The sequence below is a fragment of the Pipistrellus kuhlii genome, unplaced genomic scaffold (assembly GCF_014108245.1).
Source record: "Pipistrellus kuhlii isolate mPipKuh1 unplaced genomic scaffold, mPipKuh1.p scaffold_m20_p_33, whole genome shotgun sequence".
Classification (NCBI taxonomy): Eukaryota; Metazoa; Chordata; class Mammalia; order Chiroptera; family Vespertilionidae; genus Pipistrellus; species Pipistrellus kuhlii.
In genome coordinates, this window is record NW_023425533.1 from 4,937,336 (window position 1) to 5,009,424 (window position 72,089).

General features: G+C 39.4%; 3 protein-coding genes across 7 annotated transcripts in view; 2 read left to right on the forward strand and 1 right to left on the reverse strand.

Moving 5' to 3' along the window:
* Nucleotides 1-9,917: 9,917 nt before the first annotated feature.
* Nucleotides 9,918-50,418, forward strand: VSIG1 (V-set and immunoglobulin domain containing 1). Of its 2 annotated transcripts, XM_045570484.1 has the most exons (8): nt 9,918-10,152; nt 18,642-18,802; nt 22,760-22,867; nt 28,794-28,992; nt 44,551-44,706; nt 45,082-45,201; nt 48,872-49,019; nt 49,819-50,418. In XM_045570484.1, the coding sequence occupies exons 1-8, from the start codon at nt 10,104-10,106 to the stop codon at nt 50,120-50,122; spliced, it is 1,245 nt and encodes a 414-aa protein (XP_045426440.1). In that variant the 5' UTR covers nt 9,918-10,103; the 3' UTR covers nt 50,123-50,418. The 2 variants fall into 2 exon arrangements, with proteins under 2 accessions (XP_045426440.1, XP_036316673.1); XM_036460780.2 differs by lacking the exon at nt 22,760-22,867 and having other exon boundaries at nt 9,920-10,152.
* An 8,022-nt stretch (nt 50,419-58,440) lies between these two features.
* PSMD10 (proteasome 26S subunit, non-ATPase 10) lies at nt 58,441-69,975 on the reverse strand. 3 transcript variants are annotated; one of them, XM_045570485.1, is made up of 5 exons: nt 69,748-69,975; nt 67,259-67,357; nt 65,256-65,402; nt 65,002-65,183; nt 58,441-59,384 (listed from the first exon to the last, which is right to left on the reverse strand). In XM_045570485.1, the coding sequence occupies exons 1-5, from the start codon at nt 69,859-69,861 to the stop codon at nt 59,231-59,233; spliced, it is 696 nt and encodes a 231-aa protein (XP_045426441.1). In that variant the 5' UTR covers nt 69,862-69,975; the 3' UTR covers nt 58,441-59,230. The 3 variants fall into 3 exon arrangements, with proteins under 3 accessions (XP_045426441.1, XP_036316623.1, XP_036316622.1); XM_036460730.2 differs by having other exon boundaries at nt 65,081-65,168; nt 69,748-69,971; XM_036460729.2 differs by having other exon boundaries at nt 65,002-65,168; nt 69,748-69,967.
* Nucleotides 69,976-69,995: 20 nt separating this feature from the next.
* The window catches only part of ATG4A (autophagy related 4A cysteine peptidase), an 82,856-nt gene continuing 80,762 nt past the window's right edge, over nt 69,996-72,089 (forward strand). Inside the window, exon 1 of one of the 2 annotated variants that reach the window (XM_036460721.2) lies at nt 69,996-70,167. In XM_036460721.2, the coding sequence (XP_036316614.1) occupies nt 70,158-70,167 (10 nt within the window). In that variant the 5' untranslated portion in view covers nt 69,996-70,157. The remainder of the gene's footprint in view (nt 70,168-72,089) is intronic. The other variant, XM_036460724.2, reaches the window with a different exon arrangement.

Below are 72,089 nucleotides of genomic sequence, written 5' to 3' on the forward strand. Positions count from 1 at the left end.
ACTGGCTAGGGCACCACCAGTTATTTTTAAGAGAAAGATGTTTACACAATGATTTTAGAAATTTCCCATGTTTCAATGTTGATGAATTACATTTGTATTTATACAAGAAGCATATCAACAAGCACTACACTAAGCCACTTTGCAAATAATTAACTTACCTAATTCTTTTAAAAATACATTCTTATTGATTTCAGAGAGGGAGAGAGAGATAGAAATATCATTGATGAAAGAGAATCATTGATTAGTTGCCTCCAGCACATCCACTGCTGGGGGACAAGCCCACAACCTAGCCATGTGACCTGACCCGCGATCTAACCGTGACCTCCTGGTTTATAGAGCTAGGCTTACTGATTGCAGTCAATGATCTTTGTCAGTATGCTGTGCTGCCTCATTAAAACTAGATAACAGGCTCAGCCAGCATGGCTCAGTGGTTGAGCGTTGAGCCATGCACCAAGAGGAAGGCTGGTTTGATTCCTGGTCAGGGCACATGCTGGGGTTGAAGGCTGAACCCCTGTAGGGGTCATGGAGGAGGCAGCAGATAAATGTTTATCTTTCATCAATGTTTCTACCCTTCTCTCTTCCTTCCTTCTCTCTAAAAACAATTTTTTGAAAAACATTAAAAAAAAAACCAAAAAAAAAAACAACCCTGCCGAAACCGGTTTGGCTCAGCGGTAGAGCATCGGTCTGCGGACTGAAAGGTCCCAGGTTTGATTCTGGTCAAGGGCATGTACGTTGGTTGCGGGCACATCCCCAGTAGGGGTTGTGCAAGAGGCAGTTGGTCGATGTTCTCTCATCGATGTTTCTAGCTCTCTATCTCTCTCCCTTCCTCTCTGTAAAAAATCAATAAAATATATTTTAAAAAAATAAAATAAAAAAACCCTACCTAATGAACAACAACAACAACAAAAAAAATACACACACACACACAAAAAAAAACCACAAACAAAAACAGCAAAAGCAAAGCACACACAAAACCAAGCACAGGACAAAAACCAAGCAGACAAGCAAACATAAAACAGATCTTTTGCATGCTTCCCCTGTTTTCAAAACCCAACAGAATTTTCCACCTCTGACATTTTCTCCTGCTTTTTTGGAGACAAACTCCTTCAAACCTGGCCCCCATTTTAATGATGCTCTTTTGTCCCCTTGCTCCGAGCTGTGCCTTGTTGATTGCACTTTGAGAAACTGCCCTTTCTTTATTTTGAAAAGATTGCACCACACACGCCCAGCCCCCAGCACCTCCCTGACCTAGGTGAGGGGCTGCCAGCAGTTTGCAGGCCGGCAATACCCCCAATCGTGGCGGGGATCTCCTCTGGGGCACTGGGCCAGCCTGGGCTAGAGGTCACCAGCAGTTTGAAGGCAGGCCACACCCTCGATCCAGGTGGGTCTCCTCATGGTGACCAGTTGTCCTTCTGGTTGTGATGGCCTTAGTCTATTATTAGTATAGATATTTCTTAATATTAATCCCTGATTTCTGTGTATTTGTCTTGTCTTCACAGCAAGAGTGTGAGCCAGGAAAGCTGGGGCTGTGTTGACTAAGTATTTTACTGTCCTTTGTTCAGTGCCAAGAGGTCACATCACATAATCTGGAAGGACATGGGCTTGAAGCAGTCACACTTGGGCCCAAGCCCTGTCTCCACCCCTTACGAACTGTTTGACCAATAAAAACTAATTTTAATTTTTTGAACTTTTTCTTCATATGTAAAAGGAGGAGTATAACTAATACTTCCTTAATAGGATTATTATGAGACATAATGCATATAAAATGCTTAACCTAGGGACTGTCATTTAGTGAGCCTTCAGCATTTGGCAGCTTTTATTACTATGTCACAGGTACCATCAATCAGCTCAATAGCTGTGAAACTCTTTAATCTCTTGGATCCAAAAGGATCTCTGGTTTTTATGATTAACTTCACTTGGGTATGACATTTTTAGACATATCAAATAGGACTGGCTAAAAAAAAAAAAAAATACAGAGCCCTGCAAGTATACAATTAGAATGTGATTGTTCCCCTTCAAATCAAGCTTGGCTTCTCCCAATTAGAAGAAATTAGAGGGTTTAGAACCTCTCTGGGTGAAATAGGTATGTACATGTGTGTGTGCATATGGGCACACACATGTACATATACACATGCTTGTGCCTGCACATATGTGTTTTTTCAAAGCAGAATCTATGACATGTGTTTGTACAGTGCGTCAACACAAATTGCCTAGGGGTAGGCTTCCTCAAACATTTTAATGTACACAGTAGGTTGAGTCACACTATCGGTTAACATGAAGTTCCTGGTACTAACCCTTTCCAGTCTCCCTACTATCGCTAGGTAAGCAATCCCAGGCTACTTAACACAAGCTGACTCATACTTAATGTTAAAACACGACTTCGCAAAAGAGACTTTCTGAATGATTCTTCCTTCCAGGAAAGGAAACAAACATTTCTAAAATTCAAGAGGACAGAAACCTCCATGGTTCTATCCAAATATACTTCTGAAGTGTCCTTGCTTCACAGCCTTAATGGAGGCCACTTCCAGCAGTTCTCTGGAAGATTCTGAAGGAATACCAATAAGGTGTCCAGCACATTTAGGGACTTTTTGTTCACACCAGGTTTGTCTTCAGGAGAAATTCCAGTTCTTACACATGGAGATGGGAGGGAAAGGGGAGAGTTTTTCACTGCAAAAGCCCATCATAGAGTTCATTTGAGGGTTTCCTATTCTAGAATCCCTAGTCTGGAAGTCCCAGTTTTTTGGGTTAGAGAATTGTAGAATTATGTGCCACTTCTTTTTTTTTTTAAAAAAAATATATTGTTATTGATTTCAGAGAGGAAGGGAGAGGGAGAGAGAGATAGAAACATTAATGATGAGAGAGAATCATTGATTGGGTCCCCTCGCCCCAAACCCGGGCATGTGCCCTGACCTAGAATTGAACCATGACCTCCTGGTTTATAAGTTGATGCACAACTACTGAGCTACACCTGCCAGGCTGTGCCACTTCTTTTTATTGCTTCCAAGGCAACTCAGTTATAACCAGGTATAAAGAAATTAGTTGTTGATTATGATGATAATGCTATTCTAGGTTTGTTTTTCAATAAATATACCAGGTAATGCATATTCAAATAAGTGATACCCTTTCAAATAGTCGCTTTGCTATACCATGAACTTGAAAAAGTGAATTCACCAAACATTATTAGGTCATGTCCTTAAAGTCACAGTATACCATAAATTAAGTGCACATTTCCTGGTGCCAGCTGATTTGGGCTGAGGTCCTGTTTCTGGCATTTATGTGATCTTCCAAAAAAGTCTCTCTGAGCCTAATTTTTAGCCATAAGGTTGTTACCAGTGACTGAGGCTTTGATCAGTAGCAGCCTTACTTGTGAAAAAGATCACTGGCAAGCATTTCCCAATAAGAAAATGGTAAAGCAAAATAAAAATGGCTGCTCACTAAATGTGGCAATCAAGGACAGGGAGGAGGACTGGGAGCCAACAGGTACTGCTGCTAAAGAAAATGGAAAACTACCTAATTGTGCATGGAAATAGGATGTGGCTTATAAAATAGAAATATTTGAAGTTAGCTGAGAGGTGAGAATATGAGTCCTGAGTCTACTATTGCTATACATGAAATTTATGCAATTATCTCACTTTCCCTGTGCTTCTGTTTCTTCACCTATGAAATGGGAATAATAATACTACCCACCTCATCAGGCTGTGAAGAGGATTAAGGGTCTCTCTCTCTCTCTCTCTCTCTCTCTCTCTCTCTCTCTCTCATCACCTAAACATAGTCCTTATTCTCCTTAAGAGCTTGCATTCTTTGAGGCATGAAAAGGACTGATATATAAATAGCTATGTTATCCTTTAAATGCTGTGAAAAAGGTATTTTGTAACTGAAGCTGTAAAGGTGAGATCATATCATGTGAGAATTAGGAGACAATATATAATATGAAGGATTTAGTTTTGTGACAAGACTCCCACAATGAGTAGATTTTGGGCAATTAGACTTGGTGGGGTAGGCAATCTAGGCGTAGGGGATGTCCTTGTAAAAGCACAGGGGTGAAAAGGTGAGGCATATGTTCAGGGAACAGGGAGTATTCAGTTTTGTTTGTTGGCCACTTGTAAAACTTCAGCCAGCTCTGGCATTCTTTGGTGTTACAAATAACACAAAATAGACAGGAAAGGTAGGTTGGTTGCTTATTGAATGCCAGATAAAAATGCTTATGTGTAAGCCAAAAGTGATAGGGAGTCATTGAAGCATTTTGAGTATGAGAATGACACAATTAAATTGAACTTTAGGAAAATGTATATGGCAGGGTTCTAAATGAACCGAGGGAGAAGAATGTTGGAGGCCAGGAGGGAGACTAGCATGCTGCTGAAACCATCTAAATAGGAGTTAATAGAGACTGAACTAGAGTATGGCAGGAGATAGAAAGGAGTCTAGGGACTGAAGAGAAGCTTTCAGTAGGATTTTATGCTGGTGGCATGGCAGTGGGAATAAAAGTAGGAATCAAGAATACCCCAGTGAAGAATTATAATAGGAACATGAGCAACAGAGATTGGGAGCACAGGTTTAGAGACAGAGATATAAGTGAATATGCCAGGCAGGCAGTTGGGAAAAGCAATGGTTCTGTGATTGTACAGGGAAATTTTAAAATACCTTTTTTGGAACCATTCCAACAAGAATTAATTAAAATCTTTAAACTCTAAGTATCGACTATATTGCACCCTTCTATATGTAATTCAAAAATTTAAAGATCTTACAAATATGTATAAAGAATTCTAATAAATTCTGATTTCCCATGATGACTATTTCAGTGATCAAAAACTGCATATGAAAAGCATTACTCCCAGATCTCCATATCTATCTTCATCTCTGTCTCTGTCTCTGTCTCTGTCTCTGTCTCTCTCTCTCTCTCTCTCTCTCTCTCTCTCTCCCCCTTTTTCTGATTCTGGTGCCATAAGAATAGCCTTGGCCTGTCTCTTGGAAACCCAAGATTGCCTTCTGAGCCAGCTCCCAAGCCACACAAAAACAGCAGGCTCATTACTTTATAATTATGCCTCATTTCTTGACCACAAAATAGCATTAATGAACTTAATCACCTATCTTATTCATTAGAATGAGCCACTAATGACCTCATTATTTCCAAAGAGCAGATTCCCTCAATGGGTAATAATTTTCTCCTATTTAGGACATTAGAACATTAAAAAGCACTTCACCCTATCTCATACAATACAAAAGAAATGAATTCCAAATAAATCAATTCCAGATTCGCAAGTTTATTCACTTAACGAATATTTATTAAGTACCTGCTATGTGAAAGGCACTATTCTAGGTCCTTAGAATGAACTGAGAATAAAACAAACAGAAATACCTGCCCCCTTGAAACTTCATTCTAGTGAAAAATTAAAAAATTAGTAAACTGTATATGTTATAAGGTAATATGTACTATGGAAAGGTAGGGCTGGAGAAAGGAAAGCTGCTGTTTTAAAATGTGTGAACAAAGGAGGTGTAGTTGGAAACTGACTTTTAAGCAAAGACTTGAGGAATATGAGGGAGTTGGCCTTATTGATATCTGGGGTTAAAGTGTCACAAACAGAAGCAACTGCCAGTGCAAATGCACTAAAAAGTGGGAGCATGCCTGGTTAGTTCAAGGATCTACAAGAATAGTGTGGCTGGAGCAGAGTGAGAAGGGGAAGAATGGTAGGAGATGAGGCTAGAGATGTGCAGTGGGTGAGGCATATTATTTTAGGGTTTTCCAAGATATTTTAAAAACTTTGTGTCTTTTTCTCTGTCAGAAATTGGGAACTATTGGAGGATCTTGAGCAAAAGTGAGATGTTATCTGACATATATAAAAGGATCATTCTGGCTGCTGTAATAATATACTGTAAGGGAAGATGGAGGAAGCACAGAGACCAGTTAGGAAGCTATTTCAGTGATCTAGGCAACTGATGCTGATGGCTCAAACCAGGGTGTTAGCAGTGAAGTGAGAAAGTGTTCAGAGTCTGGATATATTTTGAACACAAACCCCAAGAATTTGCTGATGAATTAATTAAATGTGGTACACGAGAGAAGAAGAGTCAAGGATAACACAATACTTTTGGCCTGAGCAATGGAAGGACAAAGTTGCCATAACTGAAATTCAGGACATAATTATAGAAGCATTAGAAAGAATATAATGATTTGATAATATATAATGGTACTTCTATAGTCTTGGATTGGGAAAGGCTTTCTTAGGGAAGATATGAAACCCAGAAGCTATAAAATAAAAAGTTGCTAGATTTAATTACAACACAATGCAAAATTCTTTATGGTAAAAAACATACTTTTAAAATGTTATTTTTATTGAATTTATTGGGATGACATTGGTTAATAAAGTTATATAGATTTAAGATGTACTATAATATGTCATATATATATTGTATTGTGTGTTCACTACCCCAAGTCATGTCTCTTTACATCATCATTTAACCCCCCTTTACCTTCTTCTGCCTCCCTCACCCCCATTTCCCTCCGGTAAGAAGATAACTTTTTAAAAGTGAGGGACTGAAAGAAAGTACTTATGGTGTATATACCAAATTCATATTAAGATTCATAAAATATAAATTTCTACAATATTAAAAGGTAACTCAATGGAAAAATGCTTTAAGGCCACAAACAGGAAATTCACAGGTAAAGGAACATCAATTAGGCCAGTATACCTATGCAAAAAGGTTTGACCTCATTAGAGAAATACAGATTAAAACAACAATTTTCATCTATGATACTAAAAACAATAAAACACTGATGATTTTTATTGTTGACAAGGCTGTGGAAAAACAGGTATGCTTATACACTCTTAATGGAAGTGTAGATTTGTAAAGAATTTCTGGTAGACAATTTTTCATAATCTACCAAAAATTAAAATGTTCACACCCTTTGATCCAGCAATTGTATATCCATGTACCTAATGTACAGAAATAATCACACAAAATGGGCAGAGTTATAGGCAAAAGGATGTTCACTTCACCAATTTTATATTGGTAAAAACTGGAAATAACCTAAGAATTTATCAATAGGAGAATGGTTAAATAAGTTGCGGTACATTCATACTATGAAATACCATGCAGCTTTAAAATGAATAGTGTAGATCTATAGATGTACTTGTACATTGTGATGTAAAAGAAATAATTAAAAATAGGTTTTAAAGGTTAAAAAGCAAATTATAAAATAATATGTGTATTATGATTACCTTTATGTGAAAAAAAAAGTCATGTGTACGTGTCTCTCTGTGTGTGAATTTATAGAGGTCTGAGAAAAATGTGAAACTTCCATTGCTTGTGAGTATGGCATAGGATTACACATGTTATTGAGAGAATGCAGATTTTCTCTTTATTCTCTGTATACTTCTTTGTTCTTTTTTTAAAAAAATAACAATTGTCTCTATTTAATAAGTTTCATTTTTTAAACTTTTTTAAAAATATATATTTTATTGATTTTTTACAGAGGGGAAGAAAGAGGGATAGAAAGTTAGAAACATGGATGAGAGAGAATCATCCATCAGCTGCCTCTTGCACACCCCCTCCCCTACTGGGTATGTGCCCGCAACCAGGATACATGCTCTTGACCAGAATCGAACCTGGGACCTTTCAGTCCGCAGGCTGACACTCTATCCACTGAGCCAAACTGGTTTCGGCACTTCTTTGTTCTTTTTAATTTTTAAAGTTTTTAATGACATTTTACATACATTAATCTGCATTATTTTCTGGTATACAACACAGTGGTTAGACAATCATATACTTACAAAGTGTTCCTCCTGATATTTCCAGTGCCCATCTGGCACCATAGCTATTGCTATACTATTGATTATTTTCCCTATGCTATACTTTACATCCCCATGACTACTTCTTTGTTCTTTAAAATCTCTTTACAATCAAAGTATTACTTTTGTAATTTTTAAGTTAAAAAATGAGGGATAAGTCAGATACAGCAAATTTCTGAAAGTTCCCAAAGGAGGCAGTTGAATGTTTGTTACATTACATTTACACTGTGCTACTGTACTGTGTGATGGGAGGGACAGCGTCTATTGCGTACTATGTGGCCTTGGGAGAGATACAATGTTTCTGAACTTCAATTTTCTCATGGAAAGAATGTAGATAATGCCTGACCTATTTATTTTATTGTCAGTTGTTAAAATGGAAAAGCAGTTTAAAAATTATAAATTTCTGTAAAAATGTGAGATATTTAATATTTCATATGTCAGTTAGTGACCCACTTCTTTTGAGCAATAATGTAAAACATCAAAATTCAGTCTGAATCAGAAAATCTAGATTGTCTCTGAGAGTTTATTTTAACATAATTCTACCTGTCCGAATTAAGTCCCACATAATATAAGTGTTGGCATTCTACCTAAATATTCTAGAGTGTCTGAGACATTCTAGTGCAGATGTATTTTGGCAATAGCCTTGAATCATACCCTCAACCCTAGCTATCCCAGGGCCAACTGGAGGATATTAGCTCTATATACAATGTAAATTTATCCAAGGGGAAGCCCTCACAGGGGTATTATGAAATTTTCACATAGGACTGCATGACTGATCTGCACAAACAATATGTTTAGATATTAACAAATATCTAAATATCTAAATAGCTGGCCCCAAGCAAAATAACAGAAAGGAGAAAATTCTAAGTAATGATGGAAGTTACCTGGAGCTGAGGTTTGGTATCAAACATGAGCATGCAGGTTGTGAGAATAAATCAGGCCTGATGGAAACAAAATGGCTTTCTGAGAAGCAATAGGAAATAGACTTGGCTAATATATGATGAGGGTCAAACATCTCCCATAACTGAGAGTTCATAAAACATATCTCTGAAACTTGTACATATTTCACGTGAATGAATACCCAGAGGCAATAAATCTTGACAGCATTTTTCAGGTGGATAATTTAAAGGTGTCTAAAGTTTAGAAGAGGTGAGGACAAGATTTGGGAAGTCTGTGAATCCAGATTAAGGATTTTGGACTTGATAGTTGATGAAATAGCCCATTATATTGTTTTTGAAGATATTTTGTCAAGTTTGGAACATTAGCACATAGTTGGTACACAGGATGAAGGAGGAAGAAGTCAGAGATACCACTTAGGAAGCTGCTATAGTAGGCCAGGGATTGAGGATCTGGACTTGGACCATGATGAAAACTGCAGATTAGGGAAAGGACAAATCAGAGAGCCACTGTAAAGATGGAAACAGCAAGACTTTGAGATCTCAGGGGAAGATCCAGAGGAGGTGCTTATGTATCTGAAGGTAACTTAAGCACAAGAGGAACTATGTTAGAAGCTCATGTTCATATGAAGGCTTCTCATCTGTGGAGCCTGCCTTTCCCTTCCTAGTGAACCCCCTTTCCAAGGAAGTCCTGTAGCACCTATTCAGTTACCCAATTCTGCAAAAATTCAGACTCATCCAATGGAAGTCTTAAAGCATTTATTCACTCATCCAATTTTTAAAAATTAGGTGAGTTAATAAATGCTATAAGGCTTCTAACTCGGAAGGCAAGCGTGCAATTCATTTTACTGCCAGTTTTGATGGAGGGTAATGAGAACTACCAGAGCTTCAAAAAAGGGTGACATGTTCAGAATTTATTCACATGGAAATTAATGCTTCATAACCCCTGTGCCCTTCTTGTGAACCCCGTCTCTTGAGTAAATCTTAGAGCACCAATTTATGGTCCTAATTTGTTAAAGGATGTTAGTGAATCAATGCTTTTAGACCTTTATGGAAATATCTGAAATTAATTAGCCTTGCCAACTATCCCCCCAAGTATAACTTTTATTAAGATTGATCTTAAACAATAAAACTGAGAGAATCTGTGTACAAAGAGCTTGAAGAATTTAAATACGTGGGTTTATTATTAACACAGTAGCAAATATATCAAGGAAACACGCCCCATGAAAAGTGTTTCAAAGAAACAGAAATCTGCTCTGCGAAAGGTCTGCACCCAATAAGTCAGCCTGAGAAAGCTTGTTTGTTCCGTGATGCCTGCAGATAAGACTGCCAAACCTCCTTGTGATTGAATAAGCCACTTTGAGACTCAGCCTAGCTCAAGCAAGCTACTGGTCCCCAGCTGCGCTCAACGAACTTCGCCACCATGGTGTTTGCGTTTTGGAAGGTCTTTCTGATCCTAAACTGCCTTGTAGGTAAGGAAAGGCTCTCCAAACCACCAAAGAAAATTGGGAATGGAGTTTTTCATTTTGAACTGAAATTGTACATTTTTACATAGAATGTTCTTCTCCTGTACGGGAAAGGACATATGATTAGTATGCTGAGTAAAATGAATTTTAGAAATTTTACATAGCAAATATGTGCCATGCTAATTTGGGAGGGAAGCCTGTAAAAAGAATTGGTTTATGTAGCTTCTGAATTTAAAACATTTAAATGAAAAATCACAGCTCCTTCTCTCTCTCTCTCTCTCTCTCTCTCTCTCTCTCTCTCTCTCTCTCTCTCTCTCTCTCTCTCTCTTCCTTTCTTTATATTTTTTTACTTTGGAAGTTAAACAGATGAACTTAGAAGCTCAAACCTGTGCTAAAGATATATTTTCTATTTTACTTGAGTTTTATTTCCTTTAAGCTCCCTGTGATGGACCTGATTTGCTATAACAGGCAGAGCCTGGCTGGGAGGGCCCGCCATGCTTTACTATCTAACATTTCTTAGGAACTTGTACTTTTCTGAGGCTAAAATATGTGAATGATTTATTGTTGTGCCCAATATGAGTGTTTTCAGGGATTCGAGCAGAACAAAATAATTTTTAGAGTAAAAAACCCTGATGTTGGTTAGACCCATAAGAGATCACTAAGTCAGAAAAATCCTTGGCTAGTTTTTTCAAATACCAGATATATTTTTAATCTGCTCTTAAGATAAATTATATCCATGGTAAATACAATAATATTCCTTCTACCAAAATGATATCATTAAGCCATCAATAATATTAGGCAGTCATTAGAATGAGGTTTATCAATTACATTTAATGATATAAGAAAATGTTCAGGATAAAATGTTAAATGAAAAAGCAGGATACAGACACATGCCTAGAATAAATTTCTAGAAGGTTATATACTAAACTGCTGCTCATAGTGATAACCTCTGAGTGATGAAGTCATAGATGATTTTAATTTTATTCCCCAAATTTTCCAGGGTTTCTTAAAAAATATTATACTATTTTTGTAACCAGAATAAATCAGCATTACTTTTTAAAACTATATGTTTTTTAGTAATAGTTATTTAAATGTCCATTATAAAATGCTTAAACCAACATGTTCTATGGAGTCACCAGAGGGGAATACTGCATTTATCCAATGATCTAACCAGAACTTAGAGCTGGAAAAAGCTGCCTTTCTCAATTTCCATCTTGCTGGAAACAGATGTTACTATTTTTCCTTTCCCTCAGGAATATTCATTTCAAACCTTAACTTTACACAGTGAAAGTCTTTCTTTGTTTTCTTTAAAGATCTTACAGTCATAAGCTAATTGGGTCACCCCTGGGCCTCCGACACCAGCCCTCTAAAATCACACCTGTAGTCAACATCTATTTTTCTATGTGAGTCCTTCATCTGGCCTATACCAGACAGCAGTTTTGGAACAGTTGTAAGAGTGTTTTGCTTTTTTTTTTTTTTTTTTTTTTTTTACTGTAGCTAACATATATATAATTTTTACTGATTATAAATGACATGTGTGGTCATTATAGAAAAGTTGGAAAATATAGAAGCATATAAATAAGAAAATAAAAATCACCAGCAATTGTTACCACAAATACGGGTAAATTTCTTTTTTTCCCCTTTGCAAGTGTACATATTACATTAATAAATTGGGTTTTTAACTTACTTATTGTGTATACTATGTATCTATACATACACGGTCTAGCTGACCCCAAGCAAAACATGGTAGCGACAATCTAGCAGATGGAATGGAAATGTGGTATAATACAGTATATTGTTAATTGACATGCTTACCTATATATAGAAGTCAGAGAATGACTTTAATAATCTATACCTGACATTAATAGTGTCCATTAATTGATCCAGATATGGCTGTGAAGCAACTGGTAATGTTTCCATAGATGTGTAATTTGATGGGCTAGCTGAACTTGTTTCCTGGTCAGAAAAAATGTCATGTTTTTGGTATCAAGCATGGTGCCAGGCACATAGTGGTCACAAAAGAAATATTTATTGACAGAATGAATTACCTTCCAAAATCCTGCCATTTGTAACATGAATGGACCCTGAGAGCATTATGCTAAATGAAATGTCAGATAAAGACAATACTGTATGATTGAACTTCTACGTGGAATCTAAAAAACCCCGAATTAATAGAAACAGAGAGTAGAGTGATGTTTATCAGGGTGGGTGGGTGAGGAAAATGAGGAGCTGTTAGTCAAAGGGTACCAACTTCCACTAATAAGATGAATATGTTCTGGGGATATAATGTACAACATGGTGACTATAGTTAATAATTCTATATTACATACCTAAAAGTTGCTAAGAGGGTAGATTTTAAGTAGTTTACACCAATAAATAAATAAAATAAATAAATAGTAATTATGTGATGTGATGGAAGTGTTAATTAACCCTATGGTGGTAATCATTTTGCAATATATATGTGTATCAAATCAACCTTTTGCACATCTTAAATTTATACAATGTTATATGTCAATAAAGCTGGAAAAATAAAAAAATCAATTACTTTCCCAAACTCTAAACAATCAGAAATGATTTTTTTTTTTTTTGCAAGGCACATATATTTACTCCTACAGGAGGGTGTGCACACACATGGTCTGGAACCATGCGTACACTGAGCAGGTGGTCCGCATGGCTTTTTAATTCTGATGCATGTGACCTGTCCCTTACTCTCAACTGGAGCCCAGGCCCACAGTCTTTTGTGATTGACTAATTCAAAGGAAGAGGTTGACCTTTGCCATTTCAAGATGGCAGCCACTAGGGGAGCTGCAAGTCATACTGGCCAAAATAGTGGCTTCCAATTTACACAGTGCAAAATAGCAGCTGCCTAAACTGCTTTTTGACAGAAAATATTACTTGTTTATTCTCACAATTCTCCCCCTTTTTGAAATGTAAACTCTTTTCTTCAAATTCGGCTAACATTCATTGACTTTCATGCTCTACAGTGTCTAGGAGAAAGACTATTTTGCTGTTTGATCAATGCAGTTTCAATTAACCTTTGGACAATACATGGATGATGTAACATCCCATCACTGTAGCTCCTAGTCAAAGGGGTGAATATGAATACCATCACTCTCTTCCACTTTCCAAACCATTGCTTTGGTGAATTGGAGAAAGGATCCTCAATCCCAGGGTTCTAGCTAACTCATGAGCTAAAGTTGTCAATCCCTACAGTAGGGCCTTAGTGATGGTTCCAGAAATGATTTTTACAACATATTTGAAAACACTTTTCTGTACAACTAAGCAAAGCAGATTTTATTTTAATCAAAATCTTTCTGGTGACTCCTTAGGGAGTCCTAGGCTAAATTCTATGTTAGAAAAATAATTTTAATCAAAGATGTCTTTGGCAAAAAGTTTATGCATATCATGTTAGGTGCTTGTAATATATATTAGTCACCTGTTGGAAATGTATGTTGTTTTTTGCAGTAATATATTTGAACTTTGGTTTTGCAGTCAAATAAAGAAAGTGAGTGATCATTTGGTTATATTATCTTCTAACTAAAAATGATGCCATTATACATGAAGTTGCTGGAAATTAAATCACTTTAAATGTGTCAGGTTAAATATGGATATTTAGAGGATATTTTTGTTGTGGTATATTAGGAGAATAACCCCCCATAAGCAAAGTGCCTGCCACAATGCAGGTGTTAAATAAATAAATGAACAATCACAACCAAAACACAAGTATTTAAAATAGTTTTAGAATGTTAATTAATTTGTGTATGCACCTTGGATAATTTTCCTTTAACAATAGCATTGATTTTTTAAACGCAGTCACACATATTTTTAACCATATGCAATTTTTGGTGTTTATGTAATTCAATCAGGTCATGAATAAAATTGAAATTCTAAATTTTGTTTAAATCAGGTACTAATTTTTTAATTAAACATTTTTCATGTTGATGTAAGTTCAGATGTCACCCTTTTTTCTGCCCTTTACCCACTTCCCCCTCCCTTGGGGTATGTATATATGTTCTTTAGCTCACCCCTTCATCTTCTTTATCCAGTCACCCCACCTCCCTCCACTTGAGTGCTTATCTTTATTTTGCTCTTTATTCACAGTTTTGTTAATGTAGAAAATTTTCTGCCTTTTTTCAATTTTTAAACAATTTCTCAATTTAGAGAAAATTAATCCAAAGGAAGGAGAGTTTTTTCTCCTGACACTCACAGAATCACCTCTAATTTAAGACTAAATTTGTTCTGTTCACTATCTACATGTGGCTAAGTTTAATAAATTAAAATTAAATAAAATTTAAAAATTCAATTCCTCAGTCACACTAGCTTCATTTCAAGTGCTCCATAAGTACATATGGGTAATGGCTACTGAATTAGACAGTATAGAGATAGAATATTTCCATCATCACAAAAAGTTCTATGCACAGTGCTGGGCTAGAGGATGAGCTCAGAGGTTTAAGTAACGTACACTAGTTGAATGATGTAACATTTTTTAAAAGTTCATCTGGAAAAATATAGCTCTTAGCTCTGAATTATACTGTCACTATATTATGGATGGGCAATTTCTGAAAATCATCTTTTCTTCAGAATTTAAGAATTGATTATAGCCCTGAATTTTGGGAATCTGGGCATTAAAATTGTCTGGGCACATTATCTTGCCAATTGTTGTTTATTTATATGACAGAGCACATATTCTTAAAATATATTGTCTTGCAGTAGATTTGGAGGTTACCATTTTTATTCCAAGGTGATATTGTTGAGCTTTTACAGATTTCAAATTATTTATATAATTATATGTTGTCAATTTTAAAATGTTCAAAATGTTTAAATCAGATTTATAGTTCCCAAATCCTTGATTTTCTTGTGCCTCTATTCTGTTCTGTGCTATAAATGGCTTCCTACTACATTGAAATGGCAGGCAGAGATTGTGTCTGTGTTGTTTGTGGCACAAAAAGGTACTCAATAGGTATTTGTTGATAGGCACCATGGCCTCTTCCATGGCTTGCCTTGTGTGAGAACTGTGCTTACTCTACCTTCAAACTCTTTCTTTTTCTTTAAAAAAAAATATATATATATTTTATTGATTTTTTTACAGAGAGAAAGGGAGAGGGATAGAAAGTTAGAAACACTGATCAGCTGCCTCCTGCACACCCCCCCCCCAACTGGGGATGTACCTGCAACCAAGGTACATGCCCTTGTACCAGAGTTGAACCCGGGACCCTTCAGTCTGCAGGCTGACGCTCTATCCACTGAGCCAAACCAGTTTTGGCCTACTTTCAAACTCTTTCATTGAGAACATCCTTTAAAGGTTTTTTGTTTTGTTTTTTGTTTGTTTTGGGCCTTACCTGATCCTAAGTTTCCACCATTAGTCAATTCCATAGCAGATATTGGAACCCACACTAGAGGACAAAAATGATGGCCAAATGTAGTATCTTCAAAATCTCTATTTTTAGGGGAAAGTTTGGCCATCAAAACTAAACATAATTGCAAATTATGGCCATCAAATTCTCATTTTATCCATTATATTTTAAACAGTTTGAAGACATTTTGAAGTAAACATTTAGGCATTTTATTCCTAGTTTACTGAGAGTTCTTAAAATCACAAATCACAAATAGTAGATTTTGTCAAATTCTTTTTTTGCATCTATTGATATGATCATATCATTTTTTTTAACTTGTTGTGATGAATTACGTTAATTGATTTTCAAATGTTGAACCAGGCTTGAATACCCAGGATAAATTCCACTTAGTAATGGGGTAGAATTATTTTTATACATTGTTGAATTTATTGAGGATTTTTGCATCTATGTTCATGAGGTGTTTTTTTTTTTTAATTTCTTTTCTTGTATTATCTTTGTCTAGTTGTAGTATTAGGGTGATGTGGCCATCATAGGATGAGTAAGAAAGTACTTTTCTGCTGTTCTAGTTTTTGAAAGATATTGTAGATAATTGGTATAATTTCTTCCTTAAATATTTGGTAGATTTCACCAATGAACCCATCTGGGCCTGGTGCTTTCCATTTTTGAAGGTTATTTATTATTGATTCAATTTCTTTAATAGGTATAGAATAGATATAGGCCTGTTCAAATTGTATAATTCTCCTTGTGTAAGTTTTTGAATATGATGTCTTTCAGGAAATCAATCCATTTCATCTAGGTTACTGAATTTGTGGGCATAGAATTGTTCCTGTATTTCTTTGCTTTTAATGCCCATAGAATCTGCAGTGATGGCCCTTTTTCATTTTTGATATTAGTAATTTGTATCCTCTGTATATTTTTTCTTAGCTTATCTAGTCTTATCAATATTACTGATTTTTGTGATTAACTTATTTTAGTTTTCTCGATTGATTTCTTGTTTTTCAATTTCATTGATTTCTGCTCTAGTTTTCATTATTTCTTTCTTTCTGTTTACTTTGGATTTAATCAGCTCTCTCTCTCTTTCTTTAGTTTCCTAAGCTTTATTGATTTTTAGGTCATTCTTCTTTTCTATTATATGCATTCAATTGCATAAATTTCCCTATAAGGACTACTTTGACACATGCTATATATTTTAATAAGTGGCATTTTTATTTTAGTTCAAAATATTTTTAAAATTTCTATTAAATTTTTTTCTTGACCTGTTTTTTTATTTAGAAGTATGTTATTTAATCACCATGTATTTTGGGTCCTTCTGATAATTTCTTTGTTATTGATTTCTACTTTAATTTCATTGTGGTCTAACAGCAGACATTGTATGACTTCTATTCTTTTAAATTCATTAAGGTTTGTTTTATAGCCCATAACTTGGTCTATCTTGGTGAATATTTATAATGTTTTAAAGTATATCTCTTTTTATGGAACAATTCACTCCATAAGAGCAGAATATATTTTCTCCCTCTCCCAAGGACCCACAGAACATTTACCAAGGTAGACCATGTAGTTGACCATAAAATAGACATAAAATATTTTTAAAAATTGAAATCACACAGGGTTTGTTCTCTCAGCACAACTATCAAACTAGAAAGCAAGAACAGAAATAAGTCTTTAAACACTTGGAAGTTATACAACACACTTCTAAATAATCTATGGATCAAAGGTGAAGTTTCAAATAAAAATTTAAAAATATAAACTGAATAAAAATAGAAATATGTAACATGCAACTAAAGCATTGCTGAGAGAGAAATTTATAATACTAAATACTTACATTTGAAATGAAGAAATGTCTCAAGTTAGTAACTGAAGTTTCTACATCAAGGATCTAGAAAAAGAAGGACAAAACAATCCCAAAGCAAGCAGAAAGAAGGAAATAATTAAAAGCTGAAGTCAGTGGAGTTAAAATACAAAAACTATAGAGAAAATTAAATAAAATAAAACTTTGGTTCTTTGGAAAAAAATCAATAAACAAAAATGGCAAACCTCTATCAAGAATGGAAAAAATAAAAACAGGTAAGATATAAATCACAAATATCAGTAATGAAATATGGGATATCACTATAGATTCTATAGTCATTAAATATTTTTTAAGAAGACAGAGATCCCATGTACACTTTAGACAATCTCACCCCATGGTGACATATTATAAAACTATAGTATAATATCACAATCAGGACACTGACATTGATACAATCCACCTATCTTATTTATAGTTCTTCATATTTACTTGTACTTGTGTGTATGTATATAAATTTAATTCTATACAATTTTCAATTAAAATTATTAGGGACCCCAAATAATTTTTGCTATGTGGGCTATTTCAATCTATATTTAATGTATTAGCAAACAAAACAAAAAAGGTAAACACAAAAATACTCAAGTACACATTCCATTAATTACAAGAGCAATGACATCATTATCTAACATGTAGCTTCTAGAACTCTTCAGTGTACACTCATGAGAAGGTGAGATTGAAAAATAACATCTTAATATTATTATGAATATAATTTTGATCTTTTAGCCTAACAAAATGATCTTAGAGATAGGACAACAAACTTGTCCTAGTTTTTCTGGGACTTTTCTGGTTTAAGCACTGAAAGTCCTAGTAAACCAGTATGGTTTGATTGAGACTTACCTGGTTTTATTTATTTATTTTTATTACCTGGTTTTAAAATGGAAAGTCTCATATACTAGGGACCCTTCAGATCTGAGAAAACTGGATTTGTTGTTTTCCATACTCAAGGACCTTTGTGGATCCCCAAACAACATTTTAAGAACCTCTGTTCAAGGCCATCCTTACACAGAAAAAAAAAAATCATATTTCAGAACTGTCACCTTATAATCATGTAGGATTTGAGTATCTTCACAAAGATATTTGTTAAAAATTATTTGTTAAAAATTTGTTAATTTGTTAAAAAATTATCCTACTCTATGCCAGTTGCTTGCTCAGCTTTCCTCTATGGTTTCTTCTACCTTTTCCTCTTCACCTTGGATTCCTCAAATAAGATGTCATTGAAAGTGCTTTGTAATTAATAAGTATCATCAGAATGTGAGCGTGTACCATTAACTTTTTGATGATTATCTTTTCAGGTCAAGTTAATGTGGTGCAAGTGACCATCCCAAACCGTGTCGTGAATGTGACTGTTGGCTATAATGTCACTCTCATCTGCACCTACACCAGCACTGTGGCCTCCAGGGACAATCTTTCCATCCAGTGGTCATTATCCAATAAGGAATCACAGCCAATCTCTGTAAGAACTTTATTCCTAAACTATTCCCCTTTGGTAGTTCTAGCATAAACTGTTGAAGTCAGTGTGTGAAGGAATAGTAAACCACTAACAATAGTGGTAGAACATCAGATACAAAAAAATTTGAAGGTATCTGTTTAGGGAATACCATCATGTAAGCCTTTGTCCTCTCTTCATATTTAGTTATAGCTTGTTATCATAATTCTGTTTAAGTCGACATTGAGTATATCAGTTATTCCAGAGTAGATAGGAACGGCCCTTCTCAGTGGTGAAGTAAACAGCTCTAAAAGGATTTTCTTCCACCCACCAAAATCATCCTCACTGTTATTTACAGAAGACCCTCGTTCAAATTCATGTCCTAATTGATCTGTAGATCTCTGTCAAACTTAATATCTGGGATCTGCCTGTTAAGTGAGCTAGCTCACTAAGTCAGACTGAGTCCTAGTGGAATGAGAATCCTAGATGGGTGGAAAAGGGCCAAGGTAGTGAAGAACTCTCATAATCAAAGGCAGCATGAAGCTAGAAAACAGGGAGGGTAGGTTAGAGTCTGGGGGAAGATGTTGCCAGATGAAGGTGTATGAAAGTCAAATGAGGAGAATGATTCTACCAGCAAGCTGTCTATTCCAAGGTTTTCTCCATGCTTAAATTAACCCACATATTAACCACAGGTGTGTGCATGTGTGTGTGCGTGTGTGTATGCATTAGTGTGCAAGCACTTATGCTGACAGATATCCCTTGAGGGACAAGATCCATGGCTTTCATAAGATTTTTTAAAAACTATGTATAATCCAAAATAAGAAGTTTAGAGAAGAGATAAATCAATGTGGTTTGTAATGTAGCTGGATGTAGCTGAGTTGGGCCTTGAAGGAAATGAAGGGTTTTTATTAGTAGAAATATACAGGGAGAGCCAGCTAAGCAGGCTGCAGGAGGTCCAGGGGAGAGAAGAAGAAGAAGAAGAAGAAGAAGAAGAAGAAGAAGAAGAAGAAGAAGAAGAAGAAGAAGAAGAAGAAGAAGAAGAAGAAGAAGAAGAAGAAGGAGGAGGAGGAGGAGGAGGAGGAGGAGGAGGAGGAGGAGGAAGGGGGGGGAAGGGGGAGGTAGAGGGGGAGTGGGAGGACATTATCTTGAAGAAGCTATACCTGGGCCAGAGTTGCTTCAACCATTATTAGTCTTTTAGAGGTGCTAAATTAGCTGTTCACCAGAGGTCCTGAATATTTGTTTAGCAGGAAATACCATTCAAGAGGATATTTCATCAATTTCACCCTCTAGTCAAAGTTCAACAATTTTGCTCAGACATATATCTGAATCACTCTGTGCCTTACTTAAAATATGGTAGAATTGTAATAGTTTTCTATAGGTTGCATGGGGAATCAACTGACATAATGTATGTAAAATAGTTGAAAATAATATAAATTCTGTAAGTTTTCACCCTTGTGAACACTGTTATCAACATCAGCAGCAGCAGCAACAGTAAGTCCACCAGTTTCCAGCATCCAAAATGTGCTAACCTAAGACCTCACATGTTGCAGTCAACTGAGAGAGAAGGCTACTCTCTTAATTGTGGGCGACAATAATCACACAATGTTTCTTCCTTTTTAAGATCTACATTCCCAATTAGCCTTTTTAATATATTCTTTCTCTATAGGTATTAAGTTCTTCTCATTTTGCCAATAGGGGCTGTATTTAGAGAGGTCTTGTCAATATATTTTGAAATGCTTTTTATGCTTGGTCCTCAAATAAAGATGTACTCAATTGTTTGGATGCCAGGCTATACCACTCTGATTTTAAAAATGCAAATTCTTCTGTATGCCTCTTCTGACACTGGAATTTACAAGGTCACTTCTTGGTTGAATTATATGGCTGGTGAGGAGCTTGGAGATGGAGGGTCAAAGGATCTTGTGACCAACAATGAGTTTTTTTTTAGACCTAGAAATGCAGAGGAAGACGGTATAGATATTGAACTGAGTGTGACTTGAGCTTAAGGACATTTCTTAGAGCAACTTTAGAAAGAAAATCTATTAACAAATAAGTATTTATTTATTTATTTATTTATTTATTTATTTTATTGATTTTTTACTGAGAGGAAGAGAAAGGGATAGAGAGTTAAAAACATAGATGAGAGAGAATCATCGATCAGCTGCCTCTTGCACACCTCCAATTGAGGATGTACCAAGGTACATGCTTTTGACCGGAATCAAACCTGGGACCTTTCAGTCTGCAGGCCGACGCTCTATCCACTGAGCCAAACCAGTTTCGGCAACGAATAAGTATCTATTAAATAGCTTATTTACTTGCCGTTTACCTCAGTCTTCAAAATGTCTGGTACAGGCAGAGCAAGTAATTTAAATAATTTACTCTTTTAGGATGTCGAAATCAAAGGAATTCTTCTTCACTGAACCACTTGATCAATGAGAATATGCTGCTTGATCATAAAACATTCTAGGTATTTCTTGAAGAGCATGAGACCTGTCCTATTTTTGTGTGTTGGCCACATAGAAGACAGGGTAGAGTAGGGCCCGTTCTTGGCTTGGAGACAGTGAAAATCACCCCTGAAAAGGCAGGCTTTCTTTTCCTCCTTTCCCCAGCAAGAGCCCCATTATAACTATTCTTAAGTTTCTGCATCTAGAGAAGTTGAGTTCTTCCTTATTTTCCTCCATATACTACAGGCATGTTTTTCTCTCTGCTTTTCCAGATGAGTAGTTTTGGAGCCCCAGTGGAAACCTCCTAATGGATGTCAGTTCTACTCATTGTTCTTCCATTCACTTGCTGGCTGGATGACCTTAGACAAGTCACTTGACCTTTCAGAGGTTTAGTTTTCCTATCTGTAGAATGGGGTTACTTACCTACCTCATAGAATTACTGTGAAGATTTTTTTAATGCTTTAGTTTTTATTAAATTTATTGGGGTGACATTGGTTAATAAGATCATATAGGTTTCAGGTGTAGATGTCTATGATACTAGATCTGTACATTGCACTGTGTGTCCACCACCCAAAGTCAAATCATTTTCTATCACTATATATTAGGTGCCCTTCACCCCTACACCCCACCCCTTCCCTCTGGCAACCATCATATTTCTGTTTGTATCCACAATTTTCAGTTTTATATCCAATATATGAGTGAAATAATATGGTTCTTAGCTTTTTCTGACTTATTTCACTTAGCATTATGTCTTCATGCTCTATTCATGTTGTAACAAATGACATTATTTAGTCTTTTCTTATGACTCAGTAGTATTCCATTGTGCTTATGTACCACATCTTCTTTAGCCAATCCCCTATCGCAGGACACTTTGATTGTCTCCACTGTGCATAATGCTGCAAGATTTAATGAGATAATGTTTGTGAAGCACTGGGAAGCTTTCCGCATAATCATTCAACGAATGTTGAATTATTGTCAGCAACACTACCCACAAAATAGTGATTTTTGCAAAATTCCTATTCCATCCATATCCCTGGGTCATGGGCACTAGAAAACCCAGCCCAACAAAATACACTTAGTATAGCTGGACAGCTTGGGCAGAACTCTTGGGGGTATCCTGGCCCAGAATTGGTTTCCAGTTCTGCTGTCTTCCAGGTACCTGTGACTAAAGAGAGGGGGTAGGCCCCTTCTAAGCCTGCTCCTTCTTACCTTGAACAAAGACCTGCTCAACAAAGAGGTTGCAGATATCTTCCTTTGAGATGTATTTTTCCTAAATAAAATTTGGCTTCTATTTCAAATGTTTCCTCTTTGAACACTTCCATGCATTCAGAATTCTACAGAGCATGTTGTATGTTAATATAGGAATGGCTGGTAGGACTTTTGGGGGGTGATAAAAGGAGCCTGATATGCTCTTAGACAATTCTATGATTTATGGGAGTAAGATGTTGCCAGAGTGACCACTGAGTGATTCAATTCATCTCCTGGGTTAATGTGCCTGTATACCATTCGGCTCTCAGATCCACCCATTTCTGCTCAAACACAGCACAGCCCGTGCCTCAATACTGAGGGTATGGAGGAAAAGGCAGTCAGTCAGTGTCTAAAAATGGCGCATGCAAGAGACGCTCGGGGAAGATGTAGCTGGACCTCTCAGGTAAGAATACCTATTGGTATACTACTGGACCCCTTCATTTTTTAGAGTGTCGAAGGCAATGGTACTAGCTTTCAGGAGTGATAAGGGAGGGTCTGAGTTTGATAACAATCCAGATCAGCACAAATCCTGGACAAAACTGAGACAGCCTTCTCATAATGATGTCTGCAGTTCTTTTCAGCTTCCTCCAAAAGGACAGGGCCTATTGCTGCCCTATTGAGCAGGCCAGTGGCCAAATCTTGCCATAGGCTCATATTCTCCCACCACCAAGATCATTGTGTTTTAAAGAAGCAGTTGGCTCCAAGGCCAATGTTTCTCAATACCCAGGGGAGGATGCTATCTCTTACTATCTCCTCTAAGGGATTCCTTTGCCGAATAGGGTCTACAGAAGTATCCCACAAATCTTCTGACCAGGAAGGCCAGAATATTCATTACCATGGTTCTCCTCTTAGAAAATTCCGCTTCTTGGAAGACATGAACAGCTTCAGTTGATCACTTCCTCAGTAGGAACTCTTACCCGAAGACTCTATCACATGTGTCAAACACAAGGCCCGCGGGCCAAATCCGTCCCGCCAGGCCTTGCAATGTGGACCGCACCGCGCTGTCATCACTGCACTCCGCTGCGTTTCCATCACAATGACAGTTTATGACTGTTCAGTAAACCATTCGGCCCGCGATTTAGGCTGGATTTTAGATTTTGGCCCCTTCTCTGATTGAGTTCGACACCCCTACGTCTAGATCCTGGGACGGTCAGACTAGCATAGAAGTTTCAGGTGGTCTGGTGGCCCTCTGATCACAACAGTGGTCTCTTCCATCCATCCAGTCATTGGTAAATTTCAGAGACCTCAGCCTGTGAACAGAACAGGCTTTGATTCTACTTAATATGGGTCTCTCAGATACCCGTGTTTCCCCGAAAATAAGACATCCTTAGAAAATAAGACCTAGCGCAACTTTGGGAGAAAAAATTAATATAAGACACTGTCTTATTTTTGGAGAAACAGGGTAATACTTACTCTTCTAAAATAACCATAGTGGAAGAAACCCTTTGCCATCCTCATCTCCCCAACACACATAGAGTGTGGACCATTCCTTTCCAGAATCTAGTGTCTTCATATTCTCTGGCTGCTAGATTCCCCCAACCTACTCTGTTCTCAACAGATAGCATTATATAAAATGCTTTTCAAATGTTGACAGAGTAGAGGTGTCCATCTCCTCAGGGACATTTTAAAATGAGGGGGAAGGATGTTGGTTTAATTGTTATAAATGAGAGCCAATACTGGCACTTGGTGGATGGTGGCAGGAGATACTAAATGTCTTGCAATACATAGAATAGAATCATATAAGAAAGATTTGTCTGTCCAAAATGCCAGTGTAACACTCATTGAGAAGCTCTATAAGTTCTCCCCTTCCCACTGTCCCCTCCCATCAAAGGTTACCTATTCTGTGTCCCATTCCCTCGGGAGTCTATTCTTGCTAAATTTGATAAATTAACTGAATGTTAAGGTGTTATGGACTGGTAGCAATTTATTTTGTTATTTTCCAAAGAAAATAATTTAAGCAGTCTCCACTTTCCAAAAGCTACCCAAATACTAGGTATTTCAGGAAAATTGCAGGCTGGGAAGGGAAAGGTGTGGAAAAGAATGTCTTCCTTTTGGTGTTACATCACTTTTATATGCAATACCAGTTCTAGTACAATCCAGAGAAAATTCTGGGCTTGAGACCATTGTTACCTAACACTCACTCCCCATCTGTGGCTCACCCCTTTATGAACAGCGCAGGAAAACAAGGGGCTGGAAGGGAATTTATGGATGGTTTTCTGTGGACTTCTAATGCTTCCATATTTCCAAAATGAACCCACAAAATCAGCTCTGGAGGCTAAAAACATTTATTAACTGCAACTTAGACTCAAACAGAAAGTAGATTGAATTCTTTCAACCCTATTGTTTATATTCCAACCTCTAGTTAGAGAGCAGCATCACAAAGTTGAGAAAAGAATCATTTTCTATAAATCTGGCTCCTAGCTACATGGCTTCATGTGAATAGGAACTTGGCATAGTAGAAGAGAAAAGGTAGTTTTTGCAGCTGGCAGATGTTGAAGGCAATGTGTGGTGAACCTACTGAGCATGAGAAGAAGCATCATGCCAATAAATAGCATCAATTGGCAGAAGAAGAGTCAGGCTGGAGTAGGAGATGGAACGGTCCCAAAAGGAGAATGTTGCCTATAAATCATCTTCCTTGCCTAAGTCAGGATTATAAGTGCTATTTCAATATGTTCAGTGAGAATTGGGAGGGAGGTCTGAATTCCATGTCTGACTATAAATTGTGTGACCTTGGGAAAATTACTTCCTGAAGGGGTTTCAGTGTCCTTTTCTATAATATAGGAGGATGAATGAGAGGTTACAAACTGGAGGACTTGGGGCCTGATTTGGCCAGTGGATACATGTTGGATGGCCAGCCCAGTATTTTATTTGTTTCCACACTTTCAAAGCATTGTTTGTATTGTATTCTCTCTGATCTTACCACCATCCATCAGCCCCTCACAGACATTTACCATATTTCTTATATCCATCTGGCTCCTTATGGTTACTCAGCCGTAGAACCCATCACTAAGTGATCTCTCAGGTGTCGTATAACAAATATGGTCCTGTGATTCCACATTCAGCCTCTAGCATCACCAATGGACAGGCAGAGAGGACCCTGGGGGCAAAGTAGGAAAGTCTGCCATAAACACAACCACAAAGGGCAAGTGGGCATAAAATTAACGAGCACTACTTAAGGAGGCACCCCTCCTTACCAAGGATGTAGCTTATTGAACATCCATGGCTTTTCCTGGACCTCAATTGCTTTGATCTCTAAATTGACAATATACTTTTCTTTGAAAAGTATATAAGCCACACAGGGTCATGACCAGGCCTTGATCATTGTTCAGCTTTGATTTTTTAAAAATATATTTTATTGATTTTTAACAGAGAGGAAGAGAGAGGGATAGAGAGTTAGAAACATTGATGAGAGAGAATCATCGATCATCTGCCTCTTGCACACCTCCTACCAGGGATGTGCCTGCAACCCAGGTACATGCCCTTGACCGGAATCGAACCTTTCAGTCCGCAGGCCAATTCTCTATCCACTGAGCCATACCAGTTTCAGCTCAGCTTTGATTTTTAAAAGAATTATTCTGTTGTGGAAAATGGTATCAAGTTGCAGACCTCCTGCATGATTAGATAAGCAGGTTTAGGAAAACATTCTATTTCTTTTTTCTTTATAAGGTCAGTGTGACAGTGTGGACTTCCCCAAAAGAAAGTCTGTCTATCTATATGTCTGAAAACAGGTAGCCCTGGGCACGTTCCTTTTTTCACAGCATCCCAAGACCAAGTCCTTTCCCTTTTAGGTCTTAATTATTCTCTCTACTTACCCATCCTGTCCCTGACACCTTTTAGCATTATTTGTGAGAGGGCAAAATATAAGCTCCAGTGTGAGGAGTTGGGGTAGAAGGATTGGTAAAGGTCCTTTTCATAAGGAAGTTACAAGTTCAGGGCCTCATGATTATTTGATCATTTCACCTTGATTCATGCCTAAATGTGAGAATTTTACAGTGACTTATTTTCATGTCCTAGTCTTGGCATAAAACACTCTCTTTGCCCCCTGACCTCTGCAGAAACAAGGCCCTTTCACCTAGATCCTCTGAGACTTACTGTGGATCACAGGCAAAACTTGGTGTCATATTTCATTATGGTGTCTTCAAACCTCAATATAAAACAGGTTGCCCTACCCCCAGTCTTCCTGGGAACAGGGGAATAGGTCAGATGTTGAAGTTGTAAAGGGCTTCCTTCATGGACTGCAGGCTGTGTCCCAGATAAGAATCCACAGGATCTCAAGTAGTTGATTATAAAGTAAATAAGCCCGATATTGGCTAGTGAAATGAAAAGCTAGATATCTTAAGTGTCAACACAAATGAAGGGAATAGACATTTGAGGAGTTGAACTTCCTCTTGGCTCACTTGAATACCTTAACACTGGCTTTCTGGTTTGTCAGTAAAACAGCACCCATCTGGAGAAAAGTTAGTAATTTCAGTAGGTATGAATGGATGAATTGAATTATAAGTGACTCATTTTAGGGCAGGAAAAGAAAACTAGGTAATATTAGAGAACCAGAGGAGAGAGACAAGTTGTTATCTTTTTAAATATGCTTTTTCCTTTGATTTCCCCCTCAAAATCTACCTTTCTGCCTTAGTTTAAAAATATATTGGCTTTCTGCTTGAAAGACAGTGCTTTTGAATTTATCTAGACAACATCTTTCAGCTTGCTGATCACCTTCTCGCTCTCATTAGCCTATTAAGGTAGGAGCATTGCACAAGAAATTAGAACTGCGTTCTAGAACTGTCTCAACTATGAACTTATCTGTGCTTCAATTTCTACTATGAAGTGAGGAGAGTGAATTAAATGAACCATAAAGCTCTTCAAGTAGATTTTATGAAAATATTAATTAGTTCCACTGGACTAGGGCAGTAACCATTTATTGAATAATAAATATTTCAATTATACACATTTGTATGAAACTAATAAAGTGTGTACATAGACTGCACATTCACATAGATTGTGAAACCCCAGGGGTCAGTGATTCCAAAGCTTCAGTCAGTCATGTCTTGTCTTTATGATTCTTGTCATATTTGTATACACAAGCCATATTATTTAATATTTTCTATACTAACTTGGTTTCTTAAAAAATTTTTTAAATATCTATCTTAGATTCAGCCTAAGCAATAATATTCATGAACTAACAGATTTAATGTGCCATATATGTCTCTTTCTAAAAAGTTTTCATTTATATAATACCTAAAATCAACTTATGTGCCTATACTTGGGGAATACATATCATATTTAGGAGAATATTGCTTTGGATATTCAGATGTGGAAAATTTTAAAGGTTGGAAAATTAAATAATTTTGTTATTTATCACAAAGGGGGTTTCCATGGAGACATGACCAGAGGCCACCTCCCTTGACATTGTCACAGTTAGTCAGAGGTAGAGCTATAGCTAAAACCCAGGCCTCTTTCTACCTCACCATGCTGCTCCAACAGTTACCATTATGATATAAATATCCATGTTCTTAAATAAAGATGGGACTAGAATCGAGATCTTTCTTAAATATACTAAATTATAATAATAAAAATCCCATGGCTTTAGATGAGTCATTTAATTTCTTTGGATTTGAATGCCCTTATTAAAATGATAATTCCAGTTCTGCTTCCTGCCACATAGGGAGAAAGATGGTAGCTCCATTGACTAAGCACTGTCTAGAACCTTTTCTGGATTATATTGTTCCATCCCCATACCACCATTATAAGAAAATGGGACTAGATGATTTCTCAGAAACCTTTCTCTTTTGAAATGGTATTCTAACATGGTGAACCCAAGTTTGCTTATCCAAAAGAGTATGTGTGTTGGAAAGCATGAATATTCTAACTTTCAGGGAAACCAGATAGTCCCACTGAGTAAAATAAACTCAATTTTTAAAAAGCTTACAAAGTGTGGGTGTATATGAGATGAGGGGGGAGGGGATGTGCTGGTTTTGGATTTCCCATCGGGCATTTGTATCCTATAAAATGTGTTTCATCCAAGTAGACTCATCAGGTGAGTATCTTGATCTCTTGAACTTAAGAGTTGAATCCCATCAGCTCCAGCTGTCTACTGTGTGTAAGACCATGATACCTTGCTGCTCTAATGACATCACAAAGCTGCTTTGAGAACAAATGAGGTAATGGCTGTGTAAAGCTGTGAGGAAGCTGACGTATTCCATTGAGTTGAAAAACTTTTGCCACAGGGACCTGTTCCCTGATGGGGATAAAATGCTATGTGTAGGGAGCTCCCAGGTAGTTTATCATTGCCCTGGACATATTCCAGTTCTCATTTTTCTCATTTTTTATCCTAGATTTACTATTATGAAGGTGGACAAGCTGCATCCATCGGGCGATTTAAAGATCGAATTGTCGCATCCCATGAGCCAGATAATGCATCCATCACTATTTTGCACATGCAACCAGCAGATAGTGGCACCTACAACTGCGATGTTAACAACCCTCCAGATTTTAGTGGCAACAATCAAGGCATTCTCAGAGTCAATGTGTTAGGTATGGACAAGTTTTTATGGGTTTTCTTGGAGTAACTTAGGACTTGAATAAGCCGGGACATGGATTATGGTGCCAATTAAGTCCCAAGGAGAAATATCCTCCCTGCTCCTTTAATTATCATGGAACTAGAGACACATCCTTCTAACCCAACCCATATAGAAACAGTGAGAAATCAGTCATAAAACATGTTGAAACAATTGCCAAACCAAAAGGGCTGCCAAAATGACAGACAGCAGTAGATGACCCAACCTCCAAGGATTCCTATTTCCAAAGGATAAAATGAGAACAGATGGGACAATGCATAGCCCCACTAAATGATCATTAGCAGCTCTTTCATTGGGGACTTCCAATTACAGCCAATCCTACCTGGGGGAGACAGCTTCCAATTTTTACCTCTCCTAAGCCAGCTACAATTTCCACCATTAAACTATTATTTTGAATAAAGGCAGGAAGTTCCCTTTTTAAATATGTTAACACTATTTGGATTGTTTTTTCTACATTCCACATATAAGTGAAATCATATGGTATTTAACTCTCTCTGTCTGACTTATTCTACTTAGCCTAATACCCACTAGGTCCACTCATGTTGTTGCAAATGGCAAGATTTCATTCTTTTTTATTGCTGAGTAATATTTCACTGTGTATATAAACACCACATCTTCTTTAATTCATTTATTGATGGACCAAAACAAAAATAGACCCATAGGTACAGAGAACAAACTCTTGTTTACCAGAGAGGAGGGTGTGTGTGTGTGAAAAAGGTGAATGGGGAATAAGAGGTACAAAATTCCAGTTATAAAATGAACAAGCTGTGGATATGTAGTGTACAGCACAGAGAATATAGTCAATAATCCTATATAAAAAAACCATAATATGCAAATTGACCAAAGGGTGGAATGACCTATAGAACTACAGGTCGCTATGATGCACACTAACCACCAGGGGGAAGAAGCTCAATGCAGGAACTGCCCCTGATTGGGAGGTGACTGGCAGTGGCGATTGGGAGGTGGGGCAGTTGAGTGGGTGGTGCCAGGCTGCCAGCCAAGGTGGGTGCTAATGGGGGCTCCCCGATTTCCAAGCCTGCCAGTTGCCCCGCAGATTGGCCCTGATCACCAGCCAAGCCTAGGGACCCTATCCTATATATTGGAAACAGTGTCTTAGATTTAAAAATTAAAACCTGGCAAGGCCACTCTAACACTGAAAAAACAGGATGATGCAGCAATGACATGCATGGACTCTGGCTTGCACATTTTGTGGTTAGCCCTGATTCTGACATAACTGTGACAAAGCCAATTACTTAACTTCTCTCTGCTTCAGTTTTCCCACCCATAAGATGGGGAAAATGGCACTACTGCCTTAGAAGGATCGTGTTATGCACTACTTTTTATAATCAGGGTAAAAAAATGTAGCTGCCCATACAACTGCAGGATGCCTTTCACCTGTATGAAAAGTATGGTCACTGGTGCACGTGGCATCCCAGATTGCGAGAGAGATGTCCGACTGCCAGTTTAGGCCCAATCTCTGCAAACATCCCCCGAGGACACAGACCAGGCTGAAGGACCCCCCACCTGCATGAATTTTGTGCACCAGGCCTCTAGAATTGTACTAACTTGGCATGGTGATAGTTGGTTACAAAATTAAGTGTAGTGATCACATAACAAGGTATATACATATCAAATAATTTTTATATACATGAAACTAATATATTATTGTATGCTAACTATATTTTAACAAAAAATTTAAATGTTAACACCATTTAGAAAAAGAACCACATGTTAAGCCAGAGTTGAGAATGACTTTATTTATATACAAATATGTATTATGTGACACTGGGCAAGTCATATCCATTCTTCAACTGAATTTGGAGTGGTTCATTTATGCAGTATTTATTGCATGCTTGCTTTGTGCTAGGAGCTATAAAGTTTACAGCATTGGAGGCATGGTTATTGCTTTTGCAAAATTCGTAACTTTAGAGATTTCTAGGGCTCCTTTCAACCTCCATTTGAGAAGACAATGGGAGTTTTGCTCCTGTCTTTCAGCCTAGCAGGTCTTGTGTGCAAACCTTCATATGTACTGAAGGGAGGGATGAAAGGGCTGTAAACACTGACTAACTAACCATTTGAATTAAGGACTTTCCCACTTCTAAGTAACCCCAAATGGAGCTCATCTAGCTATTTTTCTTTTCAAGCTGAGTACATCCATTACAGGAAATGAAGAACTATATCAAACCAGTGACTGGACAATTGAGTAGCTTGAAAAAGCAGCAATCGGTAACAAGGTGAACATCTAGGAGAAATGTCCAGAGTTGTCTGAGCTTGCCATTCAAGTGATGCCAGAAATACACCATGCATGTACTGTGAGGTTTGATACTGCATCTACAAACCTGGTAATCGAACACTGATTTTTAAGAGTGGTATAGCTCAATCCTGTTTTTATTTTGCTGAGCCCTGTGCTAGGCATTGGAGTACAAGAAAAGGCAATATAAGCATACACAATCCCTTTCTGGGTAAAGTTGATGTTCTAGTTTGGAAGATTAGTTATTTACATGGAAACTACAATAAATGGTCTGATATAGATGATAGCACCTCAGGCTCTGAGTCAGAAGACCTAGGTTCTCTTACTTGGCTATTCTGTGGCATCAGGCAAGTCAGTCCACCTTCTCTGGCCATTTGAGATAGAGTTATGACTCCTACCCTGTTTTTACAAATTTATTATGAATATTAAATGATATACTGTCCATGTTCAAAGAATTTGATGGATTGGTCCTCTAATGGATTTCTGTTGCTCCCTGGCTTTGGGTTGTCCTGATTAGAAACAGCCTGAAGAAGCCAAACTTTTTTATTGCCGATCTTGGAATAGTCCTGAGATAGTTATGCAGAAAGGTTAATATTCTTAAATTTAAAGTTCAGAGAATCCTTAATCAACTTCCATAAGAAGCTGAGGGTAATTTTCTCTCTCAGTTGTTCTTTCCCATGAGTCTTTGGGTTAGTTGTTTATGCAATGACTATGTCAAGACTTTTCCTTAAGCATCTGGGATTCAGAAAAGGTAAGAGGCAGAGGGTCTGTGGATTTCTTTGTTTACTTGGGAGCTCTCAAAAATTCTATTTTTATTAATTGTACTCAAAACAAAAGCATTCTACAAGTTAATGCTTTTGAATATTTTGAAATTGATAATTGTCTCTAAAAATTGAAGCAGCTGGTTATAGTTCCCAAGTTCCATTGTATATGAGTTCCTGTTCTGCTTACCCTGCTGAGGGATGGGGCATGATGGGGGCAGTCCAATGGTGGGAAGAAGTGCGAATATTTCCTTAAAGATCAATCTTCCTAGCAATGTACCATTTAGAGTCATTTTATTACCCAGTGGTAGACATTGATTGATCCCAAGCATTTACTTGTTCATGTGTAAATTCATTCAATAAACCTGAGCACATGCCCAGTTACTGTGCTAGGCAATAGTGATAGAAAGATGTAAAAGATAGGGTCTGAGCCCTCCAAAAGTTCAGAATCTAGTGAGGGAGGCAGATATATAATTTAAAGACTTACAGTGGAGGTAGGAGAGGAGATCTGTGAGACAAAGGGGAAAGCACTAAAAGCTGTCTTGGGGAAATGAAGATTTCCTGGAGAAGGTGACTTTTGCACTGAATATTGAAGGATGTGTTAAAGTTTGTAAGGTAGAAAAGGGGCTGAGGTAGCAGGACACAGTTTAGGTGAAGAAAACAGCAATGAGCAAAGGCCCGGGTGGTTTGGACACCATTCATTTAGGAGAGCTCCATTAGGTATGATAGCCTTGAAAAACGAATCGCTGAAAAATACCCAGTGGAAGTTTGCATAAGTATTTTGTATGCCTTTGGAATGAGAATTCTTTTATATGCCAAATTCCTTATGCAATTTGGCATATAAAAGAAAATGATATATTTAGAGAAGGTTTGAGATATTGCTGAAGCATTTTCTTTTGTTTTCTGAGGTGAGCCTCTTACTCCCACCCTGATTCTGTTGAAAGCAAAAAAGTTAAATGATAGGTCAATGGCTTTGGCAGTAAACTATGGGTTTTAACTAATGAAGTGACAATTCAATAGTGATGCAGTAGTTTTAGAAAATATATAGGTTTGGGACAAAAATGTGTCCAGGAATACAATAAATAAAATGCCTATCTAGATTTGATTCTGGGCTTAAGAAATGAATACAAGTCATTGAAGTTTTTGTCCATCATTTAATTCATGTCCTGGTGTCTGACTGTGATAAAATATCCCATTTAATTTTCTTTTCAAATTGCTGTATTCTGCTGTAAAGGCTATATAATCACCATTTAAAAAAAATGCAGTATCTAAATCTAATGATAGTTGCAATGGATTTCAGGTTAAATAGTTTGTTTAGGGTAGGCATAGCCAATGAACTGTCCCCATCTGAGAAAATCAATGTAAAGGAAGAGAGAGTGAAGAGGTACATAGAAAAAATACTTATCTTAGTGAAAATGACACCTGTTCAAAAGATAGGGATGGCGAAGTATTTCAAAGTGCTATAGTTATATCCATCTGTTTACTTGCTCATGTGTGCAGTGAGTTAGAATCTAAGATTGGAAGATTAACTTCAGTAGCAAGCTATAAAGTGCAGCTGCGGGAATTAGTTCTGCTCATGGCCAACAGCAATTCCGTGTGCAAGGTTCTATAAATATGGCTTCATTTATATAAATATAATATATTCAGATTAGCCAGAGCTGAGATAATCACCTGTTTACATTTTACAGATGAGTCAACTGAGGTTTGACTATGTTTGGTTACTTTCCTAAACACATCCAGGGTAAAGTTGCAGAGCCAGTATTCTGTGTTGATCCAGAGCTCTTTTCTTAGCTACTACCTTTCAAGCAAGAGCAGAAAGCTGCGAAGTCTGGAGCATTAAGGTCTGTCTAGCTTAAGTTAGAGAACTTACATCTTTGGAGGACTTTAAATCCAAATTAAGATAAGGAAGATGAGTTGGAAAGTTTCCACATTCAGGCAGCTATCTTTCTGTCAGACTGAGGTTAGAAAAAGCTGTGAGCTATAAGATGAGTGAGGAGATTCAGATTTTCAATTTCCCACAGGACTTATTCATTGAGGTGTTTTATAAGCAGCTAAAATTCAGTATGTCCCCAACTGACCTCATCCTCAATCCTCCCTTCTTCCCACTCTTTACCTGAAAACTTGTGCCTCCTCCTATATTCTTTTTTTTTTATTGATTGGTATCACATAATGGTCCTCATTCCCCCATTCCCATCCCAAACCCCTCTGTACATATACCCCCACCCCCCTGTTGTCCATGGCCCTGGTTAGGCTTATATGCATGCACACAAGTTTTTTGGTTGATCTCTCTTCCTTACCTCCATCCTACCCTACCTTCCCTCTGAGGTTTGACAGTCTGATTGCTGCTTCTCTTTCTCTGGATATGTTTTTGTTCATCAATTTATGTTGTTTATTATTTCCCCTAGATGTGTGAGATCATGTGATCCAAGAAATACCCTTGTAAGAACTGAAACTGAGACAAGCCATAATGGTTTTGCTGAGAGGCAAATGAATCAGTCTGTTTCTTTCTGGGCCAACAGTTCTTCAGAGTCCAAATTTCAATGTTCCTTATGTGTACATGTCAGCCATGATATTTCAGATCTGGTTGGTGGACAAATGGTCGTGATGTAGGTCCAACCATCTCTGGTTTGGTCCTGGGCATCCTTCAGCGACACACAGCTGCTGTCTTCTAGTATGGTGAGGCATTGTCAGCGTCTTCCATCTCTGAACTGTTTCTCTTCTGTCTTCATGGCTGGAGCCCTCCTGTCAATTCCTCTCTGTTGCAGGAATCCAGATGGTCTCAGAGTTGTTTTCTGAAAATATACAAACATATTCTCGACCAAAAGTTAATAAAGGGATATTCTCTATAAATTCGACTTGGGATCCTTTCTCATTTTTTTCTTCCCAAATTATTTTCCTCTGGCTTGTTTTGACACCATGTGTGTTTTTTCATGGGTATCTTGCTGTTAGCATTTAAAATGAAGGTTAATTTTCTAAAGTACAAATTTTCTAGATGTAATTTACTCTCAGGATATTTTTCCATACATGATATTTTTCCACTGTCACCCCCTTTTTTAATTTAAATAAATAATAGGCTTTTGGAAATTTTATAATGTAGTCTTGATAGCTTTTAGATTTTAATAATTTGCATTAAACTATGATTGCTTTAGGTTCATTACATGTTATGCAATTTTACTATGAGATGCTCTGCCAATAAGAATTTTTGTTAACACTTTAGAAACAGCTTTTTGTACAGTACAATTAGTTTTTCTAGAATATTTGCTTATTTCCATTAGCCAATTTAATTTCCTCTGAGAAATTGGCTACTATTCAACTGTCAAACTCAACACTCCAACAACAATCTTATTTTACCATGTGTGTATTAGTGGAAAGGATTATTTGCCTTCTTGAGAAGGGCCTGAGCATTCCTGGTACTAGGCTGGACTTGGATATTAAAAACCCACTTGCCTATACCATGAGTACAAGACTTCTCAAACAAGTCTTGTTGCGGTGAGAGGGCAGCTGCTGTCAGCCAAGTCTCTGCCTGTTACCTGGGCCCCGATTTGAGCTGAGCATGGGAAGTGAAGCAGCCATGGGGGCAGGAGACCTCCCTCAGAAGGGGTAAAGGTTCAGACGCCTGCCAAGTTGCAGTGGGGGGAGGGTAAGGATCTCTGCCCCACCTCTGTTGACCCCCAAGTTCTCTCCTGATGGCCCCTCTGCGACTGTGCCTGTCTTAGCTTGTTCTTTCCCTGAGGAATCTTACCTGTCTCTGTCTAACCAGCCATTCTCCAGGGCCAAGCAGGGTGATGTGAGGTTTAGTTCTGTCTCCTTGGTAGCCTATGCCCCCATGGCCTCCATGCCCAGCACCTGCCTGGGGATCCCCTCACCTGCTGGCGAGGCCCAGGCACTGATCTCATATTTTGGGGAACCCATATTTCTTCTCCAGAGAGGGCCCAGCTCACCCCACTGGGCAGGAGAGAGCTCCGTGGTACCAGCCACCATGATGCTTCAACCTCGGCATGAACTGAAAGCTCAGGCAACAGCTGTGGGCAACTGGACCAGGAGAAGAGGGTCACTCTTGGCCAAAAGGGCAAGAGGGGCCAATATAGAATGCTCAGGTGCCTTCCCAGGGGGCCCTCTACACAGTGGAAGGGGTTAAATCCTTTCATCTCATTTTTAAATTGCTGCCAGACATTCAAAGAATTGGTTTGTGTATTTGGAGTAATTGTAAATTATGCTGTTGTATTCTAAAATATCCATAGATGTGTTACCTTTGTCTCCAAGCACCAAAAAGATGATTTTTTTATTGATACCCAAGGGTGCGAGGAACTATTATAGGTAATGGGATAACCCAAATCTGGGAAAATTTATAATGACCTTGTAGGATAATATCATGTAAGGATATGCTTTGCTCTAGGCCATGGCTGTTAATTTCTTTTTGTATAGACAAGGTCTTTGTTACCTTTTCTGCACCTCTCCCAGGAGGAAGTAGTGATGGCCCCTTCCTTTGATGTCTTCACAATCCAGAAACCTCTCTTTAATTTTGCACACAAAAGAGCAGTGGTTTGATTTTGTATCATATAGAAAGTAAGCTAGGTAGTGACCCTTATGTAATTATACCTCCTTGCCCCACCCGTGGTCCTCCTGGATGACCAAGGTGTTTGGTATCATCAGTGACTACATTGGGCAGGAGGGATCAGCCCACGTAAGGGCTCCCACCCATGGAGGATTAGGAACATAAGTCCAGAAATACTTCCCCAATAGCCCCAGGTTATATTACCTTACAGCTGATGATTGCTAGCATGGCCATAAAGACGTTCTCAGGTGTTCTTGGGGTTCTGGTTACCTCATACTTTCTTTTTAAAATATTATTATTGTTATTATTTTACATATGTGTTCTTATCTCCCCATTACCCCTACCCTCCACTCATACCCCACCTCCCAGTTATCTGTGTCCATTGATGAGACTCATATATGTGCACATAAGTCCCTTGGTTGATTTCTCCCCCTTACTCTGCCCGACCCCCTCCTTCCCTGAGGTTTGAGGTTCTGATGAACATTACTAAGTCTCTGTGTCTGTTCTTATTCATCAGTCTATTCCGTTCATTATATTCCACAAACGGGTGAGATCATGTCATGTTTATCTTTCTCTGCCTGACTTATTTCACTTAGCATAATGCTCTCCATCTCCATCCATGTTGTTGCAAATGGTAGGAACTCCTTTTTACTGCAGCATAGTATTCCATTGTGTAGATGTACCACGGTATTTTAATCCATTCATCTGCTAATGGGCATTTAGGCTGTTTCCCAATCTTAGCTATGGTGAATTGTGCTGCTATGAACATATGGGTGCATATATCCTTTCTGATTTATGTTTCTAGCTTCTTGGGATATATTCCTAGAAGTGGGATCATTGGGTCATTTTTAGTTTTTTAAGGAAACTCCATACTGTTTTTCCACAGTGGCTGCAGCAGTCTGCATTCCCACCAGCAGTGTAAAAGAGTTTCTTTTAATCCGAATCCTTGCCAACACTTGTCGTTTGCTGATTTGTTGAAGATAGCCATTCTGACAGGTGTGAGATGGTACCGCATTGTTTTTTTTAATTTTCATCTCTGATGATTAATGATTTTGAGCAAGTTTTCATATGTCTCTTGGCCTTCCTTGGGTCTCCTTTCGAAAAGTGTCTATTTAGATCAGTTTCCCATTTTTTGATTGGGTTGTTTATCTTCTTTTTGTTACGTTGTATGAGTTCTCTGTAAATGTTGGAGATTAAACCCTTATCATTGATATCGTTGGCAAACATGTTCTCCCATGTAGTGAAGTTTCTTGTTGTTTTATTGATGGTTTCCTTTGCTGTGAAAAAGATTATTTTGATGTAGTCCCATTTGTTTATTTTTTTAGCTTCCATTGCTCTAGGAGCAGTATCAGTGAAGAAGTTCTTTCTGCATATGTCTGAGATTTTCCTGCCTGTAGATTTCTCTAGTATTTTTATGGTTTCCCATCTTACGTTTAAGTCCTGTATCCACTTTGAGTTTATTTTTGTGTATGGTGTAAGTTGGTGGTCTAGTTTCATTTTTTTTTGTGTGTGTGTGTGCATGTATCTGTCCAATTTTCCCAGCATCATTTGTTGAAGAGACTGTCTTAACTCCACTGTATGTTCATGCCTCCTTTGCCAAATATTAATTGAGCATAGTGGTTTGGGTGGATATCTGGATACTCTATTCTATTCCATTGGTTTTTATGCCAGTACCAGGCTGTTTTGAGAACAGTGGCTTTGTAATACAGCTTGAAAATCTGGTATTGAGATCCCTCCTACTTTATTCTTCTTTCTCAGGATTGCTGTGGCTATTCGGGGTCTTTTTTTTATTCCAGATGAACTTTTGGAGTGTTCTTTTTAGGTCTGTGAAATATGCTGTTGATATTTTAATGGGGAGTGCCTCGAATCTATATATTGCTTTGGGTAGTATGGACATTTTAATGATGTTGATTCTACCAATCTATGAATATGGTATGTTCTTCCATCTGTTTACATCTTCCTCTATCTCTTTTTTCATTGTTGTGTAGTTTTCCACAAATAAGTCTTTTACCTCCTTAGTTAAATTTATTCCTAGGTATCTTAATTTTTTTTGGTGTTGTGATAAATGGGATTGCTTTTTTAGTCTCTCTTTTTGTAAGTTCATTATTGGTATGTAGAAATGCCATAGATTTCTTGGCGTTGGTTTTGTATCCTGCTACCTTGCCGAATTCATTTATTAAGTCTAATAATTTTTGATGGAGTCTTTTGGGTTTTCTATGTACAGTATCATGTCATCTGCGAATAAGAACAGTTTTACTTCTTTTCCAATTTGGATGCCTTTTATTTCTTCTTCTTACCTGATTATTATGGCTAGTACTTCCAGCAATATGTTGAACAGGAGTGGTGAGAGTGGGCATCCCTGTCTTGTTCCTGTTCCTAAAGGAAATGGTATTAGTTTTTGCCCACTGAGTATGTTGTTGGCTGTGGGTTTGTCATATATGGCTTTTATTATGTTGAGGTATGATCCTTCTATTTCCACCTTGTTGAGAGTTTTTATCAAGAAAGGGTGTTGGATTTTGTCAAATGCTTTTTCTGCATCAATTGATATGACTATATAGTTTTTATCTCTCAATTGGTTTATGTGATGTATCACATTTATTGATTTGTGAATATTGCACCATCCTTCCATCCCAAGGATAAATCCTACTTGGTCATGGTATATGATCTTTCTGATGTACTGTTGGATTCGGTTTGCTAGAATTTTGTTGAGGATTTTGGCATCTATGTTCATGAGGAATATTGGCCTGTAATTCTCTTTCATTGTGTTGTCTTTATCTGGTTTTGGTATTAGGGTGATGCTGGCTTCATAGAAGGAGCTTGGAAGTGTTTCTTCATCCTGAATTTTCTGGAATAGTCTGAGGAGGATAGGTTTTAGTTATTCCTTGAATGTTTTGTAAAATTCCCCTGTGAAACCTTCTGGCCTCTGGCTTTTGTTTGTTGGAAGCTTTTTGAGGACTGCTTCAATTTCGTCCATAGTTATCAGCCTATTAAGATTTTTTTACTCTTCCTGAGTCAGTTTTGGAAGGTTGTGTCTTTCTAGGAATCTGTCCATTTCCTCCAAGTTGTCTAGTTAGAATAGAGTTGTTCATAGTATTTTTTTTTTAATAATCCTTTGTATTTCTGTGGGGTCTGTTGTTATTTCATCTCTTTCATTTCTGATTTTGTTTATTTGGGTCCTCTCTCTTTGCTTATTGGTGAGCCTGGCTAGAGGTTCATCAATCTTATTTAACCTTTCAAAGAACCAGCTCTTGATTTTATTGATCTTTTGTATTTTTTTTTTTTTGTCTCTATGCCATTCGTTTCTGCTTTAATCTTTATTATTTCCTTCCTTCTGCTCACTGTGGGCTTTTCTTGTTGTTCCTTTCTAATTCTTTGAGTTGTTGAGTTAGATGATTTATTACCATTTTTTCTTGTTTTTTGAGGTAGGCCTGTAGAGGTATATACTTCCTTCTCAGGACTGCTTTCATTGCAATGTTGTGTTTTTATTTTCATTAGTCTCCAGGATGTTTCTAATTTCTTCTTTGATCTCATTGATAACTCAATCATTGTTTAGTAGCATGCTATTTAGCTTCCAGGTGTTTGAATTTTTTGGAATGTTTTTATTGTAGTTTATTTATAATATTATGCCATTGTGATCTGAGGAAATGCTTGATATGATTTCAATCTTTTTGAATTTGGGGAGACTTTGCTTGTTACCCAATATGTGATCTATTTTTGAGAACATCCCATGAGCACTTGAGAAGAAGGTATATTCCATGGCTTTGGGGTGAAATTATCTGAAGATGTCAATTAAGTCCATCTGATCTAGTGTGTCGTTTAGAATTGCTGTTTCTTTGCTAATTTTTTGTCCAGAGAATTTATCCATTGATGTCAGTGGTGTATTAAAGTCCCCTGCTATGACTGTATTGATGTTGATCTCTCCCTTGATATCTTCCAGGAGATTTTTTATGTATTTGGGTGCTCCTGCATTGGATGCATATGTTTACCAGAGTTATATCTTCTTGCTGAATTGTTGCCTTTAGTATTATGTAGTGGCCTTCCTTATCTCTTGTTATGGCCTTTACTTTGAGGTCTATTTTATCTGATATAAGTATCGAAACCCCAGCTTTTTTCTCATTTCCGTTTGCCCGCAAAATGTTTTTCCATCCCTTCACTCTCAGTCTGTGTGAATCCTTTGCTCTAAAGTCAGTTTCTTATAGACAGCAGATATATGGGTCATGTTTTCTTAACCATTCAGCTACCCTATGTCTTTTTACTGGTGCATTTAATCCATTTACGTTTAATGTTAGTATTAGTATTGATAAGTACCTGTTTGTTGTCATATTTTTCCTTAGTGTTTGTGTTTCTTCTTGCCTTTCTCTTTCTTCTTTTTACAGCAGTCCCTTTAGCATTTCTTGCATTGCTGGCTTGGTAGTGATGAACTCTCTTAGCCCTTTTTTGTCTGTGAAGCTTCTGAACCGACCTTCAATTTTGAATGATAGCCTTGCTGGGTATACTATTCTTGGATTTAGTCCCTTGTTTTGCATCACTCTGTATATTTCATTCCATTCCCTTCTGTCCTGGTGTGTTTCTGTTGAGAAATCAGTTGCTATTCTAATAGAAGATCCCTTGTATGTAACTTTCTGTCTCTCTCTTGCAGCCTTTAAGATTCTTGCTTTATCGTTGGTGTTTGTCAATTTAATTATGATGTGTCTTGGTATCTGTCTTTTGGGGTTCAACTTGTTTGGGACTCTGTACTTCTTGGACTTGCATAGTTTTTTTCTTGCCAATATCAAGGAAGTTTTCTGTCATTATTTCTTCCAGGAGGTTTTCTATCCCTCGCTTTTCTTCCTCTCCTTCTTGTATCCTTATTATTCTAATGTTGTTTTGTTTTGTGTTGTCCCAATGCTCCCTTTGGCTCTCCTTTTGCTTTTTAAGTCTTCTTTCCAGTTGCTGCTGTGTTTGTGTGTTTTTTTCTACCTTGCCTTCTAATTTGCTGATGCGGTCCTCAGTCTCTTCTAGTCTACTTTTTAAGCCTTACACTGTGTTTTTTATTGCAGCTATGTCGTTCTTCATCTCCTCTTGCTATTTTTTCCATGTTGATGACATTCTCATTCAGCTCCTTATAGGTCTCATTGAGTTGTGTATATTTGTCCTCCAGCCGTTTAAACATCCTTATAACCATTACTTTGAATTCTGTCTCTGATAAGCTGCTAACTTTGAATTCATTTAACTCACTTTCTGGTGACTCCTCTTTTTCTTTCCTTTGGGATTGCCTTTTCATCTCCCCATGTTTTCCTGTAGTGTTTTAATTATAGATCCAATTGCCTTGCTGCCCAGGTTCCTTTGGGGATGGTGCTACTAGTGTAATCTCTCAGTTCTCCTGGGCTTTGTTAATCTAGTGTAGCTCCCTTTTCAAGCTATTTGGATTCTCTTGATGTAGGCCTGCAAGCTTGAGAGGCACAAATGTGGTGTTTAGAAGTCAGATGCTGTGGAGGGGAGTTTCTAAATTTTTGTTGTCTTGAATCCTTAATTGTAATTGCGCATGCCCAGCAGGGACTCGCAGTGGTCCCCAGGAACTGTCTATTGGGGTGTTGGGGCTTAGGGGACCTGCTATTTGGAAAGGCGTGGCTGAGGTGCCCAGAGATATGTAGTCGTGGGGTGGGCAGACCCAGCTTTTGCTGTTGCACCTGTGGTGGGTAGGTGCTTACTCCCAGTGGTGGTTCACTGGAAAACCCATGTTAGTTTGCCAGTGAGGTGCACTAAAGGACTCTGAAGGGCCCTGGCAGTGTAGTCATGCAGTTGAGGTGCCTATGGGTCAGTATTTAGGCTAAGTGAATTCAAAGCTTCTACTGCTGGAGGAGTGTGCGCCTCCAGCTTGTTCAAGATCTCACCCAAGGCAAGCTCACAGTGGCTCCCACTAGTTGCTTACATAGGTCTGCTGGAACCTTGCCTTTGGAGTGGCATATCCTTGGATGCTTACTCTCAGGGCGCAGAGCACTGATGCACACCTAGGGGTCCTGGCACCTTGGTTGATCAGCTGGGCTCGCCTTCAGGAGAGGGCATTTACAATTTCCACTGCAGGGCCCTGTGCCCCAGTCTGTACAGAATCCACTCGGGTTCTCTTGATGTCTCCTGTGCACTGCCCCAGGAGAGACATGCAACCCCAGAGTGAACTGTTCTAGTGTCTATGTGGTTGGGGTAATGTGCACAAGAGTGTGTGAGCACCCCAGGAGATGCACAACCCGGAGTGGGCTGTCCTATTGTCTCTATGGGATTGAGGTAACGTGTGCGAGAGTGCACGAGCATCCCAGGAGAGGCGCGCAACCCCGGGGTGGGGTGTTTTTGCTTGTCTATGGATTTGGGTCCTAGAGCGAGGAGGTGCGCGAATCTTGGGTTTTGCTGTTGGGGAGGGGGTGCTGCACTTACAGCTGCTGCAAACGGTGTATCTTTGGATGTGGAGGTCCAAGAGTCTGCAGCTGGGGTAGCAGGATAATGGCTGGGGTGGGTGCTGGGTCGCGGGGCAGTTCCAAAGCCTGTTTTGTTGGTGGTGTTGATGGGTTTCTAAAAAAGGCCGCTCTCTGCCGGGACCAGTTTGGCTCAATGGATAGAGCGTCGGCTTGGGGACTGAAGGGTCCCGGGTTCGATTCCGGTCAAAGGCATGTGCCTTGGTTGCGGGCACATCCCCAGTAGGGGATGTGCAAGAGGCAGCTAATCGATGACTCTCTCATCGATGTTTCTAACTCTCTATCTCTCTCCCTTCCTCTCTGTATAAAATCAATAAAATATATTTTAAAAAAATATAAAAAAGGCCGCTCTCCCCTTCAAGATGGCCTTGGCTCCGTGCTGGAATCCCGCTGTCCGGGGAGTGCCTAAAGTGATGGTAGTCTCTCCTTGTCAAGGAGATGCTTTCTGTCAGCTCCTGCCCACCCACACACACTCCTTTCGTACCCTCACTCACTTCCTCTCTCTCAGCTCCATCCTGCCAGCTGCCATCTTCTCCCCAACCCCCTTCCTCCTGTATTCTTTATCTCAGGGGATGATGGTAAGCTCATGTATCTAGATATTCAAATCAGAAATCTGGGAGACATCATTGACCCCACCTTCTTCCTCATGCCCCGTATCACTTGGTCATCAAATCCTGTTGACTTGTAGTACCTCTTGAATTTGTCTCCTCCTCTCCTTTGGTTCAGGCACCCAAGAGTAAGAGTAATTTAAGTAAGACTTTAAAATGACCATCATCCTTCCCCTACTTAAATTCCTCCTGTGGTCCTCCTGCTCTCAGTACAAAATACATTAAATACAAAGCCCTCTTTCACTACTTTTCCCACCCTACTTCATAACTGTTTCAGAAGGCCCTCAAGTATTGGCTTATGGAGTGAAAAATGAATAAATATTTCAACAGTCTGTAGCACTACCCCCCAAAAATGGGCTTCCTTTACCAATGACACAGGCAAATTCAAACCTTCCAACCATTTTGTGCCACCCAAGAAAAATAAATGCTAAAAATAATTCATAAAGTAAAAGGAAAAATAAAAATATGGCATTAATATAACAACTTTAAAAGAAAAATAATAGGTTATCTCAAAGTATTTAAGGGTTATATTTTCCTTTTAAACTGTGCTTCAAGAGTATAAACTATACTCTTAGTTGTTCAGTGTTTGCTTACATTTGGTAGTTTTAATAAAGCCATATTTTAACACACAAAGTGGAAATTCCTGGTTATAGATCTGGGAAAGAGGCAGATGGAAGATGTACTAATGAGAAGACTGAAAAGTTCTTGCATCTGAGGTGCTCTACTCCCACCTGGTGGTATAAATAGAAAAGTGTCAAAATAAGTTTTAAAGATAAAAAAAAAAGAAAAAAAAGCAACAGACATTCCTCAAAATGACAGTGAGGAAGTGACTGTAATTGTTATAGACTGTCATTCATTCAACAGGATTCTTATTGTTTGTCATTACTTTACAGTCGAACCTTCTAAGCCCTTTTGCAGCATTCAAGGAATAGCAGAAACTGGCCAACCAATATCTCTTTCTTGCCATTCGGTGCTTGGAATGCCTTCCCCTGTGTACCACTGGTATAAACTTGAAGGAAAAGACATAATTCCAGTGAAAGAAAGCTTTAGTAAGTATATCCCTCACCAGCCCCCGGCAAGGTATGGTGTGTATGATAGCTGATAGCTTTTGTGTGTGGCTGATTGTTCATCTTCCAGATCAATCTTCCATTTTTCTGGGAAGGGGGGTGTAAAAAGAATGTCTACCTTCTAACACGATGATTGTGGTCTGTTCTTATCCCCAACTTCTAGAAGTCAAACCTGGTTTTGGCTCAGAGGTGGTGGGATGGGGCTATTTTTGGAGTAATCTCAAGGGGTCTAGTTGGACCCTGCACATCTCAAGAAAGGGAGGCTAATTTGAGGGAGTGGGTTGGCATTGAATAAGCTGCTACATTGACATCTCCACCCACATAAGAGATTTCAAGTCTATTTCCTGGTTTTGACAGACCCAGCCACTGGGACTTTGGTTTTTGGAAATCTGACTAATTTTGAACAAGGTTATTACAAGTGCACTGCAATCAACAACCTTGGCAATAGCTCCTGTGAAATCGATCTAACTATTTCACGTGAGTTGATCATACAGCTTTAACAGTTTTTCCTTGAGTCAAGTATACTGGGGTTGCCAATCAAGTAAATTAATTAGTCCTGGTTAGTCCTTCTTGTTTCTCTGGAGATTTGTTGCTTTATAGGTTAACTAGAGGCTCTGTGCACGACATTTGTGCACTTGGGGGTGTGTGTCCTCAGCTGGGCATGCACCCTTTCACAGTTCAGGAGCCCGAGGGGGATGTCCGACTAACAGCTTAGTTGGACATCCTTAGTGTTGCTGTGGAGGAGGGAGAGGCTTCTGCCACAAACACTGTGTTCACCAGCTGTCAGCCAGACGTGTGGCTGAGCACTGCTCCTGCAGTGGGAGTGCACTAACTAGATGGGAGCAGCTCCTGTGCTAAGCGTCTGCCCCCTGGTGGTCAGTGTGCATCATAAAGACTGATTGGTCTATTTGCATATTACACTTTTATTATATAGAATATGATGCATTACCATCATAATATCTACTGTTCACACAATACTTAATATGTGCCACACACTGACCTAAAATGTTTATAAAAATAAATTTGTTTAACCCTCACAAAATCTCTAGATACTAGTGTCTAGAAAGTAGGAATTATTATTTAATAAACAGAAAGACAGCTTCATTGATTGTACTAGGCTAAATTTTCTTTGTTGTGCTGTTGGTAAATCAAGGTGAAACTGTAGCAATCTATGTCAAACATGGAGCTCACAAACTTTCCAGTTCTTAAATAATTTGTTAAGATATGCCCCTGACAATAATAGTAATAAGAAAACTCAGACCTACAGTCACAGTAGCTACTATTTGTGGAGCACAAATTATGTGCTAGACACACAGCCAACTACTGTGAGCATTATTTCACTCAATCCTCCAAATACCCTATCTAGGAGGCAGGATATGTTTGTCTCATTTTACTGAAAGAACTGAAGTTCAGGGAGGTAAGTTATACTGGCAGTGTCTGGATGCCTCTAAACCTCAACCTTCCAGTTCAAAGGTGCTTAGTTACTAATCATAGATTTTAGGGCTTGGAATTGTCAAATTAGACCTGTCAATGGCAAGCCTCCATAAAGGATATCTTGCTATACCTCTCAAAGATCACTTAACACTTAGGATCATGTCATCTATTCCTTTTTCCTAACTTACTTTGAATCTGTGGTTTTAATACATACACTATACAGGTGGGCAGTTCCATTACTTTCCTATTAAGCTGAGCTTTCTTCCTTTTATTTGCCTTGATCCAAACATTTTTTCCAACTCCAGGGTACACCTTCATTCTTATATCACTTTCAGCTATTTTTATTCAAAGTGAAGAAATTTCATCTTTTTGGTCTGTCCTTTCTGTGGTCCCATTCTACCCCCAGTCCCTTGATCAATTTCTGCTGTTTTTATCTGCTGTTTTTCTTTGGATCTTCCCCAATCCCACTTTACCTTTCCAGAGGTAAAGTCATACAGCAGATGTAGACACCTAGGATTTATATTTAAACCTCTCTTCCATTTGAATCCTCTTTCCAGTGATGTTGACACTTGGCTTCCTTCCTTCCTTCCTCCCTTTCTTTCCTTCCTTCCTTCCTTCCTCCCTCCCTCCCTCCCTCCCTCCCTCCCTCCCTCCCTCCCTCCCTTCCTCCCTCCCTCCCTCCTTCCCTCCCTCCCTCCCTCCCTTCCTTCCTCCCTCCCTCCCTCCCTCCTTCCCTCCCTCCCTCCTTCCCTCTCTCCCTCCCTCCCTCCCTCCCTCCCTCCCTCCCTCCCTCCTTCCCTCCTTATCTCCCTCCCTCCCTCCCTCTTTTCTTTCCTTCTTTGCTACCTACCTGCCTCTTTGCCTTCCTCAAATATTCACTGAATATCTATTATATGACAGGGACTGTCCTAGATGATGGAGAAACAGAGATTAATAAGCTATGTGTCTTATAATCAAGAAGCTCACAGTTTAGCTAGAGAGACAAACAGATACTAAAATGTGTTAAATGCTATAATAAAGGTCTGCACAGGGTCTATAGGACATTAAAGAATAAATAATTAGTTATGCTTATACAACCAGGGCCAGCTTTACCAATGAAGTGCTATTTGAGCTGTATCTTGAGGAACTTTATCTATAAAATAAGAATAAAGGTGAAAAGAGGTCGAAGGATGACAATAGAGCAGAACAGCCAGTCCATGCTGGGGGAGGCGATGGAGGATTCCAGCAAGGATGTCTCTGAAGAAAATAAAACAATAACATAAGAAACCTATAGATTATTCTATGTGTTTGAATCTATTGAAAGGAGTTCAATAGTTTTACTGGAAATTTGGGGGATTAGCAATAATACATTTTTAAAAATCACCAAATGAGGCAATTATTTACCTCAGAAAAATTTAAAATGTACAAGAGAGAATCATATTAATACTATTTTCTGCAGCTGTGGACAATATTTACATAGTTATAATATTGCAAACTTGGATTTACTAGTAACTACAACTTGTGCTATAAATATATAAGGAGAATGTGGTAGGGTATGAGGGGAATTGTGTAAGAGAGTTAAAACTTCAACTTCCAGAGTAGGAAGTCAATAGAAAATAACCAAAATTGGAAAAGGTAGAACATATTAGAACAAGCATAATAGAAACATGGGGGCATATTTTAGAAGATTACAAAATACTTAAAAATTATTGTCTCTAGTGAACGGGACTGAGAGATGGGGGACTAGTAGTTTTTGTTTTGGCTTGTTTTTGTTAGATCCTAGTGGAACTGTTTGACTTTCTAAATTATGCACATGTATTCCTTTAATCATAAAATGTCGAAGGAATAATCCAGAAGTTTAACTAGCCTTTAGTCTTAAAATATAAGATGTCCATTCTTATTTGAAGGGAGGTGGATGGGCATGAGCCTTCCTGGAACACAGACATGGCCTTTTGGGGACAATAAAGTCTCATGCTCAGCTGAATCATCCACACAATAAGTTTCTCTATAGACTGATCTAATACACCAGTTTATGGAATGGGCATATCCCTTTCCAGTAGCTAGAATGCATGAGACTCCATAGTGAGCATGGAAACTATGAGAAAGAATGTAGGAACCCACTTGACCTAGTCTCTTGGAAAACCTGCTGAAATGTACCTGCCTGTAACAGAGGCCATTTCTCTGGTCACCAGAGTACAGCTCCATGTTGTCTCTTTCACTCACCAAGCAAATGCACACTGAAGACTCCCATAAATTCCATTTTTTTAAATATAAAATTTTTAAAAAATATGTTTTTATTTATTTTAGAGAGAGGAAGTGCAAGGGAAAGAGAGATTAAAACATTAATGAGAGAAAAACTGATTGGCTGCCTCCTGCATGCCTCCTACTGAGGATCAAATCTGCAACCAGGGCATGTGCCCTGACCAGTAATCAAACCAGTGATCTCTTGGTGCATAGCATGATGCCCCATTTTGAAAGTGATGCCACCTCCCCCAAGTTGGCATATTTTTTATTTATGTATGTAGATGTGAATGGGTAAGCTACATAGTTGACCCAGCCATCGTTCTTCCCCCTGAGTCGAACTGGCAGAGTTCTAGGGGCACATACTCCCAGCCTTTTCAAGTCTAGTATTTCCCAATCTATCAATGCCCCAAATATTCCCCCATCACAAAAGTACATGTATGAGGCAGAGACAATATATTCCACTTTACTAACCAGAGCTTGTATCCTCCAGATCCAGAAGTTGGAATCATTGTTGGGGCCTTGGTGGGCATCCTAGTGGGTGCTGCCATTATCACCTTTGCTGTGTGCTTCGCAAGGAGCAAGGCAAAGGGAAAGGGGAAGGAAAGGAAGAGAAATTCTAAAACTACCACAGAACTTGAGTAAGACCTTAATTTGTTGTATTTACTTGAATATATTCATTTCTCTGGCATATATCTTTCTAAGCACTCCTTTTAGCATAAAATATCAGAGGTATCTTTCTGTTCATTCTCAAGACTTGTATAAAAGAATCATGTTGGGTACTGTTTATTGAGTGCTGTGTTTCAGAGTGTTCTAAACACTTTATATCAACTTATTTAACCACAATAACCATTTTAGGTCTAAGAAAAATATTTATCATTTTAGTGTACTTGTCTTTCTACCAAACAGTCATAAAATATATTTTTCAATATTTTTTGGAACAAGGGGCCCACAAAGGCATAAGTGCATATGGTCTACAGAAGTCAGAATGTGACTGGGCCTATGCTCTTGACCACCCTGCCATTTCTTCTTGAATGTATATGACACCCATTCATTTGTTCATCTTGCCATTTCTAAGCTTCCACAACTATGTATTGGGCATCAACCAGATGCCAAGTATTGTGCTAGATGAAGTGTGAGCTAAAGATACAGCCGAGTCATGGATTTGGTCCTCAAAGACTTTACTAGATGAATAGATCCTTTCACCTTGATATGTTTTACCCACATTTGGAACACTGGTTTTTCTCTCTTGAACTCTAATGATATTGTTGAGACATAACCTTTCAGCACCCAAAATTGAGACATGTGGTCTAACAGTGAATCAGAATATCAGAAATCATAGAAATCTTAAACAGACTGGGACCTATGGTCACTGAAACCTGTGGCTCCATGTGAAATGTCAAACCCTAACTTGGTCTTCTCTGGGCCTTCTTCCTGCAGACCAATGACAACGACAAACAGAGTTACAGAGTTCGAGACAATGCCATCTGAAGATGTTATTCAACTGGAAGCAGCACCAACTTCCTTCCCTGAGACTGAACCCGATACTATCCAGGGGGCATATCGTGGTCCTATCACCATTCCTGAGTCTTCTCTGGAGCCTACTCCAGGACCTAAGCCTGCCCCGGTGCCTGAGCCTGAGATCCAGCAGGAACCCAAGCCCGAACGTGAGCCCGAACCCGAGCTAGAGCCAGAGCCCAGGATTGCAACTGAAGCCTTGTATGATGAGGAAAAACCAGAATAAGTCATAGGCTGGTAGCCTAACTGCAGTGTTTATCACTAAGGAGCCCACTACTGGCGATTAGAATTCAGTTGACCTAACCCATCACCCACTACCTCCCTCCATTCTGACCCAACCTCTTCTAACAAGGTGCTCCTACTATCAATCTAAAATAAACAGGTCAAGATAACTACTAAATAAATGCAAGGGTTCCTGCCTTACCAGTAAAATGTACTTACAATTTTACTAATACATAAACCTAACTAATTATAAAAGCAAGTGATTTCTAATTCAATTGAATAAACCACACCTATTTCAAGAATACAGTTTGATATGTTGATATGTTTTGACATCTGTATATACAATTAACACTTGTGTAGTATTTCAGAAAATCTTATCTCTGTATTTTTAGCTACTCTTTGTTACATTGCACATGCACACATGACAAGGTGGCTTTAATTGGATTCAATATTATTTCTAGGATTAATTCAATGTTTCCCATCTTCACATTAATCACTAAGAAAATAATTCACCATTACCATATCCCAGATTGGGAAAATAATTTTTTAAAATTCCAGAGAAGATTATTTAAAGGGTTCATATTGATTGGTACATAGCATTTAAAACTAGGTCTTAAATTAATGCTTCATTTATTCAAATTTCCAAAGGAACCACACTGTTATTCACTATCTGAGCATAGCATTAAAAAAAAATAACCCAATTTTTAAATGCAAAGTAATGTAGAGGCAAGCAATTCCCAATACAATGTTCCTTTAGTGTATACAAAATGTTGATAACATAGGTGATGTACCATGTAGCTTTAAATGAGCTATTGTGCTATCATTATGTCTCCCATTATCTACTTTGGAAAAGCCAGTTTAGAAAACTGTTCTAAATGAACACTCAAAATCAATTTTAGATAATTCGAACTAATTATTTAAATTGATTTACTGTTGGGGTATTCTACATTAATGGAGACATCATTCTTATATGTTAAATAGTAACTAAAATACATTGATATCATCTCTTTACCAGTTAAAGCTTGTCCATTGAATATATTTCACCTATATCCCACCTTGAACAAATTTACAGGTAGACTTTTTCATTTGCATAATGAATCATATTTAAGGTTCAATAAATAATATTCAACATCTTATTTTAAATGATCCTAAGGTAAATCCTATATAATAAAAAGGTAATATGAAAATTGACCTTCACTCCCTGACACAAGATGGCCACCCCCATGTGGTCAAAGATGGCCACTACAAGACAGCCAGCAGGGGCGGGTAGTTGTGGGCGATCAGGCCAGCAGGGGAGGGCAATTAGAGGTGACTGGGCCAACAGGGGAGGGCAGTTGGGGGCAACCAGGCCTGCAGGGGAGGGCATTTAGGGGCAACCAAGCTTGCAGGGGAGGGCAATTGGAGGCAATTGGGTTGGCAGGGGAGCAATTAGGCATCGATCAGGCTGGCAGGGGAGCGGTTAGGGGATGATCATGCTGGCAATCAGGTGAGCAGTTGGGAGCCTGCAGTCCCGGATTGTGAGAGGGATGTCCGAGTGCCAGTTTAGTTGGACATCCCCTGAAGGGTCCCAGGTTCGAGAGGGTGCAGGCTGGGTTGAGGGACACCCTCCCCCAGTGCACTGGATTTTGTGTACCGGACCTCTAGTCTTCTATAAGAAACTTTGTTGACATTTACTTTATGTAGAATAAACTGCACCTATTTCAAGTATGCAGTCTGATATATTGATGTGTTTTGGCATATGTATACACCCAGGAAACCACCACAACAATCTAGAGCATATCCACCATCCCAAAACATTTCCTATACCCTTTGTGCAATCCCACCAACTTCCTGGACCTAGACTACCAGTAATTTCTTTTCCATAATTTAGAGATTAACTTTGCCTTTTCTTGACCTTCATATACTAGTAAATGGGATCATTCAGTAAGGAATTTTTGTGTCTGACTTCCTTCCAAGTTGAGTTCTTTTTTAAAAATTTATATTTATTGTTGAAAATATTACAGACATCCTTTTCTCTCCTATTCCGCATTGATCCTCTCTACCCCTTTTCTGCCTTCACCTCACTATTGTCTGTGTCCATGGGTTATGGATGTATGATTAGAAGTTCATTGGTTGATCTCTTCCTACCCACCTTCCCTGCCTCCCCACTGAGGGTCAACAGTCTGTTCATGCTTCTGAGTCTCTGGATCTATTTTTAAAAAAAAATATATTTTATTGATTTTGTACAGAGAGGAAGGGAGAGAGATAGCAAGTTAGAAACATCGATGAGAGAGTCATCGATCAGCTGCCTCTTGCACACCCCCTACTGGGGATGTGCCCGCAACCAAGGTACATGCCCTTGACCACAATCGAACCCGGGACCCTTCAGTCCCCAAGCCGACGCTCTATCCATTGAGCCAAACCGGTTTCGGCTGGATCTATTTTTGTCCATCAGTTTATTTGGTTCATTAGATTCCACATATGAGTGAGATCATGTGATACTTATCTTTCTCTGACTGGCTTATTTCACTTAGCATACTAAGCTCCAGTTCCCTCTATGATGTCTCAAAGGGTAATATATCCTTTTTTATATCTGCATAGAATTCCATTGTGTAAATATACCACATCTTTTTTATGCACTCATCTACTAATGGGCACTTGGGCTGTTTCCAGATCTTAGCTATTGTAAATAATGCTTCTATGAATATAGAGGTGAATATATTCTTTCTGCTTGATGTTTCAGGTTTCCTAGGATATATTCCTAGGAGTGGGATAAATGGGTCAAATGGCAGTTCCATTTTTAGTTATTTTAGGAAACACCTTACTGTTTTCTATAGTGGCTGCACCAGTCTGCATTCTCATCAGCAGTGTACTAGGGTTCCCTTTTGAATCCTTTTTAAGTGAAGTAATGAATATCCACTAATCATATCCAGATTTTTATGTAGAGGATTTTCTTAAACTGTGAAATCCTTTCTATATATATTCTTCCTGTACAATAACTGAGACCCTTGGTTTTAAGATAGATTGACATTGAATTTACATTATACTTGTTCAGAGCCATGTAGAGAACAGATAGCAAGCTGTAACTTATGTATTTTATTTGATGTGTGTTAATTTTAGCTAATCACACGGGTTCTTGAAGTGTCTATAATTACATTTAGGCTAAATATATTATGATATATGGTGTCTTGTGTGTTTAGGAAGCAAATGATGGTCTTAAGAGTGACTTAATATTTAGAGATTAAAAATAAATACCAGCAGTATGAAAATTTCAACAATCAGAATGCCAAAGTAGGTGGAATTCCATTTCTCCCTTCCACTTTTATGACAAAGGCAAATCACAAGAGACCGATATGTAATAGTCAACCACTACACCTCAAAATTTCTGGTGGATCAGTGCCAAACAAGATGAAAGACACTCTTGGTGGACAGTAAAGCAACAAGCAGACTGTCAATTTACAGTGGGGAGGGGAGGGAGATCTGGGGAAGATAATAGATCAACCAAAGGACTTGTATACATGCATATAAGTACAACCAATGGACATAAAACTCTGGGGAGGGAGGGTACATATGGGAGGGAGGGAGGGGGGCAAAAAAATCAATAAAAAAAAAATATATATATATATATATATATATGACACTCTTTCAGGCGTCTTCAAACTACGGCCCGCGCGCGGGCCACATGTGGCTCGCAGAGGAGTCTGATCCGGCCCGCCAGGTTTTTTGGGCAGTGAGCGCAGCCGAGGTGTTACAGTAGGAATTAGTAGTTCATATAGTCCGGCCCTCCAGCTCTCTGAGGGACCGTGATCTGGCCCCCACTTTAAAAAGTTTGAGGACCCCTGCGGCTTGGTGATCTTACAGAACTCTGTTTATTAGCACTGTTCTGTTCAAAATATTGAATAGTTGAATCAGTGTTTTTAAACCTTTTTTGAGGTCCAGAGAACCTGCTAAAAACTCAGGACCCCTCTCTATAGAGAAATTCTTATACACAAAAAAATGTTATATACAGTTTTAGATAAATTACAGACAGCCTGAACCCAAAATTAACAACCAATGACTTCAATAAAAATGTAGAAGGCACGCAATAAATTTATAGATGTTCTGCTCCTACAGGGAATACTATTTTGTTGTATGAATCATTACAAAAATGATCTTGATAGCCTGGAAGCTGAGCTGAAAATAACATAATTAATTTAACAAGACTGGAAGGAGAGGTCTGCATTTAAAAATAGAGTACATGTTGCCCATGCAGAAACCCTACCTGGGCAAGGTTGGAAAGTAGGTATTAATCTGAAGTGATGTTTCTGGATCTTTCACTGCCCTTCCTGGCTTTCTGGCGTCTTATTTTCCAAACATCCAAGATTCTCATGTGTCTTTCAGTTCAGTGACACACTCAGGTCTGCATTTCTCAGACAGGATTCATTGCTCAGAACCCTTGCCATCCTTTCAAAAGGTAGCCATTCTGTAACTTTTGTCCAGTGAACATGATCTTTCATCATCTAATAATGTCATTCAGGTTGGTAAGGACTTAGCTCTCTTAGGTGTATTTACCTTTAAACAGGGGACTCTGGAACACAGACAATTCCTTAATCCAGAGTTTAACTGGTGGTATTTCAAGAATTGGAAAAATCCAAAGGTGGTTATTTTTGGGAAAAGGAGACTTCTCAGCCCCTTCCAAGTCAAACCACATGGGTTACAATCTACATTACCACAAGGCCACCCTGAATCAGTGTGACTTTCATCCCAGTCTCCTTAGCTTTCTGTTAGTATACCATAATATCCTATCTAATAAAAGAGTAATATGCAAATTGGCCATACCTCCACTACACCCACAAGCATGCCCACCAGTCAATCAGAGTGAGTATGCAAATAAACCCAACCAAGATGGCTACAGCCACAGAGAACAGGAGGGAGGCTTGGGTTTCCCCAGCAACAGAGGAAGCCAAGCTTTCCGCTTGCCCTTGCCAGCCTAGGCCTCCACTCAAGGCTATAAAATTTCAATTATAGAAGGTAAACAAATCCAAACAGAAATGGCGCCAGCCACAGAGCAAGCAGGAGGCTTGGCTCCGCTCCAGGCTACAAAGTTTCAATGTAGAAGACACATAAATCCCAGATACCAGGGCCTCTGCTTGTGTCGCCAGGGGGCATGGCTGGCCTACAAACCACCATAGGCCCCTCGCCCAGGCCACCCCACACCCCAAGGGAACCCCCACCCTGATCCGGGACACCCCTCAGGGCAAACCAGCCTGCCCCCACCCATGCACTAGGCCTCTACCCTATCTAATGAAAGAGTAATATGCAGATTGACCATCATTCCAACACACAAGATGACTGCCCCCATATGGTCAAAGAACCTGCCCCATTGTGGACACAAGATGGCCACCACAAGATGGCCAGCAGGGGAGGGCAGTTGGGAGGCACCAGGCCTGCAAGGGAGAGCAGTTGTGGGCAATCAGGCAAGCAGGGGAGAGCAGTTGGGGGCAATCAAGCTGTAGGGGAGAGCACTTTAGGGATGACCAGACCAGCAGAGGAGGGAAGTTGGGGGTGACCAGGCCTGCAGGAAAGGGCAGTTGGGCGGGACCCAGGCCTGCAGGGGAGAGCAGTTGGGGGTGACCAGGCCTACAGGGGAGGGCAGTTAGGGGTGACCAGGCCTGAAGGGGAGGGCGGTTAGGGGCAAATAGGCTGGCAGGGGTGCAGTTAGGCATTTATCAGGCTGGCAGCAGAGTGGTTAGGGGGTGATCAGGCTGCCAGGCAGAAGCGGTTAGGGGCAATCAGAAAGACAGGCAGGCGAGAAGTTGGGAGCTAGCAGTCCTGGATTATGAGAGGGATGTCCGACTGCCCGGGCATCCCTTGAGGTGTCCCAGATTGGACAGGGTGCAGGCTGGGCTAAGGGACACCCCCCCCCCAACCACGAATTTCATGCACCAGACCACTAGTACCATATATTTATGTTTTCAATGAGTCCCGAGACCCTATAATATATGTAATAGTAACATTTTCACTAAATCTTAACTTGGACAGAAAATGGACTCGTATGTTAAAAGAGCCTTGCAATACGTGAACATTTTTTCTGCTTATCAGTGGGTCAGAAAATAAGTAATGGAATAGGTCATTACTTAAATACTCTGATTAAACTTTAACCAAATTATGTCAGCATAATTCTTATTCAGAGAAGGTACTGCCTGATTTATTTTGCCATAGGTAGTTAAAGTTTAAGTGAACAGTCCCAACCAAATTAAAAACCAGCCTTGGGCTTCTTAATTATTCACTTCTTACCACCCAAAAATATTTTCCCAAACTTCTCTCCTCTCTGTTTCTGCATCTAGCAACTAGGATATGCTAAAGTCAACAGAAATGCTTTTTGGCTATAGGTCCCTATTCTCCCTAAATTCATCTTTTTATTTAGTCACCCATGGGATATTTATTGAATGGCTACTATAAACTATGTGTTATGGCTAGTGATACAATGGTGAGCAAATTCAGAGCTAACTCTAGTACAGGGGTCTGCAACCTTTAAGACCTAAAGAGCCACTTGGACCCATTTCCGAAGGAAAAAAAAAACCTGGGAGCCGCAAAACCATTGCGACATTTAAAACAAATATAACACTGCATATATTGTTTCTTACCTTAATGCTATATACCGGATCGTGCAGTTAGCTGTCAATCTGAAGAAAAAAAGGACTTTTTCACTTAACAATGTAAAATATATTTTTGCAAATTAATAGCTAATTAAAATATTTAATTTACCTGGTTAATGGGATTTTTGCTCCTGAACCTCAGTGCACAGTGTCAGCACATCAGGGCTGTAAGACGGTACCTTCATTTTCACACGGGCTTGCCAGTTGTCGGAGCCGCGGTAAAGCTTCAAAAGAGCCGCATGCGGCTCTGGAGCCGTAGGTTGCCGACACCTGCTCTAGTACATATAAGGCTTTGCTATGTTGCCTAGCTGGCATGGCTCAGTGGTTGAGCATTGACCTATGAACCAGGAGGTCAGGGTTCGGTTCCTGGTCAGGGCATATGCCCAGGTTGGGGATCCAGTCCCCTGGTGAGAGGGGTGCAGGAGGCAGCTGATGGAAATTCTTTTTAAAAAGTATATATTTTATTGTTCAAAGAGAAAAAGGAGAAGGAGAGAGATAGAAACATCAATGGTGAGAGAGAATTTCTACTTGTCTTTGAAGCTTTGGTTTAAAAACAAAGAATTCAGAGAGGATAATGACGGCAATCTGATCAATATGCAAGGTCACCAATATTATTAGTTTATACATATCAGTGATTTACATATTGTAAACAAGCCACTTCATTTGAAACTCGGCACCTGTTGCAGGAATATTCCTGCAAGACTTCTGGTGGGCTTCCCTCCCATCACCACCACCTCTCCAGCTGCGGTGGGTGGGGCAGGATGTGTCCTGCCCATCCCACAGCACCCGTGGCCACCCCTGCCGCTGCCATCTCCAAGGCTGCGAGAGTGCATGCGCATGCGCTGCCACCACCACTGCACACCTTGCCCTGCATGCCCGACCTGCTGCGCCCACCACTGCTGCTGCCTCTGTGGCTGTGTGCTGCTGCTTCGCTCCCCATCCTGCCCACCTGACCCACTGTGCCCACCACCTCCACCACCACCATCTTTGTTGGGTTAATTTGGATACTTGCTCTGATGGCTGGTGGGTGTGGCTTGTATAGCAGAGGAGTGATGGTTAATTTGCATATCACTTTATTAGGTTAGATGGGAATGGCCTACAAATTGAGGCTTAGTTCCAGCTGTATTGCTTATTAAAAAACTAGGATGAGTTTTCTTTTACTACAGACAATGAACTTAATACAGTGGAACCTTGGTTCTCAAACTTTGTTCTCAAATGCTATTAGAGAAGTGATTTGTTTGAAAATCCAAACATTTTTTCTCATTAGAAATAATGTAAATTGAATTAATCTGTTCCAGACCCCCAAATGACTCTGTTTTTATCATTTTTAGCTACTGGTCATGAAGTCTATGACCCCAAGTTAATGAAAGTTTGTGGGCTCACTTACTTTAAGCAATATTTGAAGCACAAAGTTCAAAATTAAAAAATAATTTGAAGAGTCACTTGGAGGTCATTAGATTTTATGACTAGTAATCATTTAAGAGCACTTCCCTAAATTGAGATCAAGTTTACACTTATTAATTTCCTTTGACTCCACATTTAATTAGCAATTCAGAAAATTACTGTTTTTTTAAATATTTTAAAATGCCTCAGTTCAAGCTTCACTAATTTTATTAACTTTAGAGCTACTAAAAATGGGAAATGTTTTTTTTATGAAGGACTTCTAAGGTTTTAGTGAGTGTTTAACTGATTTGAAAAATTGGGAGATTCTCTCAACATTTTATTTTTTTAGTTTCTGAAATACAAATCAAAGTACATTTTTGTAACAAAGCATGTTAACAAGCTTTACATTTTTTCAATACAGGATGACTTAATATAGGTACTTTAAAACTTCCTTTTTAAAAATAACACATTTTATGGAAGGAAACAGTTTATTGAAAATATACATGGGTACACAGGCTACCATTTTATTATTTTAATGCTTCTGAATACCAAACTTGGAATAACAGGCCCTCCAACTGAAAATTTGGTCCTCTAAAATATATAAGTATCCCTCCCATAACAAAAATAAATTAAATGTACTGCTGAAAAAAAACAGCAATTTTTGGTATAGGCCTCTGAGTGAGCTTGCAAAACAAGTTAGGATGTGTTTCAACTAGACAGAAGGAACATTCTAGAATCCACCTTAAAACATTTGGCAAAACAACTGGCCTGAGGCTACTGGGGTTGTTCTGCCTCAGAGGGGGACAGAGGGTGCACATGAGAGTGCTAAAGTTTCACAATAGCCACAGAATCATTTACTCAAAATTAACCAAAATTCTATATAGACTATACAACAACAGTAGAACAATTTAAACAGTTATTACAAGCCTAGAAAGCAAATTGTAAACTCAGAAGAACAAATATCTCAGCAGGAACAATATTTAAAATGTTTATAAGACTTTGAAGGTGAAAAAAACTACATCAATCATAGATGATGTCTTATGCACAAAGTGCATTTGTTTCCAGGACATTGGGGACAACCACAAAACATACAAAGGATAAATCCAAGCTGTTTAATTTTCCACCATTCCCTTGAGTGTTAAACCCAGCCCACCTTTGGCCACTTGCAGCGGTGTCTTTTCTTCTTTATTCTCAATGTAAATACTTGCTCCATGGGACACCAGCAGTTTTGCTTCTTCTACTCTCTCTTCATCACAGGCTAAGTGTCTGAAATTGAGGACCACAAAGACTGATAAGTCACTACTACTTCTACATAATGCTAGGATTTGCTGATGGGTATTCTATAGCGCATATTATTAGGTAGTGTGATATTAGGAAGCTACTTAATCAGGAAAGCAAAATCAACTTGCATGGGGAAGAGTGTTTATAAGTTAAAATTCAGTAAAATAGCTTTAGAATACCAGATCATAAATCATAATTCTGGTCGTAAGGCAATAAAAGAAGGGATCTATTGATAAATGCCAGACTATGCCAAAACCGGTTTGGCTCAGTGGTAGAGCGTCGGTCTGCAGACTGAAAGGTCCCAGGTTCAATTCCGGTCAAGGGCATGTACCTTGGTTGCGGGCACATCCCCAGTAGTGGGTGTGCAGGAGGCACCTGATCGATGTTTCTCTCTCATCGACGTTTCTAGCTCTCTATCTCCCTCCCTTCCTCTCTGTAAAAAATCAATAAAATAGATTTAAAAATAAACAAATAAATAAATAAATGCCAGCCTAAGAAACAACTTTCTTATTCTATTGAGATTAGAAGTAAATTTTCATCAAACACATGCATTCACATTCATGGTTGGAATTTAGAAAAGTCCCCATTCATAATCTTCTTAAAAGGATTTTATATGGTTTATATTTTGGAAAAGCATTTTGAAAGAGTTTATGTCATTTGATCCTTATAACTACCTTGGAATTACTATTTACATTTTACAGTTGAATCGTGATAGTAGTTAAAGTCCTTGCTTATGATGACATGACTAAGGAGTAATTGAAAGAACTTTTCTGGGCATTTATAGTTTTCCAGGCAAGGTATTAGCCACTTTACATGTTATTTTATTTAAACCTCACAACAATCTACTGAGGAAGGAATTATTATCCTCATATTATAGATGAGGAAGTTAAGACTTAGGAAGGTTAAGTAACTACCGTATTTTTCGGACCATAAGACGCTCCGGACCATAAGACGCACCAGTTTTTAGAGAAGGGAAATGAAGAAAAAAAGATTCTGAAACAAATAGTGTCCTAAAATATTTTATGTGCATTAAAACCCAACATCACAGTCATAAACACATGTAATCAACCCTGTAAAGTAAACAGCAGCATTTAGAACCATTTTAGAGCCGGGCAAGCACACAGAGACCACACAGAGCCGGGCAAGTAAAAAAACTTTTTTTTTTAAAGTATATGTGTAGGCTATATTTGGACCATAAGACGCAGGGACTTTCCCCCCCCACTTCTGGGGGAAAAAAAGTGCGTCTTATGGTCTGAAAAATACGGTACTTGAAATTACTTAATATAAGTATTTAATATAGCTGGTAAGTGGCTGAGTTTGTAAATCCTAGGCTGTTCCCAGATCCTATACTGCTTGACTTCTAGATTTCTCTAGGCCACTGTGCCTTTCTTGTTATGGAGAAAAGAGCTATATGCAAGTATTTCTAAATGGAGTCACTTAGAACTACAGAAACGATTTTTAAAGCTAAGAATTAAGAAAACATTATTTTTATAAGGTGCTTTAAAGTTAAATTAGAAAAGGTTGAGTCTCACTTTGGACTAGAAAGAAGACATTTCTGGTTCAAAAAAAGTCACCATTCAATAAAGAAGAAAAATGGACAAGAATGCAGAAAAAATATCAAGGTAGATTATGGCTTCAGGCCTTAAACATAAATCATTTCCAAATGGATTTGAGTTAAATGAAAAACAGTGACAATAAATATCAAACTACAACCTATGGTACAATAAAATACAGGTGAATATTTAACTAATTTCATGGTGAGGAAAGACTCTAATCTTGAGGGAAGATTAATAGGTTTGACTACATAGTGACTTCAGTTATTTAAAAAAATCATAAACAACATGAAAAGGCAAATTGGAAAAATATTTTCAACTAACATGGCAGAAGGCATATTTTTACTATGTCATGTCAAAGGTACTTAAAAAACCAGTAAAGCCAAAACCGGTTTGGCTCAGTGGTAGAGCTTTGGTCTATGGACTGAAAGATCCCAGGTTCGATTCCGGTCAAGGGCATGTACATTGGTTGCGGGCACATCCCTGGTGGGGGGTATGCAGGAGGCAGCTGGTCGATGTTTCTCTCTCATCGATGTTTCTAGCTCTCTATCTCTCTCCCTTACTCTCTGTAAAAAAATCAATAAAAAAAAATAATAAAACACCAGTAAAGAAATTTAATTCCACAAAAGGAAAATAAAGAGGGATACGAAGTTATAATTTATTAAAAAAAATTGCATTAGCTGTAGGCATTAAAAATGTTTCTATTCACTGTTAATAAAACACCATTTTCCATACAAAAAAATTATATTTTCAGTTTTGGTGAGGGGGTAATAGGCACTCTCAAACTGTTGTTGGGAAGGTACAATGATACTCCTCTGAAGCAATTTAGCAATATATAGCAATAATCTTAAAATGTGGGTATTTGTTGACCCAGAAATTCTACTTCTAGGAGTCTATATTAAGGCAATAATCAGCAATATGACCAAAAACTTTTGTATATAGTTGGTGAATGTAGCATTATTTATAACAGTGGAAAAACAAAAACAAAAAACCAACTTTAAATATACAGTAATATAGGAATGATTAAGTTATGAACATCCATAAAATTGAACTGTACATAGCCATTTAAACATGTTTTAAAAGTACTTAATAACATTAGGTGAAAAGAACAAGAAATAAAATTATATCCACAGTATGATCCCAATGAAAAAAAAGTAAAATTGAGAAACACTGGGAGGAGGATCCAAGATGGCTGCTCGGGTAGACACCTAACCGCAGCAGCTCACAACAATTTCAATGGAATACAACTAAAATGTAGAGTGGACATCGCCCAGAGCTACAGGTAGTCGACTGAATGAAAATTCTACAACAAGAAGGAAAGAGAAAACCAGAAGGAAAATCAGAGGAGCTGAAAAAAAGCCTAAGGTACGGAGACATGTGCGCGTGAGAGGTCGCAGCTGGAGAGGAGGAGAGGGCTGGGTGCTGCCTGGCGTTCCCTAGCAGGAAGGAAATAAAACCCCCAGCCTGGGCTAAACCCCTGAACCAGCAGCGCTGACCCCCAGTTATGAACCAGACCCTGGGGACCCTGGGGACCCAGGCTCCGGCGGGGGAGACGGGGCTGTGAGGCGGAATCCCAAGCAAGCAGCGAAAAGCAGGGCCCCCGGAGTCGTGCGCACTTTGCGCGCAGAGGACTGAATGTTGACTCTGATGCTGGATTGCTCTAGCCGGAAGAAACAAAGCCTCCAGCGGCGCTGAGCCTCAGTCCGGACTGCTCTGAACCCCAGTCCTGGACCAGACCCTGGGGACCCAGGCTTGGGCAGGGGGAGACGGGGCTGTGAGGCGGAATCCCAGGGGAGTGGCAAAAAGCGGAGCCCCCAGAGTCGTGCGCACTGCGCGCAGAGGAGAGTCTGTTGACTCTGATCCTAGACTCCCCTAGCGGGAAGGAGAAAAAAAAAAAAAGCTCCAGACTGGAGGAATGCGACAGGGAGCAGGAGCCCCTGCCGGACACCAGCCAGCTGGGCGCCAGCAGGGAGCCGGGCGACGGGGTCCCCAGGGGGGGGGGGGTGCCCCCGAGCCATCGACCTCTGAGCTCGGGCAACGGAGCCAAGGCCGGGGGCTGCTTCCTGGGCGGCGCCGACCCCGGCAACAGGCTGGAGCAGCGCAGGAGCCCCCGAAGAACAAAGGGGTGCCACAGGCCAACCTGCTGAGCCCCCAGGACAAGGAGGAAGAAACCAAAGTTCTCAATGTGAAGAAATCAAGTGAGAGCAAAAGATAGTAAAATTACTTAAGAAAGAATACAAAGAAGATCTTGAAAAATCAAAGACTAAGTCAGAACTCAACTCACCAGCCAACATTGCAACATAAATGTGTTTAAAAAAAAAAAAAAAAAAAGGACAGAATGTTGGAACAGCGGTGGCCAGGCCTAGAGTGCCCAGGCACAAAACAATGGCAACCGGGCCCGGAGCAGCAATGGCCAGGCCCCAGAGCAGCAGCAGCCAGAACCAGAGCAACAACAGCCAGCACTGGAGCAGCCAGACCTGAGGCGGAGGCAGCCAAGCCCAGGGTGGCCAGTCCAGAAATACCCAGACCCGGAGTGGCTGGACCCAGAGAAGCCGGGCCCAAAGCAGCCGGGTTGGGAGCAGCTAGGTCCAGAACAGCAGTAGCCAAGCCCAGAGCATCCAGGCTGGGAGTGGCCAGACTTGGAGCGGCCGGGCCCAGGGCAGCCGGGCCCAGAGCAGCCGGGTCTGGTGCGGCCAGGCCCGGAGCAGCAGCTGCCAGGCTGGGAGTGGCCAGGCCCAGAGCAGCTGGGTCTGGTGCGGCCAGGCCCGGAGCAGCGGTTGCCAGGCTGGGAGCGGCCAGGCCCGGAGCAGCCGGGTCTGGTGTGGCCAGGCCCGGAGCAGCGGCTGCCAGGCTGGGAGCGGCCAGGACCGGAGCAGCCGGGTCTGGTGCGGCCAGGTCCGGAGCAGCGGTTGCCAGGCTGGGAGAGGCCAGGCCCGGAGCAGCGGCTGCCAGGCTGGGAGCTTCCAGGCCGGGAGAAGCCGGGTCTGGTGCGGCCAGGCCCGGAGCAGCGGTTGCCAGGCTGGGAGCGGTCAGGCCTGGAGCAGCAGCTGCCAGGCTGGGAGCGGCCAGGCCCGGAGCAGCCGGGTCTGGTGCGGCCAGGTCCGGAGCAGTGGCTGCCTGGCTGGGACGGCCATGCCCGGAGCAGCGGCTGCCAGGCTGGGAGCGGCCAGGCCCGGAGCAGCCGGGCCCAGAGCAGCCGGGTCAGGTGCGGCCAGGCCCGGAGCAGCAGCAGCCAGGTCCAGAGCAACTTGGTCAGGAGTGGCGGTGACCAGACCCGGAGCAGCTGGTTGTGGAACGAACCAGAGCAACAGAGGCCAGGCCTGAAGTAGCCAGGCCCGGAACAGCTCGCTTCTCGCCTGCCCTTACCCCATGGCTGCCTCTCAGACATGGCTGGAAACTTTTGTGGGAACTTGAGGGTCTGCTGAATCAAGTGATGAAGGCTTAGATCTGGATGTGTTGTGTTAGTATAGCGCTGGGGTGTTGATCTGTGAGTGCCTTGGGTGGGGCCTGGGTGAGGCTGGTTGACCTATTTGGAAATGTCTTTTGGGCATGTATCATTGGGCATGTGGTGGTATTATTGATATGAGAAAATGCTAAGTAACTGATTTACTATCTGAAAAGGGATTTACTATCGGGGAAAGGGAGGGAGGAAGAGACTGAACATAAACTGCACCTATAAATGAGGACAATGGGGGATGGGGAGGGGGCGGAGGGTGGGGTGGGAACCTGGTGGAGGGGGGAAGAAATGAGGAACCTTTGTAACAATATGAACAATAAAGATTGATTTAAAAAAAAAAAAGTAAAATTATGCAATTGCATATAAAAAACTGGTGGAAATAGATAAAAATGTTATCAGTGATTGATTCTGGGTAGCAAGATGATAGGCATTTTTAAATTTTATCTTTATATTTTTGTGTACTTTCAAATGTTTTTGCCATAAACATGTATTACATTTATAAGCGCAATAAAAAAAAAGGAAACAATGTGTAATAATTAGTGCAAGAGGGCTAATATCAGGTAAATACAAATGACTGCTACTTGTCACTTACAGAGGAGTGTTACCCTCAGTGTCTTGGATGTTTGTGGATGCTTTGTAGTACAGAAGGATATGAATCATCTTCAAGTTACCCTTGGCTGCCGCCCGGTGCATAGCTGTAGCCTCATAATGGTCCTTAGCATCTGGATTAGCCCCGCCTTCCAGTAACATGACAGCGATCTGGAAAGAAGAAAACTATGCAGAGATATATTTGTGTCTGCGTAGAGGTTCAGAACTCAGAGAAGTTGCCTAGGAATAAAACCCTACCTCTTGTCTGTTTTTGGAAGCTGCATAATGTAGGGGAGTACAGCCATTTTGATTGACAGCATTCACTTGAGCACCTCTTCCCAGAAGGGCTCTTACAATCTCATCCCGGCCAGCAGAAGCGGCAATATGAAGAGGAGACCAACCAGCCTGTAAAAGAGGTGTGCCATACAAAACCAGGGGAGAAAGGCACAGGGATTAATATTAACATTTAGGCAGGGTTTACAAAGAGCTGAAAGACAATATAAAAAAATTATGGGTGGAGTAAACCCAAATTACTTTAATAAAACAACCATGTAATGACAAAAACAAAACCAAACAAACAATAACATTCTTTCTTTTCCTCTCATTAAGCACTGTAGAAAAATTGGAAAGCAAATATACACAAAAGAAAAGAAAAACCACCCATAATCCCATAATATAGATGTGATGATACTTAAGACTAATTCTAATGTATTATCAAGCTGGGATCATAGAATATCAAGTTCTGTGAATTGCATTTTCTAAAATTTCCACTTATCATTTTGTTGTGAGAATTGTTCTGTCATTCTTTAGAATCATAAATTTATTGGTTACATATTATTTTATCATATGGACATACTTACAGCATCCAACTGTTCCTCTATTAAATTGTTCTTATTTCTTTGCTAATATAAGTATTATTTCAGGTAGCACCCTTGAAAAGGAATTTCTGCCTACAAAAAAGTTTGCATCCTTATTATTCACAAGTCTTATCCTAATACTAGAGGCCTGGTACACAAATTTGTGTACAGATGGTTATCTGGCCAGCTCACTCCAATTGGGGCCAACTGACCAGGGGGAGGGGGAGTGGCCATGCAAGGTTGGCCAGCTGGCCCTGCCCCTGATTGGGGTGGGGCAGCCAATCAGGGATGGGGCTGGCCAGGGGGAGGGGCCAAGGGAGGTTGGCCATCCCTGTCCCCATCAAGCTGGTTGGCCAGCCGCAGTGCGCATCATAGTGACCAGTCATTCCAGTTGTTCCAGTTGCTTGATATATATATATATATATATATATATATATATATATATATATATATTATATATATATATAATATATATATATTATACACACACACACACACACACACACACACACACACATATATATATGTGCACAAAATTCGTGCACGGGGGAGTGGGGTGGTATCCCTCAGCCCAGCTTGCACCCTCTCCAATCTGGGACCCCTCAAGGGATGTCCCACTGCTCAGTGGGATTGGGCTTAAATGGGCAGTCAAACATCCCTCTCATAATCCAGGACTGCTGGCTCCCAACTGCTTGCCTGCCTGCCTGATTGCCCCTAACTGCTTCTGCCTGCCAGCCTGATCATCCCCTAACCACTCCCATGCCAGTCTGATTGATGTCTAACTGCTCCCCTGCCAGCCTATTTGCCCCCAACTTCCCTCCTCTGCCAGCCTGGTCACCCCTAACTGCCCTCCCCTGCAGGCTTGATCACTCCCAACTGCCCTCCCTTGCAGGCCTGGTCCCTCCCAACTGCACTCCCCTGCTCGCCATCTTGTGGTGGCCATCTTGTGTCCACATGGGGGCAGAATCTTTGACCACATGGGGGCAGCCATCTTGTGTTAGAGTGATGGTCAATCTGCATATTACGTTTTTATTAGATAGGATATATATATCCAAAATCATTACATAAATCTCTACATAACAAAGATATCTAGGTCCTCACAATTCATGCACTATTTACCCCCCAGAAATTTCCCACATAATAAAAACAGTCTGTAGTCTATTAAAGGTCATTGTAATAAGCCTTGATCTGCATGTTTACCTTAAATTACAGGATATTAATAGCAAAACTAATATTTTAAAATAATGCAACCACTAGTCCTGTGCTTGGTCACCAGGGCGAGACTGTAATTTCCTAGTAATAAAGGTTACAATTTTATTTGTAAGCTTAATACTCAGGCTTCAGTAAACAACAGTCTGGAGTCTACAGATAATTTGGAATTTATCAACTCTATCTAGTACTCACATCATCTTTATCATTCACTGGCACTCCAAGTTGCAGCAAGAATTCAACAATTTCTGTATGTCCCGCTGAGCATGCCCAATGTAATGCAGTTCTGCTATCCTGCATGCGAGAGAAGCAATAAGATCAACATTCTTGAAAAGAAATAGAAGAATTAAAGAAAGAAAGCAGAAAACGCTAAGATTGGGTCCAGCAAATCTATAGTTTGGAAACTAGAAGTGGAGATCACTGGTAGGTAACCTTAAATCATATTATTACTAATATAAGAGAGACCGAGGTTTTAGTTAACATGGGGAGAAACTGATTTGCATGCTTGTGGCAGAAATAGAGCTTTGGCTGTTTAATAGTTATTTAGGTATACTAATATACTATTAGGTATATTATGTCAGACACTGCTAGGTGTACATACGTCTCATTTAATCCTCACGATTCTGTACAGTGGATATTATCCCCATTTTACAGATGAAGAAACTAAGACTCCTCAGGGTAAGCAACTAATCCAAAGTTACACAGCTAGTGAATGGTGAAAGTGGGATACATATTGCTGTCTGAATCCGAAATTTCTAGATTCTCTAGAAAGAACAAATGTATCTTGTGGGGAAGAAATGTTAATAAACAGTTGAGATTATCTGCATATCCATCTAAAAACATACACCACACACATAATTTATTTTTTCAAAAAAATTAATAAGCTGGTAGTCATATTTTTCTAAGGGAATCCCTTTTTGCATTGACTGCTATATTTTTAGCCCTCGGTAAAATAAAATGGTATTTTAAACTTTATAGCAAGAAGTTCCAACACATAAACATAGAGGGAATATAATAGCAACCCATATGCCTATCACCTAGATTTAATATTTTGCCACATTTGCTTCATCAAATGTTTTCTTTGCCTTTTTTAAAAAAACAAATCCTAAATATCCTAACTTTTCATCCCTAAGTATTTCGATATCTAAAAAACAAAGATACTTTCCTACATAGCTCTGAGACCGTTATTATACCGATTAAAATTAGCACTAACTCTAAAAAATTAAAAAATTAACACTAACTCCTTTATAACATAATACCCAATCTGTATTTAATTGTCCCCAAATGTCTTTTTGTTGTTGTTGTTGTTAATCCTCACTCGAGGATATTTTTCCATTGATTTTTAGAGAAAGTGGAAGAGGGAGGGAAAGACAGAGAAATATCAATGTGAGAGAAGTACATCAATTGGTTACCTCCTGCAAGTGCCCTGACCAGGGCCAGGCCGGGGAGGAGCCCGCAACTGAGATATGTGCCCTTGACCTGAATTCTGGGACCCTTTAGTCTGCATGCCAATGCTCTATCCACTGAGCCAAACCAACTAGGGCCCCCCAATGTCTTTTCAAAGTTGGTTTGTTTCAATCGGGATCCATATAAGGTCCACAAGTTGCATTTGGCTATGTCTCTTGATCTTGAATAGCTTCCCCCTTTTTATGCCACTGACTTGATGAAAATGGTTGGAATTATTATTTGAATTAAGTTAAAATATTAAATATTGCCAGACCATATGAAGATAAATTAGGCAAAGGTAAAACGATTTTCAGGTGAAGCAGTAAAGGAAAGTTCCAGAAAAAAAAGGTCTCCTGACTTAATTCTCTTCCCAAAGACACAAAAAGGAGATCTCTAAGTATGACACTGTCACTAGTTCTTAGCATGGTGCCTATCAAATAGTAGGCAATCTATAAATATTGTTGGCTTAGTAAGGGCACTGTGAATCTTGCTTGGAAGCTCAGGGTGAATGCATGAGGGTCCTTTGAGCAGGAGGGAAGAAAGAAACACTTCCCAAAGTACATTCCCTTTTGTTCTGCCTCTGGTTATAATGCCCGGTTCATCTAGAAGGAAGATCCACTCATCCTGCAAGGCCTCACAACCTTTGCAAAGCTTTTTCAATTACAACATTCGGCTTTTCTAAGGGAGATTTAAAGCAGGTTCTCCCATTACATGTTCTGAAAGTTATACGTAAACTTCTCTCCCGAGTTTTTAACCTCAATTTGTAATGGGACATTTGATTTGGGAGTACTGTATGCATCTTCGCTTCTTCTACTCCACTGTCTCCCCAACTCTAAGCAAACTGTCTAGCACTGAAGAGGCGTTCGGTTACTCGTGTTTCGTTGAATAAAATCACTTGTAAAAGTAAAGGCACCCATATTTTTTTAAAGCTTTCCTTCTCAGGGACATCTCAAAAGATTGAGCATTTCTGAGAAACACAGTAAACGTTCTAGAAATATCCAAAATTCAGGGAGCTAAGTACTGGGCTAAAAATAAAATAAAATAAAATAAATCTGAGGATTGCGGGACTAGTTCCAACCGCCCGATTCTGAGTCCTGAGGTGACCCAGGGTGAGGATGGGGCGACAGGGGCGGGGATCTGGCCCTCAGGAAATCTGCCTCCGCTTGGGCCGCGCCAGGCAGCCACGTTGTCTCTACGTCACCGCCGCCGCCATGGAAAAGGCCCCGGCGCCGCTTTACCTGGTCAGTTCTAGTAGCCAGGGACTTATCGGCCAGGATCTCCTCCTTCAACTCCTGCAGCTTTCCGCTGTAGGCCAGATTGCAGACCGTTAGGTTAGACACACACCCCTCCATTTCGTTTTCCCAGGATCTCCGTACAGTAGGACCTAGACCTCACGTAGCCGCCTCCTATTGCCAATCAAAAGAACTGACAGAGCTCCACCAATCACCGCCCTTCCTCGTCCCGTCGCTCCTTCCCCGGCGCAGGGCGTCTCTGGGAGTTGCAGTTTGAACTCTATTCCAGGCTGGGAGGCGCCGGTGCCGTTCTTATCAACTCTGCCCCTAGCAGCACAAAACTACAAGTCCCAGGGTCCCGCGCGGCCGCCATAGTCAAGTGGCCAGTGGAATTGGCCCAGGATGACAGCTGGAGAATGGAGTCAGGTACTGGGACCCGCTTCGTGGGGACAGGGTGGGTGGTCGCTGTGGGGCATTGAGTTGGCTGCGCGAAACGGGTGCAGAATCATAGCAAGAGAGTTATGGGAGCCTAGAGGTCCTGCCGGACGGGGAGCCCGACCTGCAGCGGCAGGCGGAAGGGACAACAGTAGGAGCTGAGTGTTATCTTCTGAGCTCTTACTGGCGGCTTTGGCCACCCTCCCCCTCCCTGCCCCTAGCACAGGACTGGAAAGAAGCCTGGATTAATTATTTTGACATCTTGTCGGAGAGACATCAGGACAGAATTCTGTCACAGCAGTGATAGCATTTGGCACCGCAGTAAGGTGATGAGCCAGGGTGATGCCAGAGTCAGGGTGTGATGCCATAGGAGCCCTCAGTGAGTTTATGGCCTAGTAACATCACAATTTGATGAGGGTCATCTTGATACTGTGGTATGATGTTAACCCTTTGGTATTGTGGTTATAACGATGACACCAAGGCTTTGCTAGATCTATGCTAATAGTGTTTCTGTTTATGGAAATCCAAATAATGCCATAGCAGAAGAAATGCAAGGCTTATCCTTTATAGGGCATATCCAGAAGGACAGTATGTCAAAACTAGTTAATGATTCAAATACACTCAAGAAAGAGAATGATTATATTTATCATGTTATGGTGTAGAACACGGCTTGGCAAACTTCCTGTAAATAGCCAGATAGTAAATATTTTAGGCTTTGAGGGCCAAAAAGCAAAATCCTGGATAATTTGTAAGTACTTATATAATGAGAGAAAACAAGTTTTAACAAATGTTTAGTTATGAATTTCAAAATATAATAGTAATAAGAGAGTGCTTTTTTGTAATACAGGACTACTAGTGTGAATAATGGATTGGGGGGCTAAATTTGTTTAATTGGGGCTCACAGTCAGTGTTTCCTATTATCAAAATTGTTCCAAATGTTCATCTGTTAATACTGATCGATAATGATATTTTACCCATTTCATTTTGTAAATGTCTTTTCACATAGACAGGGACTTCCAAATACTGATATCAATCCAGAAACATATTCTTGTTAACTTTCGAATACATTTTTATTTCAGAATAACTTTAGATTTGTAGAAAAGTTGTAAAGATAGTAGAGTTCCTGTGTACCTCTCACACATTTTCCCCTATTGTCCTTTTTCTATTTTTAAGTTTTTTTTGTGTGATATATTTTACATATCATAAAATTATCCATTTCAAGGGTATAATTAAATAATTTTTGTAACTTACTGAATGGCTCAGCCATCATCATAATCAGTTTTAGAACATTTTCACTCCCCCAGGATATCCCTCATGCTCATTTCACTCCCCCAGTAATATCCCTCAGTTAATCCTTATTCCTGCTCCCTGCCCCAGGTAACCAGTAATCTTTCTGGCTCTATAAATTTGCATATTCTGGACATTTCATCTAAATGAAATCATACAATATGGGGTCTTTTTTGCCTGGCTTCCTTCACTTAGCATAATATTTTTGAGGTTCATCCATATTATAGCATGTATTTGTATTTATTGCTTTTTATTGCCAAACAGTATTCCATTTTATACATTTCATCTATCTGCTCACTAGTTGATAGATATGCAAGTTGTTTCCAATTTTTGGCTATTGTGAATAATGCTGCTAAGTGCATTTGTGTGCAAGTCTTCATGTAGACATATGTTTTCATTTCTCTTTGATATATGCCTAAAGCTGGAATTACTGGATCATATGGCAAATTTATGCTTAACTTTTCAAGAAACTGCAAAACTGTTTTCCAAAGCAACATCACTATTTTGTATATCCAATAACAATTTATGAGGGTGTCTATTTCTACACATCCTTACCAACATTTCTTATCATCTGTCTTTTTATTATAGCCATGCTAAATGTGTGTGAAATGATATCTCGTTGTGGT

Bases quoted from the DNA above. Each gene is read 5' to 3' on its own strand.
- VSIG1 (XM_045570484.1), top strand. From the start codon at position 10,104: ATGGTGTTTGCGTTTTGGAAGGTCTTTCTGATCCTAAACTGCCTTGTA. The intron at 10,153-18,641 runs GTAAGGAAAGGC...TTATCTTTTCAG, and splicing joins GATCCTAAACTGCCTTGTAG to GTCAAGTTAATGTGGTGCAA. The intron at 18,803-22,759 runs GTAAGAACTTTA...GCTCAAACACAG, and splicing joins AGGAATCACAGCCAATCTCT to CACAGCCCGTGCCTCAATAC.
- PSMD10 (XM_045570485.1), bottom strand. From the start codon at position 69,861: ATGGAGGGGTGTGTGTCTAACCTAACGGTCTGCAATCTGGCCTACAGC. The intron at 65,184-65,255 runs GTAGGGTTTTAT...ATCTCTGCATAG, and splicing joins CTTCCAAAAACAGACAAGAG to TTTTCTTCTTTCCAGATCGC. The intron at 59,385-65,001 runs GTAAGTGACAAG...CCTCAATTTCAG, and splicing joins ACTGAGGGTAACACTCCTCT to ACACTTAGCCTGTGATGAAG.